This window comes from Pinus tabuliformis, chromosome 9 (genome assembly GCF_031772625.1).
Source record: "Pinus tabuliformis cultivar Carrire ecotype Pingquan chromosome 9, CPIR1, whole genome shotgun sequence".
Lineage (NCBI taxonomy): Eukaryota > Viridiplantae > Streptophyta > Pinopsida > Pinales > Pinaceae > Pinus > Pinus tabuliformis.
The window spans coordinates 1,435,359,276-1,435,431,364 of NC_142307.1; the positions used below are offsets into that span (position 1 = coordinate 1,435,359,276).

Below are 72,089 nucleotides of genomic sequence, written 5' to 3' on the forward strand. Positions count from 1 at the left end.
ACCCCCCCACGTGGAGGGGTGTACAATCTTCTTAGGGTATACATCCGGCTGAAACAAAGACCTTTGAATCAGGAAGATAGTTAGTCTCCACACCCAACAGTTTTTTAGCCTTCATAAAGACGTTTAGTTGCCCTCTCAAGTACAAGTAAATAAAAAGCACAGTCATCATATTGGTTGTCATCATCATCCATTCCAACATTATTATATGTCTCCTGAATCAATCTATTTGACCCATCTTCTTCAGCTATGTTATCAGCATCATTATCTTCTTCCATAGGATCATTAGCTTAATCCTCAATATTAATCGCCCCATGTTCTTGAACAGACGTTTGTACTACAACCACCTCTTCCTCCTCAAGCAATGCCCTAGGGGGTCCATATTATACAATTATAATCAATAAAGTAATATTAGTATATATAAAAAAATATTGAAACGTCGATATAACAATTTACAAATATAATATATGAGATAAACAAAGACAAAGAGAAAGACAACTTAGGTGAGACCAAGAAACAAAGACAACAAATCAATGATGATGTTTGTGCAATTTATCAAGATATTTAAGAATATGTTGAAAAAATCTAAGAAAGATGTTACTTTTCTTGATATGTAGGAAGTGAGACACTTTCTGAGATAAGGTCACGACCATAATAAAAAACATATTGAACTTATTTTGCATTCATCATTATAATGTCATGTTTTTTCTTAATGTCATATTTTGCATAATATACTTTAAAAACTTATTAATAATGCTCTATAAAAGCTCATGATTAACCTCTAAATCTCTAGGTCCAAATTAACCCCCTAAACACACATTAACCCCCTAACACCTTAACCTCATTCCCCTAATCCATTAAACCCATAACCCCTAGTCCCTTAACACCTAACCCCTAAACCCTTAAACAATGACCCCTTATCCCCAAGCCCACAAAGTAATCAACCCCTAACTTGACCAAACCCTTTAATAAACGCTAACGAAAATAATCAAATAATATTTCTAGTCCACATCAAGATGACAACATAGCTCAAACACCTCCCAAAAGAATGTTATAAAATACATTTACAATAGAAAGACAATACAATTTACAATACAAAGACATACAATCTGAAATACAATATACATGTAAACATTTACAAAAACAATATACAATACAAAGACATAATAAATAACTTACAAATGGATAATATTCATATGCGCCTTCAACGTGTTCATAGTCTCTACAATGTTTTTTAGCTCATTTTATTAGAATTCTCCTTAGCCTCAAATCCCTTGCAATTTCTACAAGGGCAATAACATTTTCGATCCTCAGAAGCCCTCAATGTCGATCCCACGTATCCTTGTTATCCTTGAGGAATGTTATGTGACAGTTTTTGTCACCAAACGTTCAATGATGATTTTGTTCAAAAATTAAACTCAAAATAAGCCTACAACCATTCAAAACAATCACAACTAATATATATAGCACCTATGTCAAAGTTATATAATAATAATAATAACAACAACAACTTTATATATAAATTATAATCATATAATATTATATTAATATTAATAAATTATAGATATTAATATTAATGTATATTAATAATATTATATAATTATAATATTAATGTTATATTTATTTTAATTAGTTAAACTCAACGGTCCCATATTAGACATTGTTAGTGGAAAAGGTCATTAATGGTGGAATTGAACGTTATACAATAGTTATTTTCCATTTGTCGAAAATTGGACAACACATTTTCATATTGGATATAGCGTTAGATATCCGATAGTAAAAGAAATCTCGTACGATATTCGATGACAGGAGGGGTTATAAGAAAAACGTTGGATAATCGACAAGAAAGGACATTTTGTCGGATATTCAACCTTTAAAGAACTCTCGTCGAATATTCGACGCATGTCAGGATTTTAGAGAAACAAAAATTACATTTAACTTCCGACACTTTTTTCGATTTTCTCTGTTCCATTGGATTTCACTGTCAGAATTTTCACCCAAATGTAATAGTGCTCCTACTTTATTCATTATTCATGTTGATGTGTTTGCATGCTAGTTAGATGCATTGTTAGCTAATGTTTTATTTTTTATTTTATCTTATCCTATATCGCAAGGGTGATGATTAGCACCTTGCAAAGTTGTTATCAAAATATGCTTTAAGTGTACAGAAAGTTGGCCTTGACACTGTTTCATAGGCATCACTTGATCTAGAGCCTAGATGATGATCATCATCCTTGAGATGACAAGGAAGGGCTTGTAGATCACCTTGGAAGCAAACGCTTGAGATATTTGGCGCCACATCACTCGTTTTTCTCTTGTGAGGGTGACGCAGGGCACATTGGGCATGATGTGTTGGCATGGAGATACTTTTGATGGCTTGCGCATGATCCTTGAGGCACTTCTTGGAGTATGGAGCACTAATTAGCCCTTATCTCACATTTTGAGGGCTTATTGAGCTCACTTGGAGAGTGACATCATACTATTGGAGCATTCATTCCCACATGTGCGAGCATTTATGGCATATTTGTCTTGTTTTTGAGCTATGAGGTTAGCTTGTAACATCTTTCTTGTGGAGCACTCAAAATGAACTTGTCATTAGGGCTTCTTAGTCATTTTATTTGTAAAATGAGTCGCAGAAGGCTCATATAAATAGATCCGTCCCCTCACTCCTTAGCTCATCATCACATGTGTGAACTCGACCTTGCTACTTGGACATAATGCGATCTTTTATGGATGCAACTTGCTATTGGATGTGACTTTTGATTGGAGACATTATTCTAGGATTGAAAGAAGCACTACAAACTTTGTAAGTTTATTGTTGATTATTGATATTTTGCATGCTTTAAATGTTTAAAGTAGGGTTTCTATGGTTCCATGTCTAAATGCTTATAATTGATGAAACTTTGCTTCATAATTGCATGTAAAATTGTCTTCCTCACAACTAATACAAAAACTCCTAGTGTGTAGACCTCTTTATTAATTTCTCCCCTCACAAAAATAGTAGTTAGGGTTTTACAAGTGGATGCTCTAGGGCATCCCCCTTACTCCATCACAATCCTTCCTTGGTATTTTGCTCCATTAAGAGTCCATTTGTCCTTGTAGGTTAAGATGTTGGTCGATAAGTGTGTCGATCACATTACAATTAAATAAAACTCCATTAAACTCTCTCTCCAAGATGGCTAGAGCAGCAACTAGGGTTTTAGGTGCATTTTTGTGTGTAAAGTGTTGTTTTATTGCATGGAAGTGGCTCTAAATTGTGGATTAATCTATATAAACCCTCTAAAAGCAAAATCTAACATCATAGATTGTCTTGAATGCCCTAGAAGGGCTGACATCACCTCAATTTATTGTTGTGTATACACATCTAACAGACCTAAAAATCATTTTCTTGAATCAAACCTAGTCTATTGAAACCCTCGTTCCTTTCTTGTTGAATATCATTTGTAGGGTTTTTCAAGGCTGCTATATGCCATTGCATGCCCTAATATTGAATATCATTCAAACCCTAACTTATAGCAGCCTTGTCGTTAGCCTAGCCTTCGAGAGTTTGAACCTTAGCTTTGAATATCCTAGTCATGTTTGGCCTTGCCAAGCCCTCTATCTATCCCAGAGCCTTCAAAATAACTCACCTTGATCCTTAGTATTAGAGTACCGTATAGTTGGCATAGGGTTCAAGCCTCTCTTGTGGTTGAAATCCCACTAAACAACAAGAGGAGGCTGTTAAGGTGACAGTGGCAACCCTTCCTCATTATCACCATAAGGTCTGACCCCTTGCCCGGTGAGTCCTTTCACCGAACCTGCAAGATTTTGCAGCAATATGGCTCTTTCCAAATATTATAGAAAATGGGAAATTCTCATCTACTTCTTTAGCCCAGGACATTTGTGGTCAAGTGAAATTCTATGTTTCAAACACGTGACTTTTGTGCAATCTCACCATTTGACTTTGTTTATAAATTTAAAATGTAAGAACCACCTTTGCAACCAAGAGCATGGCAATGAGGTTTCTTCCTAACTCTATCGGAGTTGGCTGGATCAGCCTGTACTCATACTACTATAGATCCATCTTAACCCGAGATCTAAGAAGCACCGAGAAAGATCAAAAAAATTCAAGGTACAAACTTACTAGTGCTTAAAAGATCACGATTAAGATGGATCTATGCCTGTTTATTTTATTATTATGTTTTGTTTTGTTTTTTATAGTCCACCTTTTATTTTTTCATTTATACATTCCATTTTTTCCAATTTATTTTATTGGCATTATAGATACGACACATCTGCACGGGTTGTAGATATACCACATTACTCTAGTGAAACGATACTTTCAGGTTGTGTTTGAATCTTCATTCAAAAAAAGCCCCTCTTTTTACCCACGTAAGGAACACCAGGACAGTGACATCATGTTCATTTGCATTTGGGCAGTGATGCTTGCAGTATTTCCTGTGCTCTAAGAAAAGTATCACAATGCAACAACAAAACCTCTTAAATCACATTTCCAACTGGCATGAAAGAATTGTAAAATTAAATTACAACGCAGACAATCCTTGCATCAACTAAGTAAAGAAATTACTGAAAGGGTTAGAAACTTCCAAAATCAGCAGAAACCAAATTGTTATCAGCGAAGTTGTGTTTGAATCTTCCCAGGTTGTGTTTGAATCTTCATTTAAAAATAAGCCCCTCTTTTTACCCACTTAAGGCACACCATGACAGTGACATCATGTTCATTTGCATTTGGGCAGTGATGCTTGCTGTATTTCCTGTGCTCTAAGAAAAATATCACAATGCAACAACAAAACCTCTTAAAAGTCCCATTTCCAACTGGCATGAAAGAATTGTAAAATTAAATCACAACGCAGACAATCCTTGCATCACCTAAGGAAAGAAATTACTGAAAGGGTTAGAAACTTCAAAAATCAGCAGAAACCAAATTGTTATCAGCAAAGTTGTGTTTGAATCTTTCCAGGTTGTGCTTGAATCTTCATTCAAAAAAAGCCCCTCTTTTTACCCACGTAAGGCACACCAGGACAGTGACATCATGTTCATTTGCATTTGGGGAGTGATGCTTCCAGTATTTCCTGTGCTCTAAGAAAAATATCATAATACAACAACAAAACCTCTTAAAAGTCCCATTTCCAACTGGCATGAAAGAATTGTAAAATTAAATCACAAAGCAGACAATCCTTGCATCTCCTAAGGAAAGAAATTACTGAAAGGGTTAAAAACTTCCAAAATCAGCAGAAACCAAAGTGTTATCAGCGAAGTCAATATATGATGACCAAATTATTGCACCAAAAGAGAAGTGATGCACACTTGCAACCCAATGGGATGAGATGAGCAACATCTATCTGTGACACTGATAATATAAAATGGAAAAAACTTCACTTAAAAGAGAAAAAGAAAAAAAGAAATAACCCAGGAAAAAAATAATAAGTTCTCAAAAATAATGTTATTTTTGTGGTCACAAGCATCATTCCGACAACCGTAGATAAAAACCATATATATTTATCTATCGATCTCAATATGGAAACTATTGTTACAACCTTAAATCCTAATGTAATTAAAACGGTTATAACAAAGTTTCAGACTACAACGTCGTTCTAGACGATAAGGTTGTCTGAAGTCAAACTCATATTGACCTTTTATGTATATGGTACCAAGAAGCCAGACATTGAAAGGATATTAAAAACATGATAAACCAAGAATATACGCGTAGAATGAATGATAGAACAAATAAAAAAAGATAAACATAGAAAGAGAAAAAAAAAATCGTAGACCACAGCAACATCCATAAGTGAACTTATCCTGTCAATAAAGAATTTGAAGTCCAGTTAGCTGCTTGCCAGACATCAATATAATCAAAGACAAATTTCACTTTTCTTTCATGATGTAATCAATATTACTGAGAACTCAAGATACCCATCTCGTTTACTTTAAAAGAACAAAAATAATTTCTTGCTATAGTTTACAAAAGTTTTCTGCTTAATCAACGACTTTTTGCCAAGCTACAAAAAATGCCTCAAATACAGTAGTTTGCTGCTAATTACATAAAAATGGCACTTAGCAATAGGCCCTACCCTAACAATCTGCACCAGCATATACTCAGGGAATTGATGTTCCCCCATGATCTTTCTCTACATGTTGAACAAGAGAAACTGGATTGCTGAAAGTTCTCCCACACTTTGGGCAAACGTCTGGCAAATCTTGGATTCCTCCTTTGCGACCGCTTTCGTGGAAGCGTTCCACATGGTCAACAAGAGAAGCAACAGAGCTGAATCGTGCTCCACACCTTGGGCATTCCTCTGCTAATACAGGTTGCCTGTTCCCTTCCTGTGGTTGTTGCATTGACAAGGTGCTACTCTTTACTCTGTTAAAGGCATCAGTTGTTGCACTGCTCAACTTTGTCATTCCTACTTCTGCAGAAGCTCGCAAATTTGACACGGCTGAGAATAAACCAGACCGCAAAGACTGAGAAGCACTAGAGCTTGGAGAACTATCTGCTCTTGCATTAACCATGGCTTTCTCTTTTGTGTTCTTCCCAAATATTCCAGAAAAAGTAAAGTTTCCCTCTACTTTCTTTGGCCCAGGACATTTGTGGTCAAGTCCAAATCTATGCTTCAAACATATCTCTTGTGCACAGTCTCGGCATTTCACTTTGTTTGCAAATGTGAGAATTTCCTTGCAACCAGGAGCAGGACAACGAGGCTTCTTTGTAACCCTATCATAATTGGTTGGATCACAGTCTGTATTCACATGAGACTCCCAGGTTATGTTTGGATCCTCGTTTGGAACAAGCCTAACTCCTTTTGCACACATAGGGCAGACCAGGACAGTGACATCATGTTCATTTGCATTTGGGCAGTGATGCTGACTGTATGTCCTGTGCTCCAAGCAAAAGACCTGAAATACAACGAAGACTCTTAAAAGTTCCAATTCCAAGTGGGATGAAGAAACTGTAAAATTAAATCAGAAAGAAGCTAGTCCTTGTATGACCTCGGGATATAAAATTACTGAAAAAATTAGGAAACATCCAGAAACAGCAAAAACCAAATTGTTACCAGCAAAGTCAACATATAACATGGTCAAATTATATACTAACAGAGCTCATTCAACAATTCTATGTGTATCATATACAAATTTGCTCTCCGAGAATAAAGGCTACAGCAAATGAAGATTGAATAGATATTTGTATAAAATAGTCACAAAAAATCATCTAGATAAAAAACCCTCCATAAAAGGTTAAACCAACCTTGTGCAGCAAATGGTTGGTTTCAATGTGATTCATGACTAGCATGGTCTCCTAATAAGGTAATGTTCTAAAGCCATCCAAACTTTGTTAGATAGCAAAGCCTATGTCAGAAACTTGTCTCCCGCAAGAACATTGCAAGGACATTATCATTATCAAGATGAAATGTTGAAAATGACAAAATACAAAAAATGAAATGAAATTCCCGAGCACTAGAAAAATGACGATCAAGGTAGAAGGGTTTTATGATTTACTAGTAAAGGTATGTAATGTAAGTCAGATGAATGTTAAAATGCTAAGTATCTGTGATTAGGGTTAGCAACTTAGCATTTGTGCTAGCTTCCATATCGATTCTGACTTGATTTCTGCCCTAAAATTTATTGTCTGTTTCCTTTCCAGTGCTTTTGACTGCTAGCTTCTCATTGTTTGGGGCCTGGTCAATAGTCACATGACTTGCCGAGTATGCTGGAGTCGAGTTGATTTGACTTGGCAATTACTTGGCCACACAAGTAATGCTCCTCAAAAACTCTATGATTATTCACAATACTAACTTGTCCAGTAATTAAAACTTGGCAAGTACTTGGCTAACTTGAGTGAAAAACTCACCAGGTTCTGCTACAAAAATCAAAAAATACAAAAAAAAAAAACTGCAATTCACACTTTTATGCAGCTACTTTACAGCAACGTCTATAAGTTCCCAGCAAGCGTGTATGACAGATGTCAGAGACAATACCATGCCCAAAATGTCTGTTCATTGATTCCATTCTTTTCTGGAAGTGGCAATCAGAGACCAATAGACTCTAGGAGCTCTTTTCTTGCTGATTTTTCTCAAATTTTAATTTCATCATCTGGGAAAGCATTGCCCTCGCACGTTATGTTTTTTTCTCAAATTCTGATTCCAACATTTCCAGGTTGCTTCAAAGCAGAAACCTTTTGGGATGCATCACGTCATAGGTCATAATTGAAGTCTTGACTCTTACAATGTTCAACAAGGATATGACAATACTTTTTAAACTAGCTAATGTCATCCTATGGGGAAGAGGAATCAGGATATATGCACTTTGTCCAAACTTCAAGGAGGAAACAATTCAAGAGGGCATGACAGAGATATACCTGATTATAGAGCTAAATAGGGTCTAATGAGGGTTAAATAGCCTTTAAATGGAATAAAAAGATTTTTTACTTTATTACAGTATACATGTTTAGAAAGAACAAAACCCTTAGGCAAAGGTTATGATAATACAATTCATATCTCTTATATCATACTATTCATTTTTTTTAAGTGCATCATATATTAATTTATGGAACAAAGAGTTACATGAAGGAATAGAGTTAAAGCAAATCCAACAACAGGGTTACAAGGGAATCCCATCCAGAAAGCTGTAGGAATAGTGGTAAACTATCCATTGTTTATCAATCAATATTATGTTCTCAAGAAACTTTTTGTGGGGCTGATATTTTAGCTTCTTCCTTGTAACAGAAGAAATCAATCTTCAGATAAATTTGCATCACAAAATCAACTTTCTACCAAGGTTCTAGTATTACATCTCATAGACATGGCCCCTACATATGTCATTCTTGAACGGTAGGGGGATTTGTTGGGAGATTAAAATAACTTTAGAAGAGACTTATTTTCCATAAGTAATCTTGATTCTTATTGTCACCCACCCAAGTGGGTAACCCATAGGAGAAAAAAAATTATCCCCTTTGGTTAGCCAGCCAACAGCCCTATGATGATCCACATAGCTTTACTTCAAAGCTCTCCACCTATATTCCAATCAATGCTCTCTCCCATCTAGCATATTTCTTAAAGGAAAGAAGGTCATCTATCAAAAGGTACACTAACCATTTCTATAATCTTGTGCATTCATTTAATGTTAAGGGCATTCTAATATGGATCACAGATTAAGCTGGATGATTGACCGCTCTTGATTGCACCTTGTTCCCACACTTCAGCTGGGTGGTTATCCTTTGCCCCTAGTCCAATATGATCTCCCCTGAGGTATTTTCTCTCCACTATTCAAGAGGGGCACGAATAGGAGGCACTGATTGATATAGCGTGCCCAAGGTAATCCATACTTGTCATTTTCCATCCATCCTGATATTCATTTCCATTCTTTGGGTTGATTTTCATTTGTCACTGGTATTGGCACCCTATATCCACATCTCTAAGCCAAGGCCTGGAAACTTGGCCCAAAGAGGTCGATGCAACTAAAAGAAAGATAAAAGCATATATGGCCACAATTAAAAAAAAATGAAAAATGCAAAAGGTGGTTAGGACTAATAATAAGCATGTGGGAAAAATCCTAACCTAAGCTCTACCCCCTCATTAGCCATCACATAGTTCCTAAGCATATCATGCTCTCTCCAAATCAAAGGAACTTATGTTCTCCCATCCCCAATGAGGAATAAACCACTACATCTTTAAGGGGTATTGAACAAGCATTAAGCAAGCAGGTCACCCAAGCTATACAAGAAACAAAAGAATGATCATTGAAGTAAAGAGCGCACCAGAGGGGTGGTAAAAATAGGACGAAGAAAGAGTAACTTGGGCCTCCACAATTGCTCCCTCTTATCATTATTACACTCAAGATGTTGGACCTCATTTAGCTAGCACTAAGGCAATGGCATCTTCCTTAAAGTCTTTCCCATTCCATGTACACATTTATCACATGCACCTATGGATTGATGGGTCTACCTAGGAACTGTCCTTCCCCTTGGGGTTGGAAGCACCTAATAGGGCTAACTACATAATCATCCCTAACACAAGTGTGGTAACTTGCTTACAAATCATCAACTAGAAAGACATTTGAAGGCAAGGCTTGTGTGAAGTATCCCCTAGCATTGAATATGGTCCACTATGATAATTTAATCGTTTCTTTACTTAACGATGTTGATCTCACTTGATCTTGAGGGTATGTTTCAGGTATTTTTTCACAAATACATTGGATATCCCTTTAGTGATGGCTTGACACCTTTCCAATACATTGAAGAGGATGTCTAAAGCAGTATGAGAGCACTTGTGACCATTATAGCATCAACATTGCCCATATAGAGATGATTGTTGGACCTTACGAAGCTTCCACATGGATGTCTGGCCCCTTGCACACTAGATGGTGAAATGCTAAGCCAAGACGTCAAGTCGTTGGTAGGATTAATGATGTGCCCCAAAGGACCCAAGATGCCCCCAGGCAAGCCTTGTACCTAATAGTTGACGATTGCCTTGTTCTGGAGTCCAAAAGAAGATGGTGATCACTTGAGACACTTTGGAGGGCTTGTACACCACCTCTTGATGATAACATCATGCCCTCGAGTTGTTATGTCACCAATGCAAACCCTAGGATGATGATATGGGGCTTCTTGATGATGACATCTTGGATGAGGAGTTGTGGTAAATTAAGGAAATTTTACCACAATTTGACTCTGTTACCCTCATATAAATAGAGGAGAGTTAAATTCCTTTAGATCAATGTCACACACACTCATCAATTATCTCTTGAAAAAGTGCGCACTAGTGAAATCTTCTTTTCTCTTGGATACAATGGCTAAGTAGAGTGCAAATTGTCTTGGGGAGGATATTTTTTGCATGGAGAAGCTTTCTTTGGATTGATGAAGTGATGCTTGCTTGAATGGTGTAAGTTTAATGCTATTTTCTTCCATTTTGCATGAAATTTCTGAAATTAGGGTTTGCCATATGCCATATTAAAAAGTGCAATATCTTTTGTGAACTCTTGTTTCTATGTATTTATGCAAAATTTGTCATCAAGTATCCATCAAAGGAACTAGTTTTCTTTCATCCTTTGACCTTAAATCTCCTACACAAGAAAGATGTTAAGTTTTCTAGAGAGAAGTGAATTGTCTTCCACACTTTCTATCCAAGGCCCTTCTATCTTGACCTCGCCCTAATTGACTTTGATGCCCAATTTATTAGAGGCACTAATCTTGGTTTGTCCATCAACCTTAAATTTCCTTTTTTATTTAATTTATAGTAAGTAGGGTTAGGGTTTGGCTAAAACTGCATTTTGTAGCAACTTTACACTTATATGTTATAGTCCTTTTGGATAGAAATTGGATCTATTAATGTTTGAAAAGAAAAATCTATCACTTTATGAATGTTTTACCACAAATTTTAGGGCTGACGTCTAGGTTATTTCTGTTGTTTTGTGCATTTTTGGCCATTGAAAACTATTGGTTAACCAATCCCTTGCTTACCTCCTTGAATAGCCTCAAGCCTTTGTTGACCTAATCCTTTATAGGCTATATTTATTGTTGTTATATTGTTTTGCATGTTGTAAATCTGCATACCTATAAAATCTAACTTTAACAACATTTTAGTTGATGGTGTCTAATGGGAAATCTTACTTGAACATCTATACAATATAGAGCACATCCTGGCCCCCAAGGCCTTGCTAGTACTTCCCTCTATCCCATCAGCTTCTTGTTCACCCTTGATCCTATCTTTATTGAAGATACTTTGGGATGTTTATTTGCAAGTTCCTTAGAAAGTTATTTTGCTTAGATTCCTAGGTCATCTAACCTCAAATCCTGTCAAGGAAGCCTCCCTTGTGGGGATAATATCCAACCACAAAACAGCAGAGGAGAGGCCACTAAGGTGACAGTGGTGGCTGATTGCATTGTTGCCCTAAGACCTAGAGTGCCTAGTGAGGCTTCGTGTTAGGCTACTAGATTTTGCAGTAACACTTACCAAAGGTTTCCATGCCTCGTATCAAAGCATGTAAATAATGAACAAGCTCTTCACAATGAGTAGTGAATTTGACATAGAAATTAGAATACAATTCCGCCATTCTAATAGATAAAAAATGAAATAAGTAGTGAAATATGCCTTTGAAGGTAACATCACAAGAAATAAAGGTAGGATCTTCGATGGAGTTATTTAGTTGAAGATTTGAAGTCTTTGAGGCAGCATCAACCTAACATCCAAAATACACTAACTTCATTAGCCAAATAACCACTAGAAAAAGTAGCAAAAAGAGAAGAGAACAAACAAAATAGAAATCCAAAGATACGTTGAAGGTTTCTTGATACTCTAGATTGCAACTAATTTGCAAATTTTGCTTCAACATTACATGTAACAACTAATACAAAAAACCACTACCAAAGAAACATATGACTTTGTAGATATCGCATTAATTAGTTGATTGTTTGGCTTGTTAGAAAATCAAAGAGGCAATAAAGATTTTCTTGATCTTGATAATTACTTGTGATGCTTCTTATTATTACAATTATTTATATCTTCTTTCTTTACTTCATCAAGCAATTACCAAAAGCAGCAGCACATAAAACAATAGACACCAAATGTAGGCACATGCCAGGGGGCAAAACCCCCCTCGAGGGGAAAACCCATTCAAGATAATTCTTCCTTTCAATAGTATGCTTTGAGACTCTTCACCCTAGACCAAGATCAAACCTTCCCTCCACACCAAGTCAGCCTCCCAGAATTTCGACCTCTTCCTAGCAATTTCAACTACGTAGCAACTTACGGAAACAGGCATCTTCTGGCAACAATGAAACTTGGAAGACTTCGATCTCCCAATCCAGGACACAAGACAAAGAGAGAGAGACAGCAAAATTTCGATTTTCCTTGTCTCCTAAGACTTCCCCATACTCCCATTCACTTCGGCTTCCCGGCAACAGACTTCACACCTTTTCGTAGCTACAAGAGAACTTCGCACTTCTGCTCAGCAACAAGAGATCTTCGCACTTCTTCCCAGCTACAAGAGAATTCGAACTTGATGAGAGTGATACTCCAAATGACTTCGATGACCTTCCTTTTATAGGCTTCTTGTGGGGTCAAATAGAGTCCTTAAACCAACTTGATCTTCTCCTAGGCCGACATGGTGTGGAGGTTACATAATTCATATTTGACTCAATACTTAACCTTTTTACATGATTCAAAAGCTCAAGAAGGGTCTCTTTAAATATACAATAACTCTATAGACTCAGAATAAATCCTAGAAGTCCTCAATGGGGACTTTGACCTAAAACATGGTGACCTAAGCATGAAACCCATGTTTTTATAAGTCACAATAATAATAATAATAATTCTATTCTTTATTCTTTTGACAAGTACATTACATAATGACTCTATTGAAGGCCGAACATAGTTACATTTTCCAACACTCTCTCTTAACTAGGGAGGTATTCATAATGTACATATACAATTGAAGATCTCAAACTATATGAACCATGAAGAACTTTAGGCACCACAATGCCATGGACTAGATTCCTGACCAGGGAAATATATCCAAACAATCACTCAATCGTTTAGGCACTGCAATGTCAAGGACTAGATTCCTAACCAAGGCAATCTATCCAGGTAGGACTAAGTTGGACTCAAGCTTTCAGCCCCTTTAAGTACCCTCGGGCTTACTTGCTAATCATCAACCCAAAAAATCCAGGTGTGTATCCAAAACAGAGCTCTATGATCCACACCACCTTTCCAACTTCTAGACATCAACACAATGTGTCGGCCAGATGTACTCTGAGGCAATGTTTCACTCACAAAGCCTCAACACCCCTTGATCTAGCAGATCAAGAATGACCAATCTCTCCCAATCAAACTGATTGGTAATCAGCATGCTATCAAATCCTTCGAGAGATACACCTATACAAACACAACCAGATTCAGAAGAAATCCATTGGTATGTCCCCCTTTGAGTTAGTATATGGAGTCGACACAGTGTTCCCTACCTCTCTCGAAGCTCCGGTAGTCAAACTTCTTCAGGAAGCTGGCAGTGAAGAAGATCATATGCAGCGAAGATTAAATCAAATGATTCATTTGCAGCAAACAAGAGAAGAGGTTTTCCAAAACACATTCAAGCTACAGGAGAGAATTAAGAAAATCTATGACAGAAAAGCAAAGGCGGACAAGTTCCAATTGGAGGACGTGGTGCTGAAATGGGATGCAAGGAATGAGGAAAAGGGTAAGCACGGTAAGTTCGAGAATCTCTGGAAAGGTCCCTTCAAAATTGCTGCATATCGGGGTCAGAATGCTTTTCTTTTGAAGGAGATGAATGGGGAAGACTGTCCAGGAGGGCCGGTCAATGGTCGGTTGCTCAAGCGGTACAATTTCTGAGGTGTTTTCTGTTGTTTACATTGTCACTGTATATACCATTTTATTTCAGTTTCATTGCAAGAGTGTGCTGTGATCTTTTCTTTAGTTTGGGGCCCGAAGTGAAGGCCATAATTCTGAAGAATGATTTCAGCCTTGGTTTGAGTGTGTCGAGTCATGTTTCTAAGTCAGTTTGAGTCAAAATTCAGTCAATAAATGAGTCAAAAGTCTTGTGTCAGTTTGTCAAGTTATCGACTCCATAGCCCAATGGACGAAGGCACTGTCTATCTCTCCCAAAGATCTGTAGTTCTTGGCACCTCCAATGAGCTACCATCCCCACTGGAGCCAATGTTAGAATCGGTCTGTTCAGCCCTCCGTCAGAGATCAAAATCTCGTTTATTGCATTTCATCTTAGGTGTCTCATACAGTCCTATCATTTGCATTCCATTAGGAGCATCAATCTTCTGACGGAAGGGTCTTGTCTCCATACTTCCCTCATGTCATGTACCTGCTGGTTCGTGTCTGATCATCAAAGTTCATCAAAGTCAATTTTACAGTCATTATGGATGGTCTTTTGGTCAGCCAAAAGTCTTTTCAGTCATTAGGTCTAGGGTTTCGCAAATTTTGTCTTCAAAGCGTCTAATAATGCCAGCAGGCACATGAGGATGTTCTTAATAAGTTTTCATTCCAAAATTTTCATTATTAATAATGCTTGAAAATGATTCTTCTTCAAAACTCTATTTTGAAAAAGAAATCGTCAAATTTATTGTTTGTAATAAATATGTAATTTTTAAATTTTTTCAGTCATGGAGTATTTCAAGCGCAGCCCTAGTCATCCTTTGTCGAAATCCAATGCCAACCATCCCTGCAAAAAATTGACAAAAGTTTCATCATTCAAGTCAAAAGTCAAAATGGAAACCAAAACAGAGTTTGTATTAAAATGTCAAAGTGCCAAAGTTCTACAACTTTACAAAGTGGGTTATTTGAAATCAAAAATTCAAATCCATTGGTCATATAAGATATTTTGGTGTCCAAAACAATTCATTTGCCTGCAAGAAATATCAGTGAAGCCAAGTCAAGTTTGGAGGAGCGAAAGCATGTGTTGAAGCCGAGACTGTGTGTTGAAATTCTACTGCGCGGCGCGTTGGGTAGAGGTCGCGACGCACACAGCCATTCTCCACCGTGCAAATTTGAACGTGTACGGCGCACTCACCAGGCGCGGCGCACAGGGCCGATACTCCAGTTTTTTCACTGCCTTCAACGAAATCCCAAATTTCTTGGCTCTTCTGCTCCAAGTAAGTCGAATCGTCTTGTAAGTTGCCATTGATCAGTTTTGGGTGTGGTTTCAAAGATTGGTTGAAGAACTTGAATGCTAAACTACAAACCATATCCTCTTATTTAAGCTGCTCCTTAGGGTTTTACAATTGGTGGTTTAAAAAACAATTTTGTGCCAAGTATTTCATTCCTCACTGGATTCTCCCTCACTGTTTTACTATCATCACACAATCCCTTTCCTTTCCCCTATGTCCCAAAGCCACTCTTATCACTTGTTTTCATTAATCCCTATCCCTTAACCCTATCATTCCCTATCACTTTCCCTCTCCCATATTATTTGCAGAGTTCCAAACAGTCAAGTGACTGTTATTACACCTTAATCTCACTTGACAGCCCACTTTTCCCATTGTTCCATATTCCTCACAGTCCCTCATTTCCCTTTGGCACCTTTGGCATTGAAAACAAAACACTCATTTATCATTTTCAAACCAAACCAAACACATACTTGACATACACCTTTGCAGCACCATGACAGACACCGAGTCATCATATGAGAAAGACAGTGATTCTACCACAGAGCTTCATGCACCGAGGAGGCCTCGTAAGGGTGGCAAACATGTCAGAGAAGAGCCTACCTCATTGACTCAATTGCAGGCCTGCCCACTTGCTATGGCTTGTTTTCAACAACAATAATGCTTTCAATATTGTGAAATGATTGCTCAAATTCAGCATCATTAGGAGTTGGCTCGGTTGTTTGTTTTACATTTGCATAATGGTCAGGTAACTCTTGCTGGTGTAAATTTCACCTTGACGCCAGAGACCGTTTCTCAAGCAATCGGAATACCAAATGTAGGTGAGGAGTGGAACAAAAGACAGCAGGTAGAAAAAGTACATTATGAACCATACATCAAGCCCAACTATGTGAAACAGCTCAGCAGGGTGTTCCCATTCCGGTTTTTGAAAGAATCCTATGCACCGTTGATGAGACTCATTATCAGATACTTCAGTTGTGAGGGCCGCTTCTCACGCCTCTATGCATACCATATCAGATTATTGATGCATTTCACGAGTAAAGATGATGAACATTCCATATTTCATGTGCCGAAACATCGAGAGGATGACTACTCTTGTGCAAAAGAAGACTCCTAAACAGCAGTACAATAGCATTTACCATTATGCGCTCATCAAGATCATTGTTGTACATCAGCTTGGCTTGCAGGGTATCACATGGGAAGACTTCATTTCCCGTGAGTTCTTCACAGCTTCAGCAGCTCATCAGGAGGTTGTCCATCATGCAGGTGAACCTTCACATCAACATGGAGGTCGGGAGGCAGAGACTACTAGTGTGCCGACATATGTCACCTATCAGAGAGGCATGAGAGGATTGTTTGCAGCAGCCCGACGAGTACTATCTCCACCTGGGGTGGAAGGGGTCTCGTTGCCGTCATCAGTAGTACAGGTACAGGACAGAGGCAAGAAGCCTATGCAGCATGAGGGCCCTTCAGGAGGCCTAGACACTGATTTCATACTCATCGATGATGATGTGAGCTTTCCTAGCTCAAAGCTGAGGGAGGTCATTCAGGAGCAGAAAGCAAAGATAGATGCATTGACCAACAAGTTGCAGAGAACTCAATGGGTCATAAACCATTTGGAGCAGCGAAACAAACAACTGGAGGATCAGCATACATTCATGGAGTTACAAAACATTCGGCGAAACCACCAAGCTGCCCAAAGGAAGAGGATAGAGTTCACTTCATTGGAGCAGGAGATAGAGGCTGATCGAGAGACTTGGCTTGAGAGGGTCAATATTCATCTTGAGAAGCTGTTGGCGAAGGCAAACAAAGATAAGGACATGCTCAGGCACATGAAAAATCATTATTGGGCACGAACTCATGTTTGCAAAGCAAGGATCAAAATCCTGAAGGCAAGACTAAGGAGGGCACTAAAACGACGCAAAAGGCATGATAGGCTCCAAATCTTGGCCGAAGCTTCTTTCGCTGAGCATGATACTTGATGATGGACCTTCAATCCAAATTTCAAAAAATTTGGAGAAAATTTTGTCAATTTTGAATTTTTTGGCTTCAAAACAGATTTTCCCGCCCAACGCGTAGCGCCACTTGGCGCGCGTTTATAATTGGGAGATTCTCTGGAGGAAAACTTTATATTTCTGGATTTGTTATGGAAAGTTATGCATGCTTATGAATTACCTAAGGATTTCATCAAGTTCTGGGTTGCCTAAAGGGTCAAAAACACACAAAAAATGACCTCTCTGCCACCTTTTGCACCCACAGGAATGTAGGAATTTATAGGGTAAGTTCCTCAGACAGAACACCAAAGGACACCGCTCACAACCAGATCGCAGATCAATACACCAGTATTTTTAACGTGGTTAAAACCCTCAAAGAGGGAAACAGTCCACGGCCTGAGCCAACGCGGCCACTTCAGGCAATTTATTAATAAAAGAATGAAAATTTACATAAGCTTCTCTCATAGACGGATTACCCTACAAATGACCCTCCATGCGCTTTAAATAGAAATCATGGACCAATCGGGTGTCAAGCCACGGATCAAGTGTCGGTAATACCGAGGAGAGAATGAACCGTCGGATCACTACATATCGTGACCGTCGGATTGTAAGTTACAAAATGTACAAGGTAAAGAAACACACTTTACCTAACTCTATACTAGACCAAGTTGTACTTAACTATTTCCTATGTGTCGGAATATCCTAACATCCCCCCTTAAGAACAACTTGGGATAGGATTGAAGGATTTACAAATATGACACAATAGGAGAAGGAAGGAGGCACTAGAGCCTATCCCCCCTTAGTGACAACTTCCTGAACTCCAACCATAAATCGAAGTTTAGTGAACTTCGCCTCTGTGAGAGCCTTTGTAAAGATGTCTGCAACTTGATCATCTGTTGAACAATATTGCACTTCAAGAACATGGTCATGAATGAGCTTTCTGATGAAGTGCATGTGCAGTTCAATGTGTTTGCTGCGCTGATGTTGGACTGGATCTTTGCATAGCTGAATGGCACTTTGATTATCACACCAAAGTGTAGTCGGATGCTGCTGCTGAAAGCCAAACTCTGACAGGATCTGACGAAGCCACAAGGCTTCCTTACTAGCTTTTACGGCACCACGATACTCTGCTTCTACTGATGAAAGAGAAATGGCACCTTGTTTCTTGCAAGCCCATGTAATAGGTCCTGAACCAAGAGTGAACACATAACCGGCAGTAGACTTCCGATCATCAGGGTCACCAGCCCAATCGGAATCAGTGAAACCAACCAATAAAGGAGATGCTTCGGCACTGTAATGAATCCCAAACTGAACGGTACCTCGAACATAACGAAGTATTCTTTTAGCTGCTTTCCAATGACTTTCACGTGGGTTTTGCATAAACCGAGCAATAAGGCCAACAGCAAAGGAAAGGTCAGGACGAGTATGGGTTAGATACAAAAGTTTTCCTACAAGTTGACGGTATAAGGTAGCATCAACTTCAGGAGAAGTACAAGTGACTGAAAGTTTGACTCCAGACTGAAAGGGAGAAGGGGCTGGCTTACAGTCTTCCATGTGAAAATGGCATAGAATATCACAGGCATACTTGGACTGAGAAAGGGAAATACCTTCCTTGGATTGCAAGACTTGAAGACCGAGAAAATAATGTAAGTGTCCTAAGTCTGTCATTGCAAACTTCCTTTTAAGGCTAGACTTCACATGGTTTATAAGGTTGGGATCACTACCAGTCAGGATAAGATCATCAACATAAAGAACAAGAATGATAAGAGACTTGCCCACTTTCTTGGTGTAGACAGTATTGTCAGAATGACACCTAGAAAAGCCATTTTCTAAAAGAAAGTTATCCATTTTGGCATACCAAGCTCGAGGAGCTTGCTTGAGACCATAAAGGGATTTCTTAAGCCGACATACAAGGCTGGAGTCTGTTTGTATAAAGCCAATAGGTTGTTCCATATAGATTTCTTCATGCAAGTCCCCATGCAAGAAGGCGGATTTAACATCCATCTGATGGACTTCCCATTTGAAAGAAGCAGCAAGGGAAAGAACAAGGCGGATAGAGTTCATTTTGGCAACAGGGGAGAAGGTTTCAGTGTAGTCAATGCCTTCAACCTGTGAAAAACCTTTAGCAACAAGACGAGCTTTATGTTTATCAACTTTCCCATCTGGTCCATACTTGGTTCTGTAAACCCATTTGCATCTAACAAGTTTTCGTCCCTTTGGTAGAGGAACAAGATCCCATGTATCATTTGCCAATAATGAATGATATTCTTCATTCATAGCTGCTTCCCGATCTGGATGGCCTGAAGCTTCTGCAAAGGTGTCAGGATCATAATTTACTGGAGCTTGAGCCAGTAAAGAAGAGGCTCTGTCAAACTGAGAACGTGTGCGTCGCTGATCTGTAGGATCACCGGCAAGATCACCTGCTGCATCTCGAGTAGCATGAACCCATTTTGGAAGCTGAGGAGCTGAAGGAGGATCCTGAGATGGTGGGGGAGGATTGTCATCCTCACTTTCATCATCTGAAGAAGAAATGTTTTCAAAAGTAGAAGAGATAGGGAGAGGTGGCACATCCGCCGGACTAGGCTCGCAGGCCAATATATTTTCATCAAATTTTACATCTCTTCTAATGATAACATTTTTGGACTTAAATGGAATAAGTCTATAGCCTTTGACATCTTCAGAATATCCAACAAAAGTACATTTTTCACTCTTAGGTTCTAAAGCTTTATGCTTTTCATCTGGAATATGGGCCCACGCTTCACTTCCAAAAACACGAAAGTGACTTACATCTGGTTTGATTGAGCTCCATGCTTCTTCTGGAGTGATATTCTTTAAAGCCTTAGTAGGAGTGCGATTTATTATGTAATTTGCACAGTTAATTGCTTCTGCCCAAAAACTAAGACCTAGTCCTTTAGATTGTAGCATACAATTAGCCATTTCCTTTAAGGTGCGATTCTTCCTTTCAGCTACACCATTTTGTTGTGGAGTATATGGAACAGTATGTTGCATTTGAATTCCATTCTCAGTGCAAAAGTTGATGAATGTGTTTTTAACATATTCTCCGCCATTATCAGATCTTAGCTTAAGAATTTGATGTCCAGATTGTTTTTCAACAAAGGCCTTGAAGGCCAAAAATGTGTTAAATACTTCACTCTTGAGTTTTAAGAATTATACCCAAGTGCGTCTGGAGAAATCATCAATGAAAGTTAAGAAATACTTGCAGCCAGAGAATGAAACAACTGGAAGTGGACCAATTAAATCACTATGCACAAGCTGTAAAGGGGCTGAGGCGTGCCAAGAGGCACGTTTTTCAAAACTGTCCCGATGATGTTTTCCGAGTACACATCTGGAACAAACACCATCTCTGCAAGATACCATAGGAAGACCTGTCACCATATTTTCTTTACATAGATGCTGAAGGGAGCGATAGTTTAAGTGACCAAATCGCTCATGCCAAAGTTTGCTCACTTCATCGTTATGAGCAACAAATACTGAGGGAAGATTTGATGACCCAAAGTTGTGAAACTTATACAATCTTGTAGAATCATCAGCAATGCCAGTAGCTAAAATCTGTTTAGGATCTCTTAGGTCCTTGATTACAACATCATGAGGTGAAAATTCAACGATTTTACCTTCACCTGAATGAGTTATCTGATATACAGATAGAAGGTTGCAGGATAAGGTTGGAACACATAATACATCATTAAACTGACCATTGTCTAGATGAACAGTTCCAGTCCCTACAACACTAAGAGATCTATCATCACCAACATATATATTTTTGGTGTTACAATCATTTAAAGAAGAAAACATGGCTTTGTTTTTGGCCATGTGATAAGAAGCTCCAGAATCAATGAGCCACTCATGAGAATGAGAAGAAAAAGATACATTTAGTGCATAGCCAGACCGAGATGCTTGACAACCACATGCAGAAAGTGCCATTCCTGAAGATGAAGTTGAAGTTGAAGATTGCTCCAAATGGATGTTATGCTTCTTCATTGCTGCTTCCAAGGCTTCCATCTTCTTAAAGCATTTGGATTCTAAGTGGCCATCTCGATTACAAAAGTTGCAATGTCTATCAGTCTTCTTCCATTTGTTTTTATTTGTCTTATCATTTTGTTGAAATGATTTTTCATTTTGAGGCTGAAATTGCTTAGGACCCTTGTTTGGTTTAGGACCATTCTTTTTAGGATATGACTTCTTAGGATTCTTTGAATTTGGTTGCTGTTGGGCGGCTAACGCTTTCTTGGAAGAGTTTCCAAGATTAAGAAGACCAAGGTGTAAGAGTTTTTCTTGTTCTCTTATTAAAGAATCACAAAAAGAGTCAAAGGAAGGGGACTTGTAGTCTGTTCCTTGAGAAATGAAGGCTTCTCTTGTAGAATGGAAGGTGGAAACAAACACAGAGTAGGCTGATCCCAACTTAGTAAGAATGGAATAGATAAGGTTACTATCTTCTTTCTTAACCTTAACACCTTCCAAGAGATATCTAAGGGTCTTGAACTTGGACAAGAAATCTTCAATGCAAGAAAAATTATTAGGGTCCAATGTAAGCAACTCATTTTCAAGTTGATGGGCTCTAAGTTCATTTTTAATCCCAAAAACTTTATTGATTTGTTTCATTGCTTCATCGGGAGTATCAAGTTCTGCAATATGGAATCTAAGATCTGCAGAAATAGACATCCCTATCAATCCACGTGCTTGATCTTGCCTATTTTCCCATTTAGCAGCCTTATCTTCATCCTTCAGTTTTTTTTCTTGGCCTGAGGCTATTCTGAAGAGACTTTTACTTCTAAGTAAATCCTCAATGTAGAACAACCATTGGAAGTAGTTGGTGCTGTCAAGGGTAACTTGGTATTGACTTTCCATTTCAACGGAAACTGAAGCTAAAGACGCTGAAACTAAGTGTTCCAATGGATAGATCTCGAAAAATTAGGCTGTTTCAAAAAAAAGGGTTCTGAAAACGGCTTCCGGATGAAGAAGTTGTGGCTTTTTTAAAAAAATGTGTTGAAGTCGCCGACGAAGTGCGAGAATGTGCGGAAATGAAAAAATCCGCCCCCAAAAAATGGAGACTTGAACCCAAGACCTCTACTCTCTTAAAATAGCTTTGAACCAATTGAGCTATACAAAAAATTTGTGAGAGAGAGGGGGGGGGGGGTGCTTTAGGTTGCGTGCTTGCTTTGAGAAGGCTCTTTTTCCCTACAAAACAAAAAACACAAAACCCAACACAGACATGCAAAAAAAAACGAATCTTGCGGCTCGAAGTTAGCTTTAGCCGAAAAACTAAATATTTTCAAAAATGAACCTTGCAGCTCAAAGTTAACTTTAGGCGGAAACTAAATATTTTCCTCAATGTTTCTGATTTTCCGAGATCACACTAAGGTGCAGGGAAAAGAGCATACGCATGAGAAAAATCCTTCTTTTCTGTTTCTGATTTGCCCAGATCGCACAGAGTCGCAGGGCAAAGAGCATACGCAGAAATGAAAGGTATAGATCCGGTAATAAAAAAGGCTAAATAAACCGAAATCGAAATAAACAGAGAGAAAATAACTGTAAACTGCAAATAAACACTATATACCTCCAGATCTTAAAAATGACGCAGCTAGGGCTACCGGAAACCTTTTTGCGTGAAACGAAAGGGGTTCCTCACTGGAACAGATGCTCCCAACACAATAGAGCAGTCCTCTCGGCCCGAAAGTAGTCAGAAACAATAGATCTGGGAAACAACAGTCGGATGCAGTTCTACCGGCTTCAGATTTGGATCACCAACGGACGCGGCCCTCAAATAGCTCCGATACCATGTAGGAATTTATAGGGTAAGTTCCTCAGACAGAACACCAAAGGACACCGCTCACAACCAGATCGCAGATCAATACACCAGTATTTTTGACGTGGTTAAAACCCTCAAAGAGGGAAACAGTCCACGGCCTGAGCCAACGCGGCCACTTCAGGCAATTTATTAATAAAAGAATGAAAATTTACATAAGCTTCTCTCGTAGACGGATTACCCTACAAATGACCCTCCATGCGCTTTAAATAGAAATCATGGACCAATCGGGTGTCAAGCCACGGATCAAGTGTCGGTAATACCGAGGAGAGAATGAACCGTCGGATCACTACATATCGTGACCGTCGGATTGTAAGTTACAAAATGTACAAGGTAAAGAAACACACTTTACCTAACTCTATACTAGACCAAGTTGTACTTAACTATTTCCTATGTGTCGGAATATCCTAACAAGGAATCAGTGTTGGGAGATTGGGCTTTTGGAGGGGCAAATGGACACCAAATCCAGAAATTCCACTTGGGTTGGAAAATAGACGGGCAGGGCTTTCCAACGAGCTATCTTGAGCTCAATTTGGACTTCGGGGAGACCCTCAAAATCAGCCTCAAAGTTGTGCTACGCATACAGGTTTTAGGCGCGGCGCATAGGGGAATTTGGCCTATTTTTCACTCAACAGCTCAAAATTTCGCCCAATTTTGACTAGTTTCACTTTTTCATGTAACTTTTGACTTATCTTGATGTAAATTCATGACTTTGATGTAATTTTGGCACATTGTTACTCATCCATGTAGATTCATTCACTAAAAAGTCAAAAGATAGTGAATGAATCAGTTTCCTTTTATATAGAGGCAAGTTGTTTCATTGCCTATTTTTCAGTTCCTTGTTTAGATATGGTTGAAACAACTCCTAGAATGATGAGCTCAACCCCTAGAGGCATGGGAAGGAGTTAGGCTTGTCTATATCATGTAATTTCTCAATCATTTTCAGGGTTGGACACTTGGGATTGCTTGGCACTCCATTGTATATCTGATTTCTGCATTTTTGCCAAAGGAAAGACCTGGGTTTGCAGCACTTTTTGGGATCCCTGTAGCTCTGTGTTTTGATGGTGTTCTTCTCTATGTAATTTGTAAGTTCACTGATATTTGTGTGTACCACTTCCTTTCTCTTTTGCTTCTGAAATTAAACAAATGAGTGACAAAGGTAGAATTCATTAGCTTGATGTGCTCTGCCTTTCAGTTTTGTTTAATTTTCAATGTTTTCTTCAGTTTGAAGAGGATCCTTGACACCCTCTTGCCCTTTTCAACTTCTCACCACTCTGAACCCTCCATCTTTACAAATCAAAGCATCAAAACGATTGCCTTTCTTGCCCCAATTAGAACTCTCCAAAATTGGCCATCTCCTCCGGACCCAAATTTGCCTTTCCCTTGATTCCAACAAAACCCCCAAAAAATCAAATCAAATCCTTGCACTTCATACCTAGCCTAACATTAGAAGATATTTCAGTCATCTCAAGCCCCATAGATCATCATTTGCTGAGATTGACCCAGAGAGATCCCTCTCCTGTCCTCGTAGGGCTAGCTACGAGGCTGAGCGTGGTTTGATGTTGGTCCTGGATCCTACCTTTTTAGCCTGAGGTAAATCTAGGCGCTAACATAGTGGCGACCATAAATTATTTGTTTGTTGGTATTCCTCGTTTTATAAACTACAGATGGAACCTAAAGATTAGCCAGGTAACCTTCGAAACGCTTATGCTTTGCATTAGCGCAAGTAGATAAACGCTACTTCAATCAATCTCCGATCTAGTCTTATAAACAGAGTATCTAACTTGCAGATCACCCCAGTACATCTGAGAATTCTAAGCTTTTGGATGATAAGTTTAGGATTTGACAAGCTGAACTGGTTGTTAATCTCCTTTTGACTTCTTGAAATAATAACACACTAGCTTCCAGAAGACATACCAGAGCAAATCTGGATCCTGATCCTCCTCCTATCTACGAAAATCCCAATCTAATTCCAAGAATCACCCGTCAAGGAAGTTCTATCATTCCCATGTTCAAAGCTCAATCGTGCCCTGTTGGTTTTGAGTATCTTGAGGATCAAGATTTTGATGAGCAGTTTGAGTTGTCTTTGTTCGAAACCAAATCTGAAAGTGTCGTTGTTTCAACTGCCTTAAATCTTGAGTTTATTACAAATCTTGAAACTGAAAGGGCCAATAAATCCATTGATGATTATATCCTGAATCGGCTCCAGACTTCCATTGTGGCTTCTAATATCTCTGATTTTTTAGAGACTACTTCTGCAACCCTTGGGTCATCCGCAATTGCATCTAGTTCAAGAATCCCCACTGAACCTCCTTTCATTTCTACCATTCCGGTGCAGCCTACTGTTTCTAATTCAAAATCTGCAGTCGTATCGCCTCCATCTACTCCTACTCCTAAAATAGCCAAGATTGCTTCACCCCCGCATACACCTCCTCATACTCCCCATACATCAGCTCCACCTACTCCCCCAACATCACCAAGACCGATTGCAAATCCACCAAGAGCAATGGCTGCTCATTTTGCACCTCTTGTACTGCCTCAAAATTTGGATGATATGCCTGCCAACTACCAAAGCAAAATTCCTTTGTTTGATGGCACTCCTCATGGTATCACAACTCAGCAACATGTGGACAGAATGACGGATTTCTTCGATCTTCATGAGATTGATGCAGAAAATGTAACCATGAGACTGTTTGTACAAACATTTGGAGGTGAAGTAAGGAAATGGTTCAGGGCCTTGCCGACTGCAAGTGTCACTACATTGGCCGATCTATAGAGACAATTCTTAAACCGCTGGGAAGTGAAGAAAAATCCCCTTCAGATTCTTTCCGAGTACGAGCACATCAAACGAAATGCGGGTGAGTCTGTTCAAGATTACTGCATTAGATTCAATTCAATTTATAATGCAATCCCTGAGCACCTAAAGCCACCCATGGGGCTAGCCTTAATAAAGTTTCTGGATGGTTTTGACACTGATATGGCTTACCAATTAAGAGAAAGAGATCCAGCTACTTTAGAAGACATGCAGAAGATTGCGGTCAGCGTTGAAGCAAATCTGCTGGCCAAAAGAGCTAGAGCAAGAGCTGAAAAGAAAGTTACAATAAAAGAAGAATCTTCCTCATTAGATCAAGTGCTCTGAAAGGTGGAACAGATGCTGGATAGACTGAAACTTGACAAGTCTGAACCGCAGATCAGAAATCCTAACTTCCGTGGCCAGCAGCAGCCCCAATACAGAATCAAACAAAGAGAGCAGCGAGCCCAAGATCAAACAGCGCAGCAGCAAGTGCAGACACCTCTACAACAGAATGTTGTGCTTGGTCCGGAATCAGAAGAAGAGGAGAATGTGATTGGAGAAGAAAATCATTTCTTTACGCCCGATGATATGCCAATTTTCATCACTGAAGATGAGGAGTACTCCGAGAATCCAGCGAAACGAGGGGATGAAAATTTCATTTTGGCAAATGAGACAATACTTGAGGAAGAATCCGATGATTACCCAAGAGGATATATGAATGCTTTTTCGACTCAGCGGCGGCAATATTCACTACAAAATAGAGATGTGCCTGTAAATCCCATTCAGAAAAGGAAGGAGGCAGCGGCGTCGAAGAATGATCCTCCCAATGTGTAGAAAAAGGGAAAAGAAACAGCTGATCCTAGCAGCAGCAAAATGACATCAGCAAGTGAAAGATCAAATCAGCCAAATGTGTCAAAGGAGAAAGCGGAAAAGAAAGATGTTCCAGCAAAAGAGGTAGATAAAGTTTCAGTTTTTAACTTAGAAAATGAAATTGCTAAGTTGAAAATATCCATTCCTTTGACCGAGTTGATGAAGAACAGCAATTATAAAAGTCAGGTGTCTAAAATTTTGAGCTTAGATCCATCATCAGACATGGTAAATGTGGAGGATGACAGTCCCGAGTTGATCTTTGGGCCAGCGTTGGAAGGTCAGTCCCAAGATAGCGATGTTGCTCCTTTCTATATCAGTCTCAGGGTGCATGATTTTGTTTTACATAATGCTATGTTTGATTCCGGAGCCTCTCATAATCTTATGCCGAAAGCTATCATGGAGAAATTGGGATTGGACATCACTAGAAAATACCATGACCTTTACTCTTTTGATTCCGGTAGAGTAAGGTGCATCGGGCTTATAAAGGATTTGGTGGTCAGTTTGGATCAGACTCCGGCTAAAAATGTTTTGATGGATGTGGTGGTAGCGGATATACCTCCTAGATTTGGCATGCTTCTTTCCAGATCTTGGGGAGCAAAGATTAAAGGGACAATGCAACTTGATTTCTCCTATGCTACGATTCTCGTGTTCGGTCAGATGAGGAAACTATACTGGGAGCAGAAAATGAAGTACATGATCACTAGCAAGGAGAAACCGGTAAATCATCCGATCAACTATGTACATATTGATCTGGAGTCATTTGTTCTGTATTCAGATAGTTTTAATGATGTAAATAGCCAACTAGTGGAAGTAGAAGACATTCCTAAGATTACTGAAAATTTTAGAGAAGTCTTGAGACAAGAGCGGCAAAGACTTGATGGCACGAAAAATCAGCAGTCCGACAGCAGCAACATATTGATGGACAGCAAGGTAAAGAAAAAGAGTTTCAGCATTTGGAAGAGGATGAAACAGGCCTATGGAGTATGGATTTTGATGGCGTTGTAGGAAGGGAAGGTGCTGGAATTGGCATTTGGATACGCAGCCCGGTTTTCGCCCCAAACAAAGTGCCGAGTAATGTAAGGGTCTGCTCTTATAAATTAGCTTTTGACTGTTCAAACAATGAGGCTGAATATGAAGCTTTGATTGCTGGTTTGAAAGTGCTTAGAAAATTAAATGCTAAGAGGATTTCAGTGTATGGCGACTCCGAGTTAGTCATCAAGCAGGTGAAAGGCAAGTATCAAGCAAAGCATCCTCGAATGCGGGCCTACCGAAATGCGGTGTTGGACATCTTGAAGGTATTTTTTTATTACACTATAACTTGTGTGCCCCGTGCTCAGAATGTCATTGCAGATTCACTTGCAACAGCAGCAAGCAATTTGAAGATTCCTATGAACTCAAACAACAAGTTTGAGATTCATGTGAAGCATCGTCCGGCTATGCCCGACAATCAAAGGTATTGGAAAGTGTTCCAAGATGATGATGAGATCGATGAATTTCTGCAAAATAAAGGTAAATTCAAGGACATTTCCATTGATATGGAGTATGATGATGGTGATGAGAATATGGAAGTCAATCAGATGGAAGTGTTGCAGCTCAAAGATAACATCATTCCAAAAGGTTTAATACCTTTAGAGGAGCTTTTCGATCAGGATGATGTGGCTAAAAAACCAACCTTGCTGCCAACTGAAAAAGGAGTTGAAGATGTGAACATCAAATCAGCTGAAAATCCGAAGATGGGAGATTATCAAAAGCATTGCCCCCACAAGTGAGAGCGAAGTATATCAATTTGTTATCCTCTTTTACTGCCGTTTTCGCTTGGGATTATTCAAACTTGAAAGCTTATGACACGAGCCTAATTCAGCATGTGATCCCGATCAAGCCAAATCAAAAGCCTTTTCGCCAAAAGCTAAGAAGAATAAATCCAACGCTGCTGCCCTCAATCGAAAAGGAGGTGAATAGGTTGTATAACGCTGGTATCATAGCCCCTATCAGATTTTCAGATTGGATTTCGAACTTGGTTCCCGTCCGCAAGAAGACAGGTGAGATTCGGTTATGCATTGATTTTAGAAATCTGAACAAAGTTTCTTTGAAAGACAATTATCCATTGCCCAAGATGGATCACATACTTCAGTGAGTAGTTGGGGCATCACGGATGTCACTACTCGATGGTTATTCGGGTTATAACCAAATTTTGGTCCATGAGGATGATCATGACAAGACAGCGTTCACCACTCCGTGGGGAACTTTTCATTATGCAAACATGCCGTTTGGATTGAAAAATGCTGGTGCAACTTTTCAACGGGCGATGGATATAGCATTTGCCAATGAAAAAGATGTTTTTCTAGTTGTTTATCTTGATGACTTAACAGTGTTCTCTAATACAGACAAAGAGCACCTCTATCATTTGAAAGTTGTTTTTCAGCGGTGTAGGAAGTATGGCATCTCGCTCAATCCAAAGAAAAGTTTGTTTGCCATGGATGAGGGCAAACTTCTCGAGCAAATTATCTCAAAGGAGGGCATTCGAATCGATCCAGCACGGGTGGAGGCCATTTAAAAGATTGATTTCCCACGAAGTAAGAAAGAAATCCAATCTTTCAAATGTAAGATCAATTTCTTACGTCGCTTTGTGCCCAATCTTGTAGAACACTTAAGAGAAATCACAAACATGCTGAAAAAGGATAGTGCAGTAAGATGGACCAAGGAAGCAGTTAAGTCTTTTAATTTGGTGAAATTAGCTCTTTCTTCAGCTCTGGTTTTGATCATCCCGGACTATACTCAGGATTTTATTTTGTTTTCCTTTGCCTCGGATCATACTATGGCAGCGGTCTTGATGCAGAAGAGAGACCAGCTCGAAAAACCGATTGCATTCTTCAGCAGAACCATAAGGGATGCGGCATTAAAGTATAATATTATTGAAAAACAGGCCCTTGCATTGGTAAAAGCATTGAAAGATTTTCGGGTTTATATTTTGCATTCTCACATCCTTGCCTATGTTCCTAATGCTGTTGTCAAAGATGTCCTAGTGCAAACAGATCCAGAGGGAAGGAGAGGGAAATGGATTGCTGCCTTGCTGGAATATGATGTAGAAATCAAACCGACAAAGCTCATTAAAGGACAGGGGCTGGCAAAACTTATGGCTGAGTCAAATCTGCACGCCTTGGACATTAATCTAATTGCTGCTATGTCCGAGGAAGATGAAGAAAATCTGCCCACCCAGGTATCAGAAATTTTCATCATTTCTCCTTGGTATTCAGACATTGTTTTTGTGCTTCAAAATTTGTCATCACCTCCCGGAATGGCCAAGAACAAAAGTAGAACATTGAAGTTGAAGGCTGCTAAGTTTTGTATTTTGAATTCTGCACTTTATTGGAAAGATCTCGGTGGTGTTTTGTTGAATTGTTTGGTGGAAGAAGAAGCAAAGTAGGTCATGGAGGATTTCCATAAAGGATATTGTGGGGCTCACCTTTTTTGGAAAAGAACGGCCAACAAGATTTTGAGAGCCAGATATTATTGGCCGACACTTTTTGTTGATGTATATAACACTGTCAAGAGCTGTCATAAATGTCAGATTTTTTAAGGAAGACAGAAATTGTAGCCTTTGCCACTTAAGCCTATTGAGGTAAGCGCCCCTTTTCAGCAGTGGGGTTTGGATTTCATTGGTGAGATCCATCCTCCTTCCTCAGCTCAGCACCGGTGGATCCTCACAGCGACTGATTATTTCACGAAATGGATCGAAGCAATTCCCACCAGGCAAGCTACGGATGTGGTAATAATTTCATTCCTTGAGAATAACATTTTGTCTCGTTTTGGTTGCCCAAATGTTAGCGCCTAGATTTACCTCAGGCTGAAAAGGTAGGATCCAGGACCAACATCAAACCACGCTCAGCCTCGTAGCTAGCCCTACGAGGACAGGAGAGGGCTCTCTCTGGGTCAATCTCAGCAAATGATGATCTATGGGGCTTGAGATGACTGAAATATCTTCTAATGTTAGGCTAGGTATGAAGTGCAAGGATTTGATTTGATTTTTTGGGGGTTTTGTTGGAATCAAGGGAAAGGCAAATTTGGGTCGGGGATGAAGGCCAGTTTTGCAGAGTTCTGATTGGGGCAAGAAAGGCAATCGTTTTGATGCTTTGATTTGTAAAGATGGAGGGTTCAAACTAGTGAGAAGCTTAAAAGGGCAAGAGGGTGTCAAGGATCCTCTTCAAACTGAGGAAAACATTGAAAATTAAACAAAACTGAAAGGCAGAGCACAGCAAGCTAATGAATTCTACCTTTGTCACTCATTTGTTTAATTTCAGAAGCAAAAGAGAAAGGAAGTGGTACAGACAAATATCAGTGAACTTACAAATTACATAGAGAAGAACACCATCAAAAAACAAAGCCACAGGGATCCCAAAAAGTGCTGCAAACTCATGTCTTTCCTTTGCCAAAAATGCAGAAATCAAATGTACAATGGAGTGCCAAACAATCCCAAGTGTCCAACCCTGAAAATGATTGAGAAATTACATGATATAAACAAGCCTAACTCCTGCCCATGCCTCTAGGGGTCGAGCTCATCATTCTAGGAGCTGTTTCAACCATATCTAAACAAGGAACTGAAAAATAGACAATGAAACAACTTGCCTCTATATAAAAGGAAACTGATTCATTCACTATCTTTTGACTTTTTAGTGAATGAATCTACATGTATGAGTAACAATGTGCCAAAATTACATCAAAGTCATGAATTTACATCAAGATAAGTCAAAAGTTACATGAAAAAGTGAAACTAGTCAAAACTGGGCGAAATTCTGAGCTGCTGAGTGAAAAATAGGCCAAATTCCCCTATGCGCCGCACCTGAAACCTATATGCGTAGCACAACTTTGAGGTTGATTTTGAGGGTCTTCCCGAAGTCCAAATTGAGCTCAAGATAGCTCGTTGGAAAGCCCTGCCCGTCTACTTTCCAACCCAAGTGGAATTTCTGGATTTGGTGTCCATTTGCCCCTCCAAAAGCCCAATCTCCCAACACTGCTTCCTGTGGGTGCAAAAGGTGGCAGAGAGGTCATTTTTTGTGTGTTTTTGACCCTTTAGGCAACACAGAACTTGATGAAATCCTTAGGTAATTCATAAGCATGCATAACTTTCCATAACAAATCTAGAAATATAAATTTTTCCTCCAAAGGATCTCCAAATTATAAGCGCGCGCCAAATGGTGCTACGCGTTGGGCCGGAAAATCTGTTTTGAAGCCAAAAAATTCAAAATTGACAAATTTTCTATTGAAGGTCCATCATCAAGTATCATGCTCAACCAAAGAAGCTTCGGCCAAGATTTGGAGCCTATCATGCCTTTTGCGTCGTTTTAGTGCCCTCCTTAGTCTTACCTTCAGGATTTTGATCCTTGCTTTGCAAACATGAGTTCGTGCCCAATAATGATTTTTCATGTGCTTGAGCATGTCCTTGTCTTTGTTTGCCTTCGCCAACAGCTTCTCAAGATGAATATTGACCCTCTCAAGCCAAGTCTCTCGATCAACCTCTATCTCCTACTCCAATGAAGTGAACTCTATCCTCCTCCTTTGGGCAGCTTGGCGGTTTTGCCGAATGTTTTGTAACTCCATGACTGTATGCTGATCCTCCAGTTGTTTGTTTCGCTGCTCCAAATAGTTTATGACCCATTGAGCTCTCTGCAACTTGTTGGTCAATGCATCTATCTCGGCTTTCTGCTCCTGAATGACCTCCCTCAGCTTTGAGCTAGGAGAGCTCACATCATCATCGATGAGTATGAAATCAGTGTCTAGGCCTCCTGAAGGGCCCTCATGCTGCATAGGCTTCTTGCCTCTGTCCTGTACCTGTACTACTGATGACGACAACGAGACCCCTTCCACCCCAGGTGGAGATAGTACTTGTCGGGCTGCTACAAACAATCCTCTCATGCCTCTCTGATAGGTGACATATGTCGGCACACTAGTAGTCTTTGCCTCCCGACCTCCATGTTGATGTGAAGGTTCACCTGCATGATGGACAACCTCCTGATGAGCTGTTGAAGCTGTGAAGAACTCACGGGAAATGAAGTCTTCCCATGTGATACCCTGCAAGCCAAGCTGATGTACAACAATGATCTTGATGAGCACATAATGGTAAATGCTATTGTACTGCTATTCAAGAGTCTTCTTTTGCACAAGAGTAGTCATCCTCTCGATGTTTCGGCACATGAAATATGGAATGTTCATCATCTTTACTCTCATGAAATGCATCAATAATCTGATATGGTATGCATAGAGGCGTGAGAAGCGGCCCTCACAACTGAAGTATCTGATAATGAGTCTCATCAACGGTGCATAGGATTCTTTCAAAAACCGGAATGGGAACACCCTGTTGAGCTGTTTCACATAGCTGGGCCTGATGTATGGTTCATAATGTACTTTTTCTACCTGTTGTCTTTTGTTCCACTCCTCACCTACATTCGGTATTCCGGTTGCTTGAGAAATGGTCTCTGGTGTCAAGGTGAAATTTACACCAGCAAGAGTTACCTAACCATTATGCAAATGTAAAACAAACAACCGAGCCAACTCCTGATGATGCTGAATTTGAGCAATCATTTCACAATACTGAAAGCATGACTGTTGTTGGAAACAAGCCATGGCAAGTGGGCAAGCCTGCAATTCAGTCAATGAGGTGGGCTCTTCTCTGACATGTCTGCCACCCTTACGAGGCCTCCTTGGTGCATGAAGCTCTGTGGTAGAATCACTGTCTTTCTCATATGATGACTCGGTGTCTGTCATGGTGCTGCAAAGGTGTATGTCAAGTATGTGTTTGGTTTGAAAATGATAAATGAGTGTTTTGTTTTCAATGCCAAAGGTGCCAAAGGGAAATGAGGGACTGTGAGGAATACGGAACAATGGGAAAAATGGGTTGTCAAGTGAGATTAAGGTGTAATAACAGTCACTTGACTGTTTGGAACTCTACAAATAATATGGGAGAGGGAAAGTGATAGGGAATGATAGGGTTAAGGGATAGGGATTAATGAAAACAAGTGATAAGAGTGGCTTTGGGACATAGGGGAAAAGGAAAGGGACTGTATGATGATAGTAAAATAGTGAGGGAGAATCCAGTGAGGAATGAAATACTTGGCACAAAATTGTTTTTTAAACCACCAATTGTAAAACCCTAAGGAGCAGCTTAAATAAGAGGATAGGGTTTGTAGTTTAGCATTCAAGTTCTTCAACCAATCTTTGAAACCACACCCAAAACTGATCAATGGCAACTTACAAGACGATTCGACTTACTTGGAGTAGAAGAGCCAAGAAATTTGGGATTTCGTTGAAGGCAGTGAAAAAACTGGAGTATTGGCCTTAACCCAGTGCGCCGCGCCTAGTGAGTGTGCCACGCACGTTCAAATTTGCACGGTGGAGAATGGCTGTGTGCGTCGCGACCACTGTGTGCGTCGCGACCTCTACCCAACGCGCCGCGCAGTAGAATTTCAACACACAGTCTCGGCTTCAACACATGCTTTCGCTCCTCCAAACTTGACTCGGCTTCACTGATATTTCTTGCAGGCAAATGAATTGTTTTGGACACCAAAATATCTTATATGACCAATGGATTTGAATTTTTGATTTCAAATAACCCACTTTGTAAAGTTGTAGAACTTTGGCACTTTGACATTTTAATACAAACTCTGTTTTGGTTTCCATTTTGACTTTTGACTTGAATGATGAAACTTTTGTCAATTTTTTGCAGGGATGGTTGGCATTGGATTTCGGCAAAGGATGACCAGGGCTGCGCCTGAAATACTCCATGACTGAAAAACTTTAAAAATTACATATTTATTACAAACAATAAATTTGACGATTTCTTCTTCAAAACAGAGTTTTGAAGAAGAATCATTTTCAAGCATTATTAATAATGAAAATTTTGGAATGAAAACTTATTAAGAACATCCTCATGTGCCTGCTGGCATTATTAGACACTTTGAAGACAAAATTTGCGAAACCCTAGACCTAATGACTGAAAAGACTCTTGGTTGACCAAAAGACCATCCATAATGACTGTAAAATTGACTTTGATGAACTTTGATGATCAGACACGAACCAGTAGGTACATGACATGAGGGAAGTATTGAGACAAGACCCTTCCGTCAAAAGATTGATGCTCCTAATGGAATGCAAATGATAAGACTGTATGAGACACCTAAGATGAAATGCAATAAACGAGATTTTGATCTCTGACGGAGGGCTGAACAGACCGACTCTAACAGGGGGTCCCAAGATGGACTCAAGCTTTTAGCCCCTTTAGGTACCCTTAGGCTTACTTGCTAACCATGAGCCTAAAAAATCCAGGTGTGTATCCAAAACAGAGCTCTATGATCAACACCACCTTTCCAACTTCTAGACATCAACACAATGTGTCGGCCAGATGTCCTCTAAGGCAATGCTTCACTCATAAAGCCTCAACACCCCTTGATCCAGCGAATCAAGAATGACCAATCTCTCCCAATCAAACTGATTGGTAACCAGCATGCTATCAAATCCTTTAAGAGATACACCTGTACAAACACAACCCCAATCAATAATATACTTTTGCATCTACATAATCAAATACAAACCTCTGGGGTCTTAGATGTTGCTTCTCAACTTTCCATAGTAGGACTATCAACTGAATCTTTGAAAGAAGATTCCTCAATCATAATTTTTTCTTCCTACTTCATATGCAACAACATATTCTTCAATTGGATCCTGCTTTCCTTTCTTTCAGCAGCACCTCAAAATGCATTCTCCAATTTCCTTCTCCTACTCATGGCCTTCACTAAAACTTACAGTTGTTAGTCTTGGTCTAGTGCACGACACATGAAGCAAAGAATCATATCTATCACTCCCTCTTAAATGAAGAAGATCTAATCATTCCTATACAAGGAATATTCTCAACCATCCTCTTATCCTAGGGAGATTCCTTCCATTCGAGCTCCCTCTTAACTTAGGGAGTTCTACTTCTTCTTTTCGTCATCGGAGAATCTTTCGTGGCTTCCAACCATTTCATCAGAGTTATAATCATCCTCATCATGCTTGTCACATCGAGCATCTTCACCAAGTTGAAGATTGTGTACCTGCACAACTTAGATAGCAAGTACAACCAAATCTATAGAAGCATGAAGTTAGCCATATCAAAATCACGGAAGCATTTCATCTTTATACATATCAGATACCCAAACTCAATTACAAATAAGAGACATGTACTTTTCAACATCTTGCTAGGGACTTTTTGTCACAAAACCTAGACTACTTCATAACAACATTCATTCCATCTAGGGTTTCAATGTGTCTTCCAAAGGTATGATATACCTTACTACAACATATAGCAAACCCTAGAGACAATTCAAACAAATATAGATCTATAAAGTATCTTACAAACTTTCAGAATACATATGTTAGACTTCTCCCTGGGGATTCATATAAATCCTAGATTTCATACAAACAAATCAATCAAAGTCAATCACAACTTAGTCATTAACCTGACCAGCTTCCACTAGGGTTAGTTCCAAACCCCTAGATTTTCAATCAACCATCAATTAGTCACTAACATGACCAACTACTACTAGGATTAGTTGCAAACCCTAGATTTCTGATCAATCATCAATCTCAACCAAAAATTCAAATTTCAACAATCTTTCACAAATCTCAAACTATCATATTGTCAACATTCATCAGAGATTTCTACTTCAACTAAGGTTCAACTCAAAAACCCTAGAATTCCATTTTTCACAATTTCAACAATCTTACACAAATCTCAAATCATCATATTTCAAAGATTTTACTTTGACTAAGGTTTAACTCCAAAACCCTAGAATTCCACAATCTCAACAATCATTAAATACATAGATCTCAGATTGTTACATTACACACATTAGACAATGTCACTACTAGGATTTAATTGCAAAACCATAGATTTTCATTTTACAACAATCATTTAATAGATTTCAGATTGTTATATCACACATACTAGACAATTTAACTTTATTAGGGTTTAGCTATAACACCCTAGATTTCCAGATATCATCATCCTAGAATCTCAGACAAGGACTTCCATTAAATCCTAAAACTCACGACCATCAATGACTAGGTCAACACATATCTAGGAATTCATAAACATACATATTCATATCATATGTCCAACAATATTAATACATCTTGACCTAGACCAAGCTAGTGATTCAACCAAGAGGACACATCTATACATGTCTAGATTTCATCATCATGAAAATTCATTTCATATCATGTGTTAGTCAAACCCAACTTCACAAATATCAACAAGAGTTAGACACACAATCATCTTGATTACACTAGGGTTTGATCAGACAAACAAACACATACAAAGGAAATCATTTCTAAGACAATATAAGGGTCTTGCTCACACATTCCACCAAACCCTAATGAGCTAGGGTTCCAATGTAGAAACATAACAAACCCAACATTACCAAAGCTTCTGTTAAAATTGGCAACCAGGGCAACACTTCATGTGGGTCATCTTATTCATGGCTAATAATATTTTTATTAGATTCCTCTCGTCGAGAGGTGTAGGATTGATATTCTGATAAGTATTCATGGAGATATGAATTTATTTTGATTATGGAATTATTATCAAGCCGACCTACAACTCATGTAGGCTCAGAAGCCCAACAGTTGCATCTATTCACCCACCAACGTTGTGTATAAATATAAGAGGACTTTTCCTCATTTGGACTCACTCATCTCATCACATCTCTCTCTCTCTACTGCGCAGATATGAGTCTCTTCTCTACTGCGCTGAAATGGGTCTCTCTCTCTCACACATGTGAAGCCGGAAGTTGTTGAATTTGAAGCTGCAACTGCAGAAGTAAAGATTGACTTGCGTGGCCTAGAAGATCTCCTCTTTGGAACTGCGTTGTAGGTTCATCTGAACCTCCTTTGAAAGCCGCAACTTTTGGTGGTGGAATGAAGTCAATCCGACGAACGGTTTGCAAGATATCGACTGCCCTAGTTTGAAGCCGGAAACTGCTGAAACTGAAGCTGCAACTGCAGAAGTAAAGATTGACTTGTGTGGCCTAGAAGATCTCCTCATCTGAACTGCGCTGTAGGTTCATCTGAACCTCCTCTGGAAGCTAAAACTTTTGGTGGTGGAATGAAGTCAATCCGACTGTCGGTTTGTGAGATATGGTCTGCCCTAGTTTGATAATGAAGCCGCTAATTCTGATGCTACTGATCTAGGGTTTGCTACTGCTGATATGAATCAGATTTATTGTACTATTTCTCTCTGCTAAATTATTAAAGATAAAAGAAGATTTGATCAAAGGGTTTCCCCACACATTGTGGGGTTTGTCCCTGGCTAGCTGCCACATCTTGTGTCTCTTGTCTTGGCTTGTTTTCTGTCGATCGTTTAATGTTCTATCTGCACTTTACTTTATGTACATGTGATTGCTAATCGGTGGAATATAATAAGAAAAAGAAGTAAACTGTTATAAGCATAGAACATACCATAACTTAACATGGTATCAGAGCTGAGGTGAAGACAAAGCCCGAGCAAGAGCAAGAGCAATCATTAAAGAGAAGATTGGCAAGGCTATCCTAAAAGAACTATGGGGTCCTCAACACTCTTTCCTGCCGAAGACAAGCTTCGTGAGAAAGCTGACTATCACGGATGGAAGATGTCTATCGATCTAACCCTTGAAGATCAAGGAGTGCTGGACCATGTAAGAGGCAATATTGTTGAGCCTTCATCAAATGCATCTGCTGCTGCCTGGAACAAATGGAAAAATGGAGAAGTCAAAACAAAGAAGATCATCCGGGACTCTATCGACAAGCACTTGGTGGCCTACATCTCTGAACTGGACACCTCCAAGGAAATCTACGATATACTGGTGAGTTTATTTAAAGTTAATGATGCAAATCAAGTTTTGTTTCTTAGAAATAAGCTGAGGGAAATCAAGAAGGGTAAAGATGAAAGTATGCAAGCATACTTCTTAAGAATCACCGAGATCAAGAACGATCTCCTATCTATTGGGGAAACCATTACTGACAGAGAAATGGCACTCACAACTCTCGGAGGATTACCATCTGAATGGTATGTGTTCAGGACTACTCTTCTGAACAATAATGTAATTCCTAGTTTCGAGGAATTAATGGCTAGATGCATTCAAGAACAAACAAGGGTAGAAGAGCAGGAAATGCCCTTGCCTAAAGGTCCTCCTGCTGATTTTTCTTCTCATGCTAAGAAAAGAAATAATTCTGGGTCTAAATCGAAAAGAAAGGCTGGATTTAAGGGTGGAAGAAAAGGACGATGTTTCATTTGCAATAAAGCAGGTCACTATGCAAGGGAATGCCCTGATAGAAAGGACTCTCACCGTGACGATGATCAAAATCCCTCTCATGGTAATCGAAGGAATGGAAAATTCAACAACAAAGGAAAAAGGAATGCGGGAAATCAAGGAAGAGGGCAACCATTCAAGAAGGCTAGAAATTCCAGGTATGAATCTAACACTGTTGACGATAAGCAGGCTGAATATTATCTACTAGCTGCTCTATCTACCTCCGCTCCTTCGGACTCAATGGGAATTTGGCTCATTGATAGTGGTGCCTCAAGACACTTCACTGGTTACAAAGAAGTACTCTATAATCTGGTAGAGAAAGAAACTAACCTGGAAATTGTCCTTGGAGATGACATGAAATACCCAGTGAAAGGTGTAGGCAATGTTTCTCTTAAACTGAATCAAGGTAATACGATTCACTTACAAGATGTATTATATGTACCTGATCTCAAAAAGAACCTGGTATCCATCTCGGCAATGGAAGACAAAGGCTATAAGGTAACCTTCAGCGATGGTAAGGTCAATGTTTTTAAAACCGGAACCGGTGACCGGACCGGTTCACCTAATGAACCGGTTTACCGACCGGAACCGATCTAACCGGGACTGGTTTGGTCTAAACGAACCGGTTTAAAAAATTACATTAAATAATTAATTTTTAATGAAACAAAACTATTTTTAAGATGTAAAACCATGATTCCAAGCCAATAGAGACAAAATATGCAAAGTTTGCTCATTTATATACCATGCAAAGGTGAATATTCTGGTCAATGTTTATGGCACTGACACTGACAGTCAAGCAACCTGATTGCATATGCTGATATCAAACAATTGAAGCTCAGAGAACAGAAATCAGATATGCCTGCAATAGGCCCTGGATACTAATAGTCTGCTGCAGATCTCAGATTAGGCTTGTCACAACAAGAGATGACTCATAAAATTGCTTTGCTCCAGAAGGTCAAAACAAATGCCAAATACAAAAGGATTTGGCCACCGATTTGTCATGGATCATTTGCAAGCTCTGTCAAACAAAGGGTCTGAATATACTTCAATATACTTCAGACAAATGCCTGGATTATATCAATGAATGAAGGCTCAGAAAGCCTGAGTATGTCACCGTGATGTATGACTACAAAAGGTCCTTACCACAGTCCGCACCAAGTCTTAGATTTGCCACAAGGAATGCAACCAATAAATTAAAGAAGGCTTACCACAGGTGCTGAGTAACCTCTGCCATCAAAGGAGCTTCAATCCCTGAAGAATGTCAACATCATAGGAATTATGCCAAAACTCTGGCATAAAGAAGGTGCCTCAGAAAGTTTGGATCGATGCCTCAAAATCTCCATGAAAAATCACAGTAAGATGCACAGGCCTGCTCGCATTAGGGCTTGGACAGAAGGCCGAATAAGATGCTCAGAGATGCACTTAAGGATCAATGAGCATATGCCAAGAGTAAGCCTTAGTGTTATGTCAAGAGGAGGCCGAAACAGAGCGCAGTTAACCTTTCTTAACCTCAATGAACAGCCTTGGATGACACACCAGATTAGTGTCAGAAATGGCAGAGTAAGCCTCTGCCAAAAGTATCTTCTATCAGCCACCAAAATCTTTTCAATAGTCTGCAAGGGATCTCTGTCATAGTCTCGAACAAGCTCAGAGAATTGAATCAAAGATGTTTTGTTCCAGATCTAAAATAAGTTTCAACTTGTGCCAAAAATATGCAGCCAATTGTGCCCTAAGAGGGCGAAGACCTCAGACGATACTGCTTCAATATGCCAACGAAAAACCAGAACCAAATACTGCTTATTTCATGAATCGGTGGGCTTGCCATAAACCGGCCGGTTTAGGACGGAACCGGCCGGTTTAATACAAACCGGCCGTTTTCACGGTTAGGGCCAAAATTCGGTCAAATGAGGGATCTGACCGGGTTTTTTAGGCCGATTCGGACCGCCAGCTAGCTAACCGGCCGGTTTGACGGTTACCGGTTTTTCTGAGCGTTTTTTAAAACTATCGTAAGGTACGCATATGGAAAAATAATGTTAAAGATGCTTTCACTCTTGGGTTTCGAGTTGATTCTTTATATCAAGTCGGTGGAAGTCCGCTAGGTGTCATGTCTTGTGACACAACGCTTCAGTCCGAACTTTGGCATTAGAGGTTTGCCCCCTTTCATTATAAAGCTATACTCGGTGTAAGACAAATGGTGACAGGGATGCCCGAATTCTGAGTAGAGAAAGAAGGTGTATGTCTAGGATGTGTCGAAGGAAAGCTCAAAAGGGGACCATTCCCCTCAAGCCAAAGCAAATCCTCCGATATATTACAGTTGGTTCACTCAGGCATATCTGAGGCTGGCATTAAGAGGGAGACTACTACACCACATACTCCTGAGCAGAATGGTGTGGTGGGAAGGAAGAACCGCACGATGATGAAAGCTGTCCGGGCCATGCTACATGATCAAAGACTTCCGAAGTTTCTATGGGCTGAAACTACAATCACCGTCGTATATGTACAAAATCTATGCCCTCATCAAGCATTGGGTTCCAAGATTCCTGAAGAAATTTCACCGCAAGGTGAACAATCTTCCGACTTTGAGGAGCTCTCAAGAAGCCGACACCAGGGAACCGAAAGAAAAGGATGATGAATCAATGCCTGATGTAGAAGAACCCATGGATCCGATTGATCCTCCTCCATATGAGCCTTCCTCTTCTAGGAAGAGGCCTTCATGGCTTAAGGGGTTACTTGATGATGCTGAAGGACATGCTGCACCCCGAGGAACGTTTCGTGAAAGTAAGAAACCTAATAGGTATCAAGGATACCTGACCATCATGAGCACGATCATACAAAATGAGCCTTCGTCATTCTCAGATGCCGTCAAGCATCAAGTATGGAAGGATGCTATGACCGAAGAATATGAGTCTATCATAAAGAATGATGTTTGGGAAGTAGTTCCCAGACCCCAGGACAAGACTATTGTTACTTCCAAATGGCTTTACAAGATAAAGCATGCAGAAGATGGAAGCACGGAAAAGTATAAGGCTCGTTTTGTTGCTCGAGGTTTCTCCCAAAAGGAAGGTATAAGACTATGATGAGATATTTACACCTGTTGCCAGATATACGACCATCCGCTCGATCATAGCCCTTGCCGCTTCACAAGGATGGAACCTACATCAGATGGATGTCAAGACTGCGTTCTTGCATGGCTCAATCAAAGAAGAGGTCTACGTGGAGCAACCCAGAGGATTTGAGATTTATGATCGAAAATCTCATGTATGCAGGTTGAAGAAAGCTCTCTATGGGCTGAAGCAAGCACCCCGAGCATGGTATGAGAGGATCGATAGCTACTTGATGAAGCTGGGATTCACTAGGAGTGAAGCCGATCCTAACCTTTACTTTAAGGTTGAAGATGACAAGCCTCTCATACTGGTGTTGTATGTGGATGACCTCTTTCTAACAAGTGCAGACCCTCTCATTCACAAATGTAAGAGGGAGCTGGCCTCTGAATTTGAAATGAAAGACCTAGGACTGATGCACTACTTCCTAGGACTTGAAGTGTGGCAAAAGCCAGGAGAAATTTTCCTATCTCAAGGAAAATATGTGGTAAATATATTGGAAAGATTCGATATGATGGACTGCAAGCCTGTGACTACCTCGAGGATCTTAACTTTTAGAAGTTATATGGTAGTGATGTCGGACCAGACTTGGGAAATGCCTCTGAGTTTCAAAAACTCATTCGCATTGATGTTCTTGGTGAACCTCCGTCCGAACATATGTTTTGCAGTTAGCATTGTGAGCTCATATTTGGTTGAGCCTCACTGGATTGATGCCAAGAATCTTCTGAGATGTCTTCAGGACACAATCTCTCATGGATTAAGATACACTGCCGGAGATGTGAGACTACTTGGATATACTGATGTTGATTGGGCAGGCAGTGTGGTGGACCGTAAGAGCACTTCCGGGTACTGTTTCACCTTGGGATCTGCTTCGATATCCTGGATGAGCAGGAAGCAGAAGTCGGTGGCTTTGAGCACCGCCGAAGCAAGATATATTGTTGCTAGCATAACCTCATGTGAGGCAGTCTGGTTGCGAAAGCTCTTCAGTGAGCTGTTTGGATTTACATTGGATACCACTGTGATTCTCTGTAACAACCAGAGGTGGTATTCGATTATTGAGGAATCCCGTATTCGTCAATTGCTCCAGCAGATAGACATCATCTGGGATATGGTAAGTCGATGAGCAAGGAAGCTCCATCACATTAAGATGATGTACAGGTTGATACACCTTGTCAAAGCCCCGAGGAAAGATCTAATCTGTGATTTTCCCAATCGACTTGGAGTCGGCAAGAAACCCTTGTACAAGGGTCCTGCATGTTGGATACATTGAGCTCTGAGGGCTTGCGGTTCCTACTGGAGCAACATATGACCACAGGGTGACTCACCCTCCCCTGGTGGTGCACACTGGAACAAGATGATTCGCTCTCTTGTGGGACAAGATGATTCGCTCTCTTGTGGAACAGGATGATTCGCTCTCCTGTGTAGCAGGATGATTAGTTCTCCTGTGAGGCCTAGATTGATGTGTTCTCCATGGCAGCCTGGATTGATGTGTTCTCCATGGCAATTGTAGCAGGATTGATGTGTTCTCCTGTGAGGCCTGGATTGATGTGTTCTCCATGGCAATTGTAGCAGGATTGATGTGTTCTCCTATGAGGACAGGATTGATTAGTTCTCCTGTCGAGGCATCCTACCCATGCAGTCTGGGACTCATGGGAAGTACCTCTCATCTGATCAATGAGCAGGGAAATGAAGTTAGGGACCATAGTAGTACCGATGGACGCATCGTTGTAACTACCGTACTCCCTACGCTAGGATGACCTCCATTGATCTGGGATCAATGATACTGGTCTGGGACCAGTGGTAGGAGTTGTACCATACTATGACACTGACTTCGGGTCGATTGAGACTGGTCTGGGATCAGTGGTACATACTCTGAGACTGACTTTGAGTTAATGGAGGATGATATTGGTCTAGGACCAGTGGAGTTGTACTCACTATGACGCTGACTTCGGGTTGGTTGAGACTGGTCTGGGACCAGTGGTACATACTCTGAGACTGACTTTGAGTCAGTATGATACATCCTCGATCATTTCTTCTTCTTCATAATTCGGACAAAAGCAGAGTAGAACAGAACAATGAAAGAGCAAAGCAGAACAGAACAAAACAGTACAGATCAGTGCAGGGCAGAACAAGACAAAGCAGAACAGGCAAAATAGAGCAGAGCAGGGCAAGGGTCAGGCTGTATAAGGCAGTGCATTTGATGGATGAATAGTAACGACCGATAGACAGATTGCAGATGAAGTTCTCCATGGTTGAGAGGGAGTGTTAAAATTGGCAACCAGGGCAAAACTTAATGTGGGTCATCTTATTCATGGCTAATAATATTTTTATTAGATTCCTCTCGTCGAGAGGTGTAGGATTGATATAAAGATCATCCAATTCCGATAAGTATTCATGGAGATATGAATTTATTTTGATTATGGAATTATTATCAAGCCAACCTACAACTCATGTAGGCTCAGAAGCCCAACAGTCGCATCTATTCACCCACCAACGTTGTGTGTAAATATAAGAGGACTTTTCCTCATTTGGACTCACTCATCTCATCACATCTCTCTCTCTCTACTGCGCAGATATGAGTCTCTTCTCTACTGCGCTGAAATGGGTCTCTCTCTCTCACACATATGAAGCCGGAAGCTGTTGAATTTGAAGCTGCAACTGCAGAAGTAAAGATTGACTTGCGTGGCCTAGAAGATCTCCTCTTTGGAACTGCGCTGTAGGTTCATCTGAACCTCCTTTGAAAGCCGCAACTTTTGGTGGTGGAATGAAGTCAATCCGACGAACGGTTTGCAAGATATCGACTGCCCTAGTTTGAAGCCGGAAACTGCTGAAACTGAAGCTGCAACTGCAGAAGTAAAGATTGACTTGCGTGGCCTAGAAGATCTCCTCATCTGAACTGCGCTGTAGGTTCATCTGAACCTCCTCTGGAAGCCGAAACTTTTGGTGGTGGAATGAAGTCAATCCGACTGTCGGTTTGTGAGATATGGTCTGCCCTAGTTTGATAATGAAGCCGCTAATTCTGATGCTACTGATCTAGGGTTTGCTACTGCTGATATGAATCAGATTTATTGTACTATTTCTCTCTGCTGAATTATTAAAGATAAAAGAAGATTTGATCAAAGGGTTTCCCCACACATTGTGGGGTTTGTCCCTGGCTAGCCGCCACATCTTGTGTCTCTTGTCTTGGCTTGTTTTCTGTCGATCGTTTAATGTTCTATCTGCACTTTACTTTATGTACATGTGATTGCTAATCGGTGGAATATAATAAGAAAAAGAAGTAAACTTTTATAAGCATAGAACATACCATAACTTAACAGCTTCAAAGGTTCAGTATTTTAGACCTTATCATTCAACCCTAACAAGTTAGGATTTCCCGATCATACCAAAGTCCCAAACATGACATCATCAATAAAACTTCAACTAGCATTTCACGCTATCCCTAAGCAATTTAGGGTTTCAGATATTCACATTAGCATACCCTCCGGTTAGGGTTTCCATACGCTGTCTAGGGTTCTACATAGTCAATCAAGAATATGAGTGGGGTGGGTAGATTTATCAAGAGATGAATCACCCAAACAAGAATCACTAAGATTCAATACAGCTAGTCATAACAAAGTTGATAATAGATCATCAAATGAATAATCCTTTCAATCAATGTATTCAAAGCATACCTTTGTTTCTTGACTAACCTTGTCTTGAGAGATCCTCCTTTTTGCAGATGTTTTCCCTTGTCTTGAGAGATCCTCCTTCTTGCGGATGTTTTTCCTAATCAAGACAATAGAGGGAGAAAGGTGATTAGTATTCAATATAATCAAAATTGAATGAGTACATGAACCCAAAATTGAAAAGACATGAAATACTTATCTTCACAAAGAAGGTTGCCACAGTATCTTCTTTAGTCATCCCAATATTCTTTATAGTAAACAGCTTTGACAAGGCTTCATACATCTCCTGGGCATGATCGATGTTAGCTATGAATGGGACAAGATTGTCTTTTATCCCTTCTACCATCAGAGTCATGGCCACCAATTCTATTCTAAATCCCTAAATTTTGCTTTGTCGGCATCTCTGGCTTCTTTACATTTCCTTTTGCCAAATCCAGCACCTTGTTCTTCTTGAGGATTAGATCAATCCTCTTCTTCCAGTATCTAAAGTTAGATGCTCCTTCAAGTTTGTTCTCACCCTTGATTGAGTTAGACATCTTCCTTGAATATAATAGACTCCTTCCCTGAGATAGTACATATGAATGGATTAAGTGCTTGAGACTGCCCTTTTCTTCTTTCTTCACCAAAGATCTAATACGATGTTAGAAAATCAGGGAGGCAATAAAGATTTTCTTGCTCTTGATAATTACTTGTGATGTTTCTTATTATTACAATTCTTTATATCTTCCTTCTTTAGTTCATCAAGCAATTGCCAAAAGCAGCAGCACATAAAACAATAGACACCAGATGTAGGCACATGCCAGGGCAAAACCCCCCTTGAGGGGAAAACCCAGTCAAGATAATTCTTCCTTTCAATAGTATGCTTTGAGACTCTTCACCTTAGACCAAGACTAGACCTTCCCTCCACACCAAGTCAGCCTCCTAGAATTTCGCCCTCTTCCCAGCAACTTCGACTATGCAGCAACTTACGACAACGGGCAGCTTCCGGCAACAGTGAAACTTGGAAGACTTCGATCTCCCAATCCAAGACATGAAACAGATAGAAAGAGACAACAAAATTTCGATTTTCCTTGTCTCCTTAGACTTCGCCAAACTCGCATTCACGTCGACTTCCCGGCAACAGATTTCACACCTTTTCCCAGCTATAAGAGAACTTCGCACTTCTTCCCAGCAACAAGAGATCTTCGCACTTCTTCCCAGCTACAAGAGAATTCGAACTTGATGAGAGAGTGATACTCCAAATGACTTCGATGACATTCCTTTTATAGGCTTCTTGTGGGGTCGAATAGGATACTTAGGCCGACTTGATCTTCTCCTAGGCCGACATGGTGTGGAGGTTACATAATTCATATTTGACTCAATACTTAACCTTTCAACATGATTCAAAATCCCAAGAAGGGTCTCTTTAAATGTACAATTACTCTATAGACTCAGAATAAATCCTAGAAGTACTCAATTACTCTATAGACTCAGAATAAATCCTAGAAGTCCTCAATGGGGACTTTGACCTAAAACATGGTGACCCAAGCATGAAACCCATGTTTTAATAAGTCACAATAATAATAATAAAAATTAGTTTCTTTATTCTTTTGACAAGTACATTACATAATGGCTCAAGTACATTATTGAAGACCGAACATAGTTACATTTTCCAACATGGCTCCCTATATCGTTGATGTGATTTTTCAAAAATAACTCTACCAGTAGGACACTTACAAAGATGAACTACATGGGCATGTCAAAGAGCAGAAAGAACAAAATCATATTTGAAGAGGAAAGGAGAAGGAGAAGTAAAGCCAAGACACTGCTCAAGTTTTGACATATGATCCAACAAAATAGACTTCCATATATTTGGAAAAGTAAGCATACATTGGCTCCAAATCTGAGGCAGATAACCAGTCCAAATCCATGGATCTAAGTTGCATGGAAATGGATATGGATCCAAATCCACATATGGATACAGATATGCATCTGCCAGATTTTTTGAAAACTCAAGATCTAGATACGAGGAAACTAAATAAGGACATGTAGCATAACCTTGAACAATAAGGACTCCAAATTACGGCTGAGGGAAACAACAGCCTTCAAAGTTGAATTGGCAAGTTACATCTCAGCTAGATTAGACATTTCAATTGTAGGAAAGTTCTTGATACTCAGAACTTGGAGTTAATGCCAACATGGCCCATGTTGGAGAGGAAGCTAACACCTGATGTAATTTTGATATCATCAATATAACATAACATGCATTTACTTTCCAGAGTCGCTGCATGGAATTGGGTTGTCATTTTGTACACCAGTTTGCAGATATTATATAGGTGGATGAGAAATAAACTACCATGGATTCACGTAGTTCATTTCCAACCAAATGCAGTTTGTGAAACAATCTAGCATCGACTACCTTTCCAATACATGACTCCGAGTCCATTTCACCTAAACCAGATTCTTGCTGCTTTTTGGAAACCATCTGGTAAAACTGAGAATGTTGAAAGTTGCAGACTGGAAAACATCTGAACTGGCATGTCCCTAGAAGCAGCTATTTAATCTTGGCATTGTGCATTGTAAGGTGAGGTCTCGTAGATGTTTCAATCTGAAATATAAATGTACTTGTGGATGCCAAACTGTGCTCATAACGTACAGTAAATAAATGAAATACATATAGTTCAACCCAAAAGATTAAACAAAACCAACAGCAACATGAAGCCTAAAAAGTTATCATAAATACCTGGAAGTATTCATTTGCATGCAGTTTCACTTTCATGCTAACTACATATTTTAGGTACGTGGTTTCCATAGAAGAGAGTAAATAACATTAGAAATTGCCTCCTTTATATAAACTTAGAGAATTCTGTTTCAAAATATTACAATCAATCAATTTTGGGCTTCAAGCATTTCAATAGACCCTCCATTCTATAAATTTTGAGTCTTGAGAAGCTTCCTTTGATTCTATTAAGTGACAAGTATCCAACACCTTAAGAGATGGGACACCATTCACACATTTTTTGGCACGTGACCACCCACCCCAACGTATCAGTCATAGCAGCTCAACTGCTTATGAAAGGCTCTTTTGCAGGAATTTGCTGACACTTTTTTGAGGAAAGAAACCCTGGTGGGGGCTATCACATTCCCACACTTTCACCAACCCAGTTGTCCTCTTGTGGTTGATTCTATAAATTTTTAACTGTTGACACACCAAGAAAATCAGCAGGTGAGTTACATAAATACCTGGAAGTATTCATTTGTATGAAGTTTCACTTTCATACTAACCACATTTTTTGGGTATGTGCTTTCCTTAAAATAGAGCAAATAACATTAGAAATTGTCTTCTCTATATGCATTTAGAGAATTCTGTTTCAAAATTGTACAATCAATTTTGAGCTTCAAGAATTTCAATAGACCCTCCATTCTATAAACTTTGAGTCTGGGAAAGCTTCTTTTGATTCTATCAAGTGACGAGTATCCAACACCTTAAGAGATGGGACACTGTTTACACAATTTTTGGCATGTAACCACCCACCCTGAAATGACCATAACGGCTCCACTGCTTATCAAAAGGCTTCCTTGCAGGAATGTGCTGGCCATTTTTCTGAGGAATCAACCCCTGGTGTGGTTTATAACACTACCCACTTTCACCACCCCAGTTGTCCTCGTGGTTCATTTGATAGATTTTTAACTGCCATCACCCCAAGAAAATCAGCAAGTCACCTCAATAAGAGAAGCCATCAGTTATTGACCCCCTCCTCGGATCAGTTGATAGTGTATACACGTATCCATACAACTCCGCATTGACCTTCTAAGACCACTGTTATGCACACCGAGACACATTACTGACATCCTTATGCCATCTTCAGAATCCAGATAGGAAACCGCAGTGGATAACGGGAGAGGTGCATCATCCTTGTTAGAAGTTACTTTGCCAGATTACAGGGGAGATAGTGGCAATTAATTAGGATCAATGTCTCATAAGCTATAACAGAAGTTATTCACTTGCTAGCATCTATGGAAGCTGTATAGAACAACATTGGCAGATGCTGTGTTATTTGCATTTTCTTTTGCATTTAACTTGGGGATGTTTTGGCATTCCACTGTCACTGGATTGTAGAAGTCATCTTTGACAGTCTCACTGACCACCTCTCAACGTTCTGTGGACATTAATACTAGTATAGATCCATCTTAAGTCCAGATTTATTAAGCACCAAGACGTATAAAAAATTCCAGGTGTAAACCTTTCAGTGCATTAGGGGTTAAGATGGATCTATGCTAGTTTATGTTATTATGATACAAATACATTTTTATTTTTTAATACAACAGAATGCATTTGTTTTTATCTTGGTTTATACAGGTTGCATACAGACATGACACATCTCATCCATACGGAGCTGTAGAGTGTGCTTTGCTTCTTTCAGTGCAATAATTCTTCTGCCTTTTGGCAAGACCCACTTCAAACCATGTCCAAAACAGACACTCCAACAAGTCCAAACCATATCCCCAACAGTAATGAGGCGCAACTAGATTCTCCCATCAGCCAGGCATATTGCATCTGTGTTTGAAACATTCCTCCAAGCGTCATCAATGCACATAGATGAACATGGAGAAAGTTAAAGTGATGCCTACCTAGAATTTAAAAAAGGTTATCTTAATGATCTAAATTAGATAGACATGCAGGTTCCTTGTTGCATCATCTTTGGGAATAGGTCCTTCAATTTCCTCCAGCTTCATTATTTTTTATGCTTTTATATCTTGCAAAGCTTAATCACTACAAAATAATATCACAACAGAATCTTGGCATTATATCTAAGTAAGACTCTGAGTCTCGCATTATTAAGACTCTGAGTCTCGCATTATTTGTTCTTTTGTGTCCCCATCATCCAAGTTCTCCAATATTCTGTAACCTCTTGCGGCATATCATTAAGACTAGCCTCCTCTCTGATCCCTGGCAGGACAAATGAGCATGATTTAAATGGCATTCTAGGTTTCATCAATGAAAATCAATTCAGTCTTCGATGATCTTTGATCTGCGTCAATAAAAAAAGTTGTCCCAAAACTACAATTAAAAGAATTTTGAAAAGTTTGCAATAACCTATCATGCCTCAAGCATGCAATGTACTTGCATGCTTTTCAACGATGGCCATCTCCAGAATGTATAAACGTTTCCAAGGCTTCATATGTACGTGAAAACCTTAGTCCATGCTCACTGCATAAAACACCTTCAACTACAGCCTTTTCTTGAATCTCTCCTAAGATAGTATTTGCAAACAATTATGACAGAACCCAGACGAGAAAGGGAACCCATTTTTTGTTCAATTTTAAAACACATGATTTCAAAATTTCTAAGCACATACATGGATGGTAACCTCAATATGATCTAGATGAGCTCAGAAGAAGGAATTTCTGAATTAGCTTCCTTGTTCTGTCTGGTTCGTGCACATGCACTAAAACTTTAGTAAAATAACATAGTTGCAAAAATCTTCAAAAGTTGCAAAATTTTCACAGTAAGATGCATTTAAATTTTTTATTGAATAACATGTTATATTATCCACTTGCTAGCCTTTTATTTTGGCTCGTTGCCAAATTAGGGTCTACGAAAAGCTATAGTTATAAAAACATTCAGGAAATGGATCCTAAAAGCATTCTAGAAGTAGAATAAAGATGCAGATAGAGATAAGGTGTGGTGGTCGAAAAGACCTATACTATTCCAGATAAGTTGATCTTAATCGAGTCATAAAAGCTCCCAGTTATAGCAATAAAGACCAAAGCAATAACAGTTCCAATACACCTTACCTCAGACCTGTTACTTGTAATGCATGAGTGACTATTGGTTGCTGCGTTAAAATAAATTCCAAAATATTGTTTAAAATACATGGGAAATAGCATGACATATTGAGTGAAATGGGACTGGAGCAACCTCAGTTTTAGGCAAGAACCTTCAACTGTCCTAAAATGAAAGACTTGAAATGATAACACTAATGATGATTCTGGGATACTTTCACTGCAAAGGCATATACATATAAGTGCCACTAGCATTTCCAAAGATCACATTGTCTACAATTAAAATCAAATTAAAAACTAGTCTAGTAGTACCTTCACTATTAACCACTCAATTTTCTCTGCCCGAAGAAATTGGATTTTAAGGTCAACCAATCAATTTTGACATAAAATATAAGAAAGGGCAATCATATGGAAGCAAAAAAAACCCAGCTTCCGATAATACTTCCATATCTTTCCAATTTTTGCTCCACATACTAAAATGACAATCATATGGAACTAAAAAGAATGCCTTCAATATAGTGACCTTAGTTCATTGTCCACCTAGAAGATTTTGAGGGAGCAAAGTTCAGGGCTTAAACATAGCTCTATGTTTATTAGGGATCCAGATTGTCAATGTGGTTTGGGAGGTGTGCAACAGACATTTGTGAAATTTTGATTCAGAGTCTACCCAGTAACAAAGTTGCTCATAGTAATTTTGATAACCTGGGACACTCTCCAAATCACATTTCCTATAAAAAAGCAAGAAAGACACTTGAAAGTGAGGAAGCCACTTTAAAATCTCATTAATTCATCTCTGCATGCCTGATAAGAGGGTAGTCCCTACCAGCATGGGCATCTGCTTATTCTACCTTGAGGCAATCAGAGCCATGCGTTTTTAGCATCTTGATTCTAAGAAATGAAATTTCGCTGAAACAAAACACAAAATAAACTCAATTTGCGATGCTTGTATATCTGCAGAAAAGAGTCTTACTAGGCAATGTGAGAAAGATCAAATAATCAACCAGATCAGCAGATTCAATCAAAAGTAAGTGGTAAAGACTGGTCCATGATCAAACCATAGTCTTATTTTCTTTTGAAGAAATATTCGAGTTCAGATCAAGAGCAATGTTAGCATAACACAACGGTTTGGATTCTGTTCATTTCACTGTTCTGTGCGTATGAGAATCATTCTGAACCAAAGACGAAAATTGAAAAGCGACCCTTAGCAGTCTGTCGTACTCTGTTAATAATCGTCAATGTGGAATTCCACCAAGCAATAACAAAACAAAGTGGATTGGCCTGATTATTCAGCTGGTTGATTTTCATCCGGACCATAATCCAGGTTTGCATTCATTACTATTCTTGGCTGATTTTTTTACACATTTCTATGCCTCTGCCTGAATTTCTATAAGATGGAGAAATACCCACCAATGCATTAAAATCAAATGAGGGCACGAGACAAACCTGTTTGCATCTATCACAGTCGAATGGGAGGAAATCCACAAGCCTGCAGTCTTCGACGCTGCAATGCTTTCCCAGATCAGGAAATTCAGGAGTTCCCATATAAACTGGGACTTGAATAAATTCGATATACAGAGGATTCAGATTAGTCCCACCAATTCGCCTTGAGAAATTGATCGTGGAATTGGTATCGATATGGCCACAACAACGAGGATGCTGGCCTTATAATATGGAAAAGGTATTTTTATTTATTTATTTTAAATTTAGACTTCCAATGCTTGCGGTCAAACAAAACTTAGTATTCACGTTCTAATTAATCCATAAAAGTTAAAAATTTGCGTTAACCCCTTTGAATCATGTTTCCAATTTGAAATTTTCACTCTGTAATTAGATGATTATGATAATTTTATTATAATTTTCAAGTATTTTTCTTCATTTTAATGATGAATATATAAAAATAAATAATTGAAAACAATAAAATTGTTTTTTAACACCGAAGTGGGGATTGAAATTATACTTTCAGGTGATGAGTGGGATCCAAGTTTACTTTTATTTTTTTATAATTTTTAAAGTTGTTTTGAATTTTTTTTTGGGAGAAATTAAATTATAGTATCCATAACATTCATTTTATGAGTTGGATTTAAGTTTTTTTTATATGTAGGAATATCTATCATAATTTAGTTGTCAAACTAGCAATGAGAAGAGTTATCTCTAGATGTTATCTATGAATGCAAGTTGATTCATCACCATTATTCAAGGAAAATCACGTCACTTGGAATAACCTGATGGCTGACTCATCACCGTTATTTAAGGAAAACCACGCTACCTGGAATAACCCATGGGTGGTCTGTAAGGGGGCAGACTTTCACTCCTGCCAGATACCTCTCGGTTTTGGGTCCTTACCTGTTTCTTTACATGCGAGGAAAACTAAATCTTAGCCAAGCAAAAACAATTTTAGAGCATATTCCAAGTTGACTCATCAACGTTATTCAAGGAAAACTACGCCAACCTAGAATAACTTGTGGGTGGTCTATAAGGGAGAAGACTTTCACTCTTACCAGATACCCATTGGTCTTGATCATTACTCTATTTCCTTACATCCGAGAAAAATTAAAACTTAACCAAACAAAAACAATTTTAAAATATACTCAAGCCCAATTCAAATTTACTTTTACTTAAAACTCGTTTTCTAGAAAACACTAAAATTAAAAAGATTTCATATTTTAAAATCGTGCTTTAAAATTCAAATCATTTCATACTTCAATTAAAATTTGAATCTTGCATTCTTAACCGTATTCTATTTTTCCAAATTATTTTACTTATAATTTAAGGTAAAAGTGTTTTTTTTTTTTTACATAATCGATGGTTACATTAATTTTTAAATTAATGTAGTTTTCAAAAGTTTATTATAATTTCAAAAATTTAGAGTTTAAGTTATTTAATTTGTAAATTTACTTTGATGGTTTTTCAGGATGTTGAATCTATTTATGTATCTAAAAACATAAAGGTCATTTCATCTATTAGTTAAAAACGATGACTTTGGCTATAATCTTGTAGATGTAGTTACATAGAGAGATTGCTCTGAAATCCTCAAAAGACATGGGCTTGTCTACCTTTGTTCATGGACCTACACTTGTATCAGGTCATCTCCTATAATCTCGAATAAATGTTGGAAAATTTCCATTATCCAGCCATCTGGGCCTGGACTCTTGTCCTTTTTCATAGCTTTATTGACCGTTTCCACTTAGGCCGAGGCCATCAGAGATTGATTGTCCTCCTCCTCCAAGAATCTCGGTAATAATTGATCGACCTAGATTACTTTTGCGATTGTTACTTCTTCTGGTGCTTTGTATATATTTTTAAAGTAGTCCTTCCCCATAGTTACTAATTCCTCAAAGGTGTTTGCTTTCCCTCCATCCACTCTCTACATCTCCCAGGTTATGCTTATGTTTTTTCTACCCCTTGCATAATTTTGGAAAAACTTGGAGTTCTTGGAGTTTCCATCGCACTTGATAAACAAATTGCTCTGTTTTTCAGTCTCCATTATTCCTCTTTATCCCTCATGGTCTTTCTTTTTGTTGCTTCCAACTGCATAATCCTTTCTTTGGATTCCTCTATCGCATAACCATCTTCATCTGACCCTTCCAACCTCTCTAGCTCCTCCTCAATAGCCTTAAGGCTTTCTTCCTCCCTAATCTTCTTCAGCATCACCCATTAAATCGTGGCTTGTTTAATCATTTTGAGGTTATCCATGAATTGATGGGCGATAGAATAATTGATCTAGGGGTTCAAAAATATGCTCAAATAACTCGAAACCAGTGCCAAATTGTAGTGTTTTTTGTTGTGATTCCAACGAGGCTTGAATCACCTCAATCCGACATCATATGCAAAATTTATCGCGTTCTGAAGTTTTTGGCAAATAACTAAAAGTTTACTTACAGGGTTGACTGGGTTGCTGACTGGGCAAGTCGTACAATGACATCGTCAACTGACTGTGTAGGGTATGGTGTCAGACAGGCCAATCCCATGCTAAAACGTGGAAGGATCGTACAAACTGGGTTGGCAGTTTGTGATTGGTTGTTGGCTTTCGAAGTGGCCAAATTCTGAGGTACCACGTGGCCCAATGAGAGGGTGCCACGTGGCCCTCTGTTATTGGCCAAAAAAATTGTAACAGGGTCAAAGGGCCTTGGTGGGGTTCGACCCCTAGACCTCCAAAAGAGCAATACCACCATTTACTGTCATGCCACACTAATGGTTCTTAACAGTTATTGAAGCCCAGTTATACTTAAATTCATATTGTTGTGTGTTTAAGGAAGGGGGTGGGGCACTTGGCCCTAGCCCTAGGTTTCATGGAACTGACGTGACAAGAAGCACAACAGAGTGGGGCGGGGCTGGCAGTTATCCCTGGCCCCAAGCCATATGGGAACCCACATAACCAACGACGGGGGTAAGCGGATAAGCCCCAACCCCTAGTCCCAATAGACAGTGAAACCAACGGCGGAGTTATGCGGTGGGGGTGGGCACATAGCCCAGCCCCCGGTCACATTGGTGCCACATGACCCATCCCAGTGCTTAGTCGGAGGGCTCAGCGGATAGCCCAGCCCTTGGCCACATGGTACCACAAGACTTAAAGCAGGGGCTAGGAAATCGATGCTTAAGTCGTATTTGGTGAGCTTAAACAGGCGACATTTTGCACCTTTATTGGCAAGAATCGCACCGAGCACACATGAATTTATCGCTTCACCGAACCATCAAAGACAAGAAGCATTGCCTAGTTAGACAATTGTCAATTTGCAGGACAAATAATAGGGAATTGGAGAAAGAGGTCTAACTTAGTCATTCTTCGGCCTTTTTGAGCCCAAGAAGAGCCTAGATAGGGATTTTTGGGTGTTTTGGACACAATAGAAGTATCATTTTTGTGATTTGAGTTATGAAAATTGATGTAATTTCATATTTTATCATATAATTTAAAGGCCCAACATTGGAACTTAGACCCGGAGACGTAGCCCAGTAGGGGTGAACTCCGTCATTAAATTGTTGCTTGTGTGATATTGTACATGGTCTATTTTTCTATGTTTTATTTCCGCAAACTTAATTAAAAACACTAAGTTTATGTGCTTTTGCAAATTGATCCATTGTCCGCAAGACATAAACTTACTTGCAAACTTTTTATGAAACCTTCAAGTTTTTAATTTCAGATCAGTTTGGTATCAGAGCATGGTAGTTTTGAAGGTTTGATGATGTTTTCAAGTGTTTTCTTGATGCTTACAAGGTTAAAGTTGAAAAGAGAAGGATTGCTTGAAGAGCCAAATCCTCAAATTGGCTCAAGGAGGTCACAAACTAAGACGCTTTTGTCCACATGTGACTTTACATATTCCACATATGACCCTTGGACTTCCACCTCTTTTACGTTTTGCCATTTCCTTGAAAATGCATCATTACAATCCACATGATGATGTGGCAAGACACATGGACACATATGACATTGTGATGACACTTGTACAAGCCATAACTTGGCAATGATGACATGGAATTTCATGATGATGTGGGAATTCCAATATGCTCTTCTTGTTGCTTTGTCTTCAATCTTCATGATAGATCTGATCAATACTTCATATTCATGAAAGATCTTCCTTGTTCTTCATCTTCAACCTATAAAGGGTCTTGGATCAGCTTTGGGACCTTCTTAGTCGTCATGAAACGTCCTGTCATGGTCTAGGATCTGCTTCATGTCTTCATGATGGCTCTTCTTTGTGCGTCTTCTCCTTAACAGCTTTCTAGAGCATCACCTTTTCATGTTAAGTTGGTACACATACCAATGAAGATCACTAATGAAAATACAAAATTAGTCTTTAAAATAATCTATCTTATCTCTACCTTGCTCATGAAAGAATTTTCTCATGATAGGCTCGTGAAAGGACTAAGAAGGAAGGGCTTGATGAGGACGGTGTAGTTGAGCCTAAAAGTGGCTTACGAAAGCACCATTGTTCACTAAAAAAATGCCATGCACTATGAGGAGGGGCTCTTCAAGGTCCAGTGTAGTAGGAAAGTACAAGGAACAAAGGTGATGGGATTTTTGACTAATACTACACCATGTGCTAGGCTTAAGGGAGTAGGATACAATAAAGCATATTTTGACTAAAAAATGACTAAGAGGAAGCCTCAATGTGCTCTAAAACTGTGCCATGCACTAAAGGAAGAGATATGACAAGTATTGGGTGCAGAGAGGGATTACAGTCACCAGTGGGAGTCAATATTCATTAGAACTACACTATGTGCTGAGAGGGAAGGGGAGGCTTGAGGCTAGTGCAATTTTCCTTTGAAGTGGCCCACTTTCTTCTAGAAATGTGCTATGGTCCTTATACTAGCGTAGTTTTGATTGATAGTTACTGTTTATAAGAGGAGATTGTGCAGATCAGTGAGGCAAGCAGCAAAAGCTGAGTCACTTTGTCCAGGAGATTCTTATTACACTGTGAGAGGGAGGAGACCTTGTATGGTGCAATTTTATTTTTTATAGGACCATTTGAAGTGCTTCATGCACCATAAAAGGCAAAATTTGTTCAAAACTCAGTGTAGCGAGTCAGTACAAGCAAGAAGGGTTAGGTGACTTCACTTTGAAGTACTTAATGTGCAGCCATAGGAGATGACCTTGAAGATGGCTTAGTGCACAAGTATGGGAGGAATAGATATGATTAATGAGGCTCATGAATAGGAAGTTCTCATCACCTAGTGGGGAGTTCATGTATTCCCAACTTGCACTAGGCTGGAGGACCAAGAAGAGCTCTAGAATGGATAAGTGTGGGACTAGTGGAGTAAGAGAAGAAAAGACATCTGAACAAATCCCAAACATGGATCAAACACATGAATGCCATTAATAAAAGCTAGGAAAATGTACATGAATAATGATCAATATTCACACCTTGAAACATCAACAAAGTGACACTTATTTCCAAGTGCGGCAGTTGAAACAACACATTATGACACTTAGAATACAAGTTGCAAAAGAAGTGTCAATTGTGACCAGAAAGTGCACTAAGCTATAGGAATGTGTCTAGCACATATTCTAATGATATGTAGGATTTTTTAACGCAAAAGAGTGTGCTAGAGCTACCTCTATTAAAGTGCAAAGGTGAAATACATATAAGAGTGAAAACAACCAAAAGCGACACTTGTGACAATAAGAAAATGTGAAAACGACACTTGCAAAAGCTAAAGAACTTGAAGGTGACACATGCCAGTGAAGATAACATTAAAAATCCACTTGCTAAAATGAAAGAAAGCAAAAATGAGAGTCAATAAAGTGAAAGAGACACTTGTGAAAATAAAGGGGCACAAAAGCCGAGAAAACTCAACGAAATAGAATTACAATTGCAACCATAGTGAGGGAGACTGTCAAAGGAAGGTGCACACTGACTGTTGACATTATAGGCTTGCATAATAAAGACACACTCATGCATTTATTAGGGACCAAGCATGTGAGAGCGAGTGAATTTGACACAGGTTCAGAGAAGAAGACTTAAACACTTTGCAAACATTAATCAACAATGAAGTGACTATGGAATGACAAATCGTAAGATCCTAAGTAGGCTCCAAAATTAAGGTTTAGGAAAATTTTTGGAGGGTGTTGATCATAGCATCAAAAAATCCATAAATACTAAGACTCCAAGTAGTAACAACCTTCTACAAAATATTCATAAAACTATTAATAAAATCATATTAAAACTAAAAGAAAAACTTAGATCTTAGAGCATTTGAAACTAATCATTCTAATTAAAACTCAATTCCTGTAAATTAGAATAAAATTGAAAAATCTGAGAAATTTTTTTTTTAGATGTTGCAATCCTGATAAATAAACAACATTTTGATGAGATTGAAGCTGCAAAACGTTTTGGCATCAAGTTTTATTTCCAAAAAATTTAACTCAAAAATCTTGGTTTGACCAGATTTTGTAGTCATTTTTATGTTGAATTTTTTGAACATTTAGCTTACATATTTGTTGAAATAAATGTTCCCAAACTGTGATCCTTGATCTTAGATTTCCAACAAGGTATGAAGGCCCTGATTTCATGCTCTATAACTTGAGATACGACCTTTATAAGTCAGGGTCCTATAACAACTCATCAATTTGGGTTGTGCATTTTGGTGGTCAAAAGGTGCATTTTGTCGGTCGGTTCAATTTAAAAAAAACCCATGTGCATGGGGAAAAAGTGATTGGAATGGTTTATATTATTTTATCTCTCATTATAGCTTGTGTTAACATGTAGGGAACCATTGTGGAGGACACATGTGATAACATTTTGACCTACAAAGAATTGTGAAAACCAGGGAATAAAATATATTAAATTAAAATTACCCATTAGTAAATTGACCAAAATTAAACTTTCATGCCCATGAGTTGATCAAGGTGGATATTTGTGGCCACTCGCCTATTCCACCTAGACCTCCAGTCATTTTCATCTGTTTCCTTATTTATAGCAGCATTTACTATTTTTAGCATTTTTGTGGGTCCTAAACTTCCGTAGCAGTGTTGACCCCCTAAATGACGTTTTTTTTAAGGTTCACAGCAAGCTTGTAGCTACAGGTAGGGCATGCATGTGGAAAATCCTATAGTACTTGGAGATATATTTCTAATGAGGTATTGTACGCGCTAAACAGAGATAATATGACCAAGTTACGACCTCAGGAAGTTGGTTGCCCAACTAACCCCAACGGGGCCCACAAACTCATGGCGTTCCATCTCCTGGGGTTAGGGTTTTGGTTGTTTAGGGTTTTCCCTTGTTGCTCAATAATAAAAAGGGCCTTGAGCCTCATTGTAACACAGTTCAGAGGCATGTAGCCGCCACATATCTTCTCAGAGATACGCTACCATCGCATGAGCTAGTTTATTTCCATTTCTGTATGTAAGCATATTTTAGTTCTTTGATATTAATGAAATGAAGTTTTATTTATTTTTTGATGTGAAATTCAATTCATGATTGGAGCAAAGTAAAAAAAAAGGAACTTTTGAGATGATTCACTTACACACCCGTCGAAGCAAGAAAAAAAATGTTTTATTTGCTAATTTTTTTGGAAGAGGTATTGATCAATTTGAAGATTGGAATGATTATTTGTTCAGAACAAAAATGCATAGTTGTCTGTACTTAATTGTCTGTTCAGGATTTTAGCTACAGAAACTGCGCAGTTCTGCAGTTGAAAAACAATTTTGCGGCTGTGTATTTAACTCAATGATCTATTTGTCAACAATGCATTCTAATCAAAAAATCATGATCAAAATTTATTGGATTTGTCTAATGATTATGTTTTCAAGCATGATGCAGGAAAGAAGAAGAACTATGAAGGTGCTTTATCTGCAGGATTGATTGATGAATTTTTTATCGAAGATTGTTTTGCAGGAATCATCAAGCATTCACAAATAATATATATATATATATATATATATATATATATATATATATATATATATATATATATATATATATATATATATATATATATATATTTATGAAATGTTATGATTCAAACATAAATTGAGGAAATTATTTTCTTTTAGAAATTGGATTTATTATCGCAATTGTGAAATTGGACTAACCATTTGAAACGAAGACATGTCATGAACCTGTTAATTATGCAAATTTTTCATATGTATCAAAAATAAATTGATCACTTCTCTTTGAACACACTTACGTTTTATTGCAATGTTAGTGCCATGTTTATTTTCAGGTTCCAGGGCAATCAGAGAATTGAAGGAAGCCAATTATGCATGATTGGTTTTCTACGACCAATTTCAAGAGATATGAACCAATTAAATCCATTTCTATCATCCATAAATGCCATCATTTTTCCTCTCCAAACTCACAAGCTATCCAAGCATTTTCGCTAAGCATCGCCATCACCATTTTCCTTGCAAAGAGTCACATGTTTCCTTCACATTTTTCATAATTTCCATTCATAGAGAGAATCATCTCGCTTACATGCTGATTTGTCCTTTTCCTTTTTTTTCTCTTGTTTACCCTCTTGTCATTTTCCTTTCCATTAAATAAACCTTGATCCACTACAAAAAATTTCACTCATTATCCTTCCAAAATCATCATTTCATGCATGCATTAGATGATGGAGGATTCATTAAGGCCTCCCTTCTAACAAGTCTTGGCTTATCGACATCAACACATTATCTAGGTTCAGGGTTAGAGTCCTTATTAGTACCTTGAGGCTTGTATGCATCAACGACAAGTTCTCTCACTGAAAATCATGGGAATACATATATGTCCCTTGATTGTTAGATCTTGCAAGGGGCTTGGCATCAACTCATCTATCCGCACTTTGTAAGATGTACTTAGGTACCTTGGAACTCGTTGACATTAATGGCAAGTTGGCCTTGCATTGGTTAACGACATTTATCAATGGACGATAATCCAATGACTTCTCTTCATGCTCGAAAATAACACATTTATTCGCATGACTAGAATTGTACCATCAAGTTTTGTAGCAAGTGAAGACTATATCATTTCATCATTTTGTAGCAGATATAGTAGATTTAGCAGTAGAAATAAAGAATCCACTTTCACCACCTCATCCACCATTTATGCAACCAAGAAGCAGACAAAATTCTACATTATATTCCATGATCCAACAACAACTACAACTTCTCTACATATGCATAGTTTGTCCACTTCCTAGGTAAGTAAAGGTATGCTATTTTCTAGCTTTTAATCATAGAATTATTTGAATGCTGAAATTATAATGTTTGGAAAATACTTCACCATATTTCCTTTCTCATTTGAAAAAAAAAACCGTAAACACCTTTAGTTGGGGGGGAAGGGACATCCATTTATTATCACATCCATATCACTTCATTCCATTTCACTTCATTTCATCCTAACATACTTGTCCTAATCAATTATGATTGCATTATGGTTCAAAAGTTATGTGATTTGCAAATAAATGCCTAAATGATGAGCATATTATATGGTTGATTTAAAGATGCATTCTTAAATATGTTCAATGAATCTTGTTGCAACAAAAAGAAACAAGGTATTGATACACAAGAACCAATACCAATTAAGATTTGGTTGTCACACAAGAACCAACCAAACATGTTGCAATTCAATGTATGACAAGGAATACTTTGCAAAAAGAAATGAAATTGTCAAATGCAAAGTTTAAGGACAATTGATATAAGCCAAGCTCATTCAAAAGAAAATCATGATTAAGCAATGTAGTAGATTGCATGAGGACATGCAATAACATCAGTTGGGGGGTATGTAGAGTCTCCAAAATATCTTCAAAATATCATCCAATTTCACCTTTATCGCCACCATTTCACTCACATGTCACAACTCCATAGCCATATAATCTTTCATTAGCCTCCATTTTCATGATTACATGGGGTTACCTTTGTGTTTTCCAAAAGCTAATGATTTCTAGTATTTTAAGTGAATTTATGGTTAAAACTTAGAAAAATGACATATACTTGCTAATACTTAAAAGTGGCTTGAGTTTCATGACATGTGTAGGTCATTTGGAAGCTTCCAAGGCACCCTTATGTGGCCTCCAATGCTCAAATTCGAATTCCCTTCAAGATATGGAAGAAGATTTGGATAAAGGTCAAAGAGGATATGTGTCTCATCATTACCTATTTGAGTTGTAACTCTAAGAGGATATGTGTCTCATCATTACCTATTTGAGTTGTAACTCTAAGAGGATATGTGTCTCATCATTACCTATTTGAATTGTAACTCTATGAGATTTTCTAGGGATCTAGGGAGAGAATAGTGGACCTCCATTAATGAGGTAGCTTCTTATGTTTTTGTATAAATAGGAGAGCCTTCTCCTTTCAAAGGCATGTGTAAAGTTGGAGATACTTGGGTGTCCAAGTTAAGATTATTCATGAATGGAATTTAGATTTATCACCATACTCATGAGTGATGTTCACCTCTTTTTGGTAATGCTTGCTTTGGGAGCCTCTCAACTTGCTATCTCTCATACTTTTGGATTGGCCACCTACAATGTGTGAGATTTATTGTTTTTCATAGATTAAGATTTATTGCTTTCATAGATTAAGATTTATTTATTTCATATCTTTTCCTGTGTGAGAGGTTAAGAGTGATTGTTTTTATTTTCTTTCATATCTAGAGGTTAAGAGTGATTATTTTTATTTGCTTTCATATATTTTCCTATGTGAGAGATTAAGAGTGACTGTTTTTATTTTTTTCATATCTAGAGGTTAAGAGTGATTGTTTTTATTTGCTTTCATATCTTTTCTTGTGTGAGAGGTTAAGAATGATTGTTTTTGCTTTCATTTCATTTCATGTGGTTTTGATTATTCATTTCATAGGATCTTGATTTGATAATGCACACATGATCCCTTAGAGTAGATTTCATTTCATGCAATGATCCGAATTGGATCCTAGAAACTCTCTAAGTTTTCATGACTGTTTCAAATTATGCTAAAAGATTCAAGTCCTAGAAAAGATCGAAGCTATCAGAAGGAATCCTCATAACAATTGTAGTTGTGGCCAGAGCAAAGCAATGAGGACCCTCGGTCGAGTACGCAGACTGTTGGCCCATGGTAAAGTGCAATGGCACAAAACTAGCAAACTCGGAGGCTAATTCGGGAAACAAATGTGGATTCTGATATGCAAATCGCAGGGCGTCCCCCTCAGTGAAGGAAAGCCCCAAAGCGTCCAGACCCGAAATTGCTATAAAATTCGGAAAAGTAACTGTTTCGGTTCTGTAGCGCGGGATTCCCCAAACCGGCAGGATATCGAAAGGCTTCGAGGTGGTAAGCAGTTTTGACTGAGTCCCGCCCGATGCCACACATCGAGCGACACACGTCCGGTGGATGAGAGAGAAAACCGCCCACATCATATGAGTAAACATCATGCGACTTGTCCGCCCGATATGAAGGACGACCGTAGGATCTGGGGGGCCCAGATCAATGGCGGAGATACGTCCTAATGACTGATCAGATTTGATAGGTCAAAAAGTAAGATGATTGGGGATTTGAAGTCCAACATGGATGATGAGTTGGCAAACAATTCGTGTTCATAGGCGATCTTGAAGCAAACAGATTTAACGGCCATTCGAATATGATTCAGGGAATCTGACACCTAGTTCATTAGCAAACAGGTGGCCACCTCCTTGCGAGGTGTTACCCAGTGATGATGACATAGAGCAGAGGAATTCAAACGGCAAAGGAAGGGAAACCAGAAGGCCAGGAAGCGGAAAGGAGCAGTCAAAGAACAGACTGGCTTTAAAGCCATGAACTGACAGAGGGACAACACACAGAGGCAGAAAGCTAATAGCAGAGAACAGAGAGTAGAAGCCAAGCTGACCTGAAGGCAACATCGAGCCAAATAGAGCCAGAGAGAGTTAGAGAGTCTGTGTACTCCATTGTGTTGGAAAATTATATATTACGGAGCAATGGAACACATAAAATATTGCAGAAATATAAACACAGAAAACGCATAAAACAAGAGAGACAGGTATACGTGGTTCACCCAGTTTGGGCTACGTCCACCCCGAATAGCCAATCCTTCCTTTCTATTATCTAGCAAAATGAAGAGACACAACCTACAGCAAATCCACTGTAATATCCTCTGTTTTCTCTCACGGTCTCACCTCTCTTTTCTCGCTCAGATAATACACATCTATATCTCAGCCTCAAATACAATGCCCTCATACAAAGAGAGGGGTTACCTTCTAGGGCAAAAAACCTAAACTAAACATAAGTTCTACCGTCAGATCATCCGCCTAATGAACGACCCAGATTGACTAGAAATTACTATACTTTTACAAGGAAATTTTACATCTATTTTTTTGCTTCGGGGGCGTTGCCCCCTGACCCCCCAGCTAGGGGGGGATCGGCCCCCCCCGGACCCCCGCGGGGGGACAAGTCCCCCCCGCACCCCCCCCCCCACGTGGAGGGGTGTACAAACTTCTTGGGGTATACATCCGACTGAAACAAAAGACCTCAGAACAATCATGCTCCACACACAACAATCTCCCACTTGGAGAGTGATTGTAGCAACTCCACCGTTGCTTCATTTGCTGGACAATGAATCCTCTTTGTACCTGGCTATTTCTCATCTTCATCGTCATCCTTGAAGACCAATTGAAACTGAGAATGTTCTCAGTTTCTCCCTGGTTACAACTTTTGTTAGCATGTCTGCAGGATTCTGGCTAGTGTGTATCTTTTCCAGCTTCAACTCTCCATCTTCCAACACTGATCGTATGAAATGGTACTTGAGTTGTATGTGTTTAGTCCTGGAATGAAATGCTGAGTTCTTTGCAAGATGAATGGCACTTTGGCTATCACTGTATAACGTGCCCATATCATGCTCCTTACCCAGTTCACCCATAAACCTTTGTAACCAAATCATTTCTTTACTAGCCTTTGTAGCAGCAACATACTTTGCTTCTATTGTTGAAAGCACAACAACACTTTGGATTTTTGAAACCCAACTGACAGTTGTTCCACCAACAGTAAATACATATCCTGTAGTGCTCCTCTCGTTATCTCTGTCACCTACCATATCTGCATCAACATATCCCTGTAGAAATGTTTGAACCACCAAAGCATAATGCTTGATTTGTGGTACCTTTCAAATATCTGAGAATCCATTTCACTGCCATCCAATGTTCCTTTCCTGGATTGTTCATTTACCTGCTTACAACTCCCACTGCATGTGCAATATTAGGCCTTGTGCAGACCATTGCATACATTAAGCTTCCAACTGCTGATGCATATGGAACTTTAGACATATAATCCACGTCTTCTTGGGTCTTTGGGCACATTTCCTTACTAAGTTTGAAATGGCTAGCAAAAGGTGTACTAACTGGTTTTGCATTTTGCATATTAAATCTTTTCAACACCTTTTGTATGTACTCATTATGAGACAATGTTAATTTGCGATTTTTCCTGTCTCTAGTGATTCTCATACCAAGGATTTGTTTTGCAGCTCCCAAATCCTTCATTGCAAATGAATTTGCCAATTTTGTTTTGAGCACATTTATTTCCTGCATGTTAGACCCTGCAACAAGCATGTCATCTACATATAATAACAATATAATATAGCTACCATCATTTTGCTTTTTCAGATAAACACAATGATCAGAGTGACATCTAGTATAACCTTGTTCAGACATAAACTTGTCAAATTTTAGATACCACTGCCTTGGAGCCTGTTTTAAGCCATACAAGCTCTTCTTCAACCTGCACACTAGTTTCTCCTTCCCTTTGACCTCATATCCTTGTGGCTGCTGCATATATATCTCTTCCTCCAAATCCCCATGGAGAAAGGTTGTCTTTACATCTAACTGCTCAAGATGCAAATCTTCAGCTGCTACTAGACTTAAAATAGTTCTAATTGAAGTCATTTTAACAACAGGAGAAAATATTTCATCAAAATCAATATCTTTCTTCTGTGCAAACCCCTTCACCACAAGTCTAGCTTTGTACCTTTGTTTTCCTCCATCTTCTTCCTTCAGCCTGTAAACCCATTTATTCTTCAATGTAGTTTTTCCTGCAGGCAACCTGGCTAAGTCCCAAGTCTGGTTATGCATTAAGGAGTCCATCTCTTCCTCCACGGCTACCTCCCACTTCTTCCTGCTTTCAACCTGCATTGCTTCTTCATAACATTCGGGTTCACCAGAATCAGTCAATAATAAATAATATAATGAAGGAGAGTATCGTTCAGGGGGTCTACTTATCCTCGTAGATCTTCTAACACCACTTTTAGGTGTTTAGGGTGCCTGTTGCTGTTGTTGTGGTTGTTGATTATTATTATTTTCAGGCACCTTTACTTTTTCAGTGATTTCGTCGAGAACTGCATATTCCTTGTTTTCTTTTTCTTGCTTCTTTTCCTGCAACTGATTCTTATATAAGACCTTTTCATTGAATATTACATCTCTGCTCCTAATGATTTTGTGATTTTCGTAATCATATAAGCGATAACCAAAATCATTAACACCATATCCAATAAAGGTACATTTCTTTGACTTTGCCTCAAGCTTTGTTCTATTTTCTTTATCAATATGGACAAAGGCCTCACAACCAAAAGGCTTTAAAAAGGAGTAGTTTACCTTTTTACCTGTCCATGCTTCCTCTAGAACACCACCATCCAAGGAGCTTGAAGGCCCTCAGTTTATTAGATAAACAACAGTATCTACAGCATCTGCCCAGAACTGTAAAGGCAATCATGCATGCAATCACATGCACCTTGCACGCTCCATGATTGTTCTGTTCATCCTTTCTGACACACCATTTTCTTGTGGTGTTCTTGGAACTGTCTTCTCTCTGCGAATTCCATGCTCTAAACAGTACCTATCAAACTCTTTGCTGCAATATTCACCTCCATTGTCTGATCTAAGACACTTCAATTTCTTTCCTGTCTCAATCTCAACCAAAGCTTTCCATTTCTTGAAAGTATCAAATACATTAGATTTATTCTTAATACAATAAATCTAAGTTTTTTCTAGTTGCATCATCAATAAAGGTAACATAATAATGAGATCCATTGAGAGATGATACCTGAGCAGGTCCCCATACATCTGTATGCACAAGCTCTAATTTTTCACTCTTCTTTTCTTTCCCAACTCTGAGAAATCTGACTCTATTTTGTTTTCCATAAATGCAATTCTCACAGAAGTCCAAATCAACAGTCTTCAAACCCGACAACAAATTCCTTAAGTGAAGAATCTTCATCCCCTTTTCACTCATGTTTCCGAGCCTATGATGCCATAATGTTGCATCTGCTCCTTTGGAAGTTAAAGCATTAACAGAGTTAGAAATACCATTGCATAAATACAATGTACCAACCTTTTCGCCTTTTGCTATTACCAGGGATCCTTTGGTGACCTTCCAAGCTTTATCTGTGAAAGTTGTCATACAACCTTCACCGCCTAACTGCCCTGTTGAAATCAGATTTTTCTTTAGATCTGGAACATGCCTTACCTCCTTTAGTAGCCATTGGTTTCCATTCTGTTGTTTTACAAGAACCTTACCCATTCCAACAATTTTACAGGGTTTATCATCACCCAAACGAACTTGTCCAAAATCCCCTTGAACAAAGTCATGAAAATATTTCTTATCAGATGTGGCATGGAATGAGGCCCCTGAATCTACTACCCAGGAATCAGTAATATTTTCGAAAGAAAGAATCAAAGCATCTTGTAACACCTCACCTGTCACATTTGCTTCATGATTGTTTTCTTGCTGTGCATCTCCTTATTTTCCCTTCCGAGATCTACAGTCTTTCTTTAGGTGTCCTTTCTTTCCGCATTTCCAGCACACTATCCCCGATATGGACTTGGATCTTCCTTTCCTTGATTTACTGCGATATCTTGAGCTCTTTCCTCTTTCCATTTTTCTTCCCCTAGACTCTGCACTCAAAGCATTACCCGATGTATCACCGGAGCTTTTCCGTCACATTTCCTCGCTAAGGATAGCACCGACAACATCATCAAACTTTAAAGTACTAGATCCAGAGACAGAGTTACTAATGGCCATTACTAAACCATTCCAACTTTCTGGCAATGAGCACAAGAATAACAGAGCTCTAACTTCATCTTCAAAGTTTACTCCTACAGAACTTAATTGACTTGTAACTGTATTAAAATCATTTAAATGATCTGCAACAGATCCACCTTCCGACATCTTCATATTAAATAACTGTTTCATAAGAAATACCTTGTTGGAGGCCGAGGGTTTTTCATATAGTTTCGAAAATGCCTGAATCAAACCCTCTGTCATTGTTTCCTTCAAAATGTTGAAGGCGATTGATGCAGCAAGGCACAACCGTATTGTTTCGAGTGCCTTTCTATCAAGAAGGTTCCATTCTTCATTTGTCATAGCCATCGACTTCTTTGTTTTTCCGCTCAATGGTAGGTACAAATAATCTTCCATCTACTTCTTCCATAGCGAGAAGTTTTGGCTGTTAAATTTATCGACCCTAAACTTACCATCTTCCGCCATTGCTCCCACTCGAACGAGGAACCCTTCTTTCGTGCGAGTTTATCAGCCAAATAGACCTTCGGCTCTGATACCCATTGTTAGAAAATTATATATTACAGAGCAATGGAACACATAAAATATTATAGAAATATAAACACAGAAAACACATAAAACAAGAGAGACACAGATATACATGGTTCACCCAGTTTGGGCTATGTCCACCCCCAACAGCCAATCCTTCCTTTCTATTATCCAGCAAAATGAAGAGACACAACCTACAGCAAATCTGTTGTAATATCCTCTGTTTTCTCTCACAGTCTCACCTCTCTTTTTCTCGCTTAGATAATACACATCTATATCTCAGCCTCAAATACAATGCCCTCATACAAAGAGAGGGGTTTCCTTCTAGGGAAAAAAACCCTAAACTAAACATAAGTTCTACCGTTAGATCATCTGCATAATGAATGGCCCAGATTGACTAGAAATTACTATACTTTTATAAGGCAATTTTACATCTATTTTTGGCTTCGGGGGCGCTGCCCCCGAACCCCCGCCGGGGAACCATTAGCCCCCGGACCCCTGCGGGGGGGACAAGTCCCCCTGCACCCCCCCACGTGGAGGGGTGTACAAACTTCTTGGGGTATACATCCGGCTGAAACAAAAGACCTCAGAACAATCATGCTCCACAAACAACACATTGAAGGCTTAAGAGGTTCAAGCAAACTCCTTGGCATAGTCCTGTCATACTACTGTGACCCTCTGAGGTCGAGTTTCAGTAAGGAGAGTCTATGCACTCCATTCCTACTGACTTCATTCTGTTTAGTGAGTCTCGAATCGAGCTCACTGTTGTAAAAACTCTGCTTGAAAACATAATAGAGAGGCCACCACTGAAAGGTTGGACCAGGAGACGTAGCCCAGGAGCATTAGGTGAACTCCTTATTAAACTTGTTTTGTTTACATGTTTGACTGTTATGTTTTCTCTGATTGCCTCAGTGTCTATGTATTCTAGCAATCTTATCGATCCGTTGCATAAGTAACATAGGCACATCCATGCACATGAGTCTGTAATACCTTTCATTCTTTGTCCTGGATAAATTCCAGATCAAGTGGTATCAGAGCATTAGGGTTACTAAGGTTAGACAAGCTTGTGCTGGATTTTGTTGTTGAATGCTAACTAGATCAAAGCTTAAATTAGGAGAAGGAGAATTGGCTGAAACTAACCTGGAAATTGGAAGAGTCTATTCTAAGAGGAAAATGTCAGAAGAAAATCCCTTGGAATCAGACCCCCAGTTCATGGATAGTTTTATGACCCTGAGATCCATGGTGGAGGAAATGTATAGGGACTTTAAGAAACATAGAGATGAAGATTCATCAAGCTCCAAACAAGACAAAGGAGTAGAAGAATCTCTCCTCCATGACTACTCTAAAGGCAAAGGGAAAGAATAAAAATTTCTCACACCTCCTAATAGCCCTAAAAATAAAAAGAAGACATCTTTGATTAAATTAGATGTTAAATTTGATTTACCGATATATGATGGAGAGTTGAATGCAGAGAAGTTGGATAATTGGATCAGACATATTGATGTTTATTGCAGAGTGCAGAACATTGACTCAGACAAGAGTAAGATTCAGTTGGCCAGCCTACGCCTTGGAGGCACTGCCTTGGTATGGTGGGATGTTATAGCTCTGATACCACTTTTTATAGCTCTGATACCACTTGTTATAGATCTAACCCGAAAATACTATAGATCTGATATGAAAATATAAGATAATGCAAATAAACCCAGAAATAATATGAAATGATTCTTTATTGATCAAACCCTTAAGGTAGGGCAACACCATACATTCACTTCTTAAGGAAGGAGAACACTCCACAAGCCATATGCTTGTTCATACAATAATCCTTGACAATATTCCTTCACAATCTCCATGTGGAGTCTCTAGCCTCTATATAGGCCTCATACATACAATACCATGGATCATTACCATGGTTCCCTCATACCATCGACTAATACCATGGGCTCATTACATTATTACTAACTACTTGTGGTCCCTTACATGATATGGGTTAACCACCTTATTTATTACTATGGCCCATCCCATTATTACATTATTACCTTGGGTACCTCCCTTGGTACCCCATATTATCCCCCTTAGGTATATAACATGGGAAGGTAGGACACAAGCTGACATGAAGAAACACGGTAAGATTCTTTCTATCTAGAGTGAATTTGTTTCTGCAATTAAAAAGT

General features: G+C 39.0%; 1 protein-coding gene across 1 annotated transcript; it reads right to left on the reverse strand.

Moving 5' to 3' along the window:
- Positions 1-5,846: 5,846 nt before the first annotated feature.
- Positions 5,847-53,607, reverse strand: LOC149153953 (zinc finger AN1 and C2H2 domain-containing stress-associated protein 13-like). The gene is made up of 2 exons (XM_089440779.1): positions 53,388-53,607; positions 5,847-6,891 (listed from the first exon to the last, which is right to left on the reverse strand). The coding sequence occupies exons 1-2, from the start codon at positions 53,484-53,486 to the stop codon at positions 6,094-6,096; spliced, it is 897 nt and encodes a 298-aa protein (XP_089296905.1). The 5' UTR covers positions 53,487-53,607; the 3' UTR covers positions 5,847-6,093.
- Between the last annotated feature and the right edge of the window lie 18,482 nt (positions 53,608-72,089).

Excerpts from the sequence above, each read along its gene's own strand:
- LOC149153953 (XM_089440779.1), bottom strand. The coding sequence starts at position 53,486 with ATGGGAACTCCTGAATTTCCTGATCTGGGAAAGCATTGCAGCGTCGAA. Across the intron at positions 6,892-53,387 it reads ACTGTGATAGATGCAAACAG|GTCTTTTGCTTGGAGCACAG; the intron begins GTTTGTCTCGTG and ends GTTGTATTTCAG.